Below are 72,089 nucleotides of genomic sequence, written 5' to 3'. Positions count from 1 at the left end.
AAGTAATACTAGGATTCACCTCCTTTCCAAGAAGTCCAGAATCCACTGCAAAGTCGAATATGCATCCAATGTACAACGCTCCAATCCAACACCACTTGTCCTCTTAGTGAACAGTTACCAGCTCAATGTTCCAGGGTGCACTCCCAATGTGCGTATGATTCAATCTGGAAATGCTCATGATCAAAACAAATATGTACGTGACCTTACCTTCTCTGTTGTACAATCCCTCGGGAAATTTGGTCACCCCCTTTTGTATAGTCACTCACCTTCCAAGTTCCCCAGAATAACCTAACCCAGGCGATCGATCCCTTGGCAAGGATTCCTTGCATCGAAAGATACAAAACCAAGGAATATACCTACCTCAAAACCATTATATCAGTCATAGCATGCTCATGGAAATCAATGGACACTATTGGATATTAGTGCCCCATAATGGCCCTTCTCATGAAGTACTCTACCAACATACTGTTGCATGTTCCAATTTCTTTTGATACTGCTGCAAATTCTTGCAGTCGATTTCAACCACCCAACTGGGCATGTTCATGCATTCATGTTCCAAGCACATAATTTCCATTAGATTCAATAAATTGAGATAACCTCAAATCCTACCTCATTAGTAGTTCGACAATAAAGTACACTTGCAATCTTGTTCGCTTCCTATCACAACAAAGCAAACTAACATCTTTGACCAAATCAACATGTATAAACATATCACTTCAGGTTAGCTCAAAACAAAACCATCATAGATCAACATGTAACCATCATAAATAAGAATCATAGATCACATATAATCATCATATTCCATAGTCATAAATCATGTGCATAATAAAAATAAAATAAAATGTTGATACTTATCCTTTCATCAATCATTAGCTTCTACCTTTGTCTTTATGCCGTATGCACTCAAGATCAGTTGCCACACCTGAAAAACACCTAGCGCCTTCTCTTCAACCATATGCACATACACACATACAACTGCACACGTCATACAACAACATGAAATACATGCATCTACACCAATACCATATGTACCACATGTACACAGTACCACCTATACACTAAAACACATGCACCATGTGTGCATAATATCACAAGTGCACGACACCACTTGCATAACATGTACACAACACAATATGTACATTGCACCATTGTACAACCTGTACACAATACCACACGCACGACATGTACGCGTCACCACATCTACACAATGCCACATGCATGAAATTTACACAACCCCACCTGCACACAATGCCACTTGTACAACATGTAAACAACACCACATGCACACAACACCACTTGTACAATCATGCACACCACAACATATGTACATAGCACCACATGTACAATATGCGTGTAACACCACATGTACATAGCTTTTCATATCCAACATGTTCATAACATCATTTGTACACAACACCACATATCCAACACACGTAGAGCACCATATGCATACAACACCACATATCCATCATGCACACAGTACAATATGTAGACAAGACCGTATATCCAACATGTACATAGCACCATCTAGACTTAGCACTGAATATGAAACATTCTTACAACATTATATGTACTAACACCATGTACATAATATTTCATAAACAACATGTACACACGCTACATATGCACAATACTGCATGCACACAACATCACAAATGAAACATGTAAAGCATATACAACATATGCACAAAAGTAGTACCACACATCCAAAACCACATTGTTCTTACCAAGAAACCTTACTTCTAGTGTCTTATCCATGCTTATCCTAGCATGTCGTAGACCACACTGCTTTCATTTTGTTGATGTATCCCTTGGCATACCTGTCCATAACATAGTCATAATATAATCACATAATATCAACTCATAACCACATGATACTGACCTCATATATTTTTCATGACTACTCTTCCCAATTGATTCCACATAAGAACAAGAACCTCTTCATGTCATTTTTCTACGTAAGCAATCATTCCTCCACCAGAATGATTCTTAATAACCACACCCGACAGTGACATAGACACACACATACATATACATAAACATTATCATAAAACAATCATGATCCATGATGACTCTTTCTGATAAAAATGTACATACATACATATATGCATATGATCATTAGCATAAATCAATCATGATCACAACATAAATACTAGATATCAAGGTCAAGGTTAAGAGAACTTTCTTTATTCATGTACAACATTGAGAACCACCATTCCCAACTTAGTCAATCCATCCGACATCTCAGGTCCATTTACTTTACCTTTTTGGTTACCTTTCTCATGTTTGTACAACCATTGTCTATTTACCACAATGGACCCAACCAGTACAACCGAATGTCATAGTCTTACCTTCCGCTGCAGTTACTCATGCACATAGCTTCATCTGAATTCTTACAGGACCTATTGGGTTCCACAGAACTCTCCCCATGCTCCATCAACTTACCTCTTTCACAAACCAATTCCCAAGACTCAAAACAAAAAAGGCAAGACAATAAACAACCAAGAAGGACACCATGAAACCATTAACGACACCACAACCCAATTGGCATAACTATGCACTAGACACAATCAAAATCTAAAATCAAGCGTAACAATCACAAAAGACCAAAAGCACATGACTAACAACAGACACCATGACTCAATCCCCATGGTTCCCAAGGAATGCTCAACCCGATCCTTCTTCAATATTTCATGGCAATCTCTTTGCCATGCAATCCCCTACATCATATTTCCATAAACACATAACTATCAGTGCATAAATAAACATAACAATACACTGGTTACCTTATCTTGTTGTGCAAGGCACATTGCTTGCAACTGAACACATCCACGTCATCTCCCAAGGGACTCCAATTCCCTTGACAAATCGTCCTGCAGCTAGAGATTGAATAAGATACTTGTCAAGTACATGTTCATGACTATAGCACATATCCACATAATGTCAAACAATGGTTAAAAAGACTCCTTGTATGCAAGGCACTCTTTCATTTGTAATTAGGGTTTCCAAACATTGCCAAAGGGATTCTTGCCCAATTCCTTTCTTTTATCTTTTTACCTTGTTGCAACTGAGGCTTACTATGTATTGTCACGTCACTCAATTGTTAGTTATATAAATACATCAACTATTACCTTGTCATGTTAATACCAAGCATGTTTACTGCAACTTCTCACACACCTCAACCACATGTTCCAAATATCGAGACAATAATATCTATCAATTTTAAATAAATCTTTACCAAGAATAACAATCATGTCATAATCCATAGTCAACTCATAGTCATTAGACATAACACTACAACTGTCACCTACTACACTCGAGTACATATCAATTGTCTCAACACATATGTATAAGTACAACCATCTTAAAACAAGATCATTTGAACACATACTCATATTATGCAATTCATCAAACATTCAACCAACTTGCAACCATACCATGTTAAATAAATCAACTAGACAACATAATCAAACAGTCAAGTACCAAATATACGACATAAGAAAACTCGTACCTTAATGTTTCTCAGGGGAGGCAATCTTGTCTGCACAATCAATCCAAGTTACCATGATGAAACTTCACAACATATCAACTCAAGCATAAATCATGATATCCATAACAGTAACTAACAAACATGTTCACATCATAAGCTCATAAGCATTTGTCATTCATGCATAACAATCACATATGTACGATCATTTTAGATTAGTACAACACCATATCACAAATATCTCGGCTCATACCTTAATATCACAACCATAAACATTTGCATAGGTAAAACTAGGTTAACACAATACATATAACATCAAGATATTCAATGCAATGAATATAACCATCACGCATATGACCAATCCAAATTACAACATCAACATCTCAATGAAATAACCCTAATAATCAAGTTAATAGCATATAACAACAATAAGCTATATATCACGCTCATCATCAACATATAACCTAATCATCAAGCTATATAACATAAAACAACAATAACAATATACAACCACAAGTTACCATCATTCTTGACTATTCGACTCATGTGCATATGACTACATTAATGAACTAACATCTGTCATGAATATAGCCTTAACATCAAAAGACATGTACATAAACCTATTGTATATAAACCTAATGCATATAACAATCCATGACACATATACCTTCTTTCCAAATATACAATACCTGTATGACGATCTTCTCTTACCCCAGAGTCCAATGCTGCAACCTCATTATGATGATCTACATATCCTACTCTATATAAACCAACATATTAACATCATAACAACCAATAGCACCATGATGACCAAAATTTTTCATACAATGACTTCACAAGGCATTTTTTACCTACTAATCATGCATACTATAACTAAGAGTATACATTCATAACAACTGCATATGGACATATACCACATGAGTACCAAACCATATACACATCATTCCAGCTAGAGTCCAGTCATAAATGCATGACCATATCAACTTCACAAACCATGACCTCATGCATGACAACAACCATTACTCCATTGTACGCATTGCCACATGCAACCATCAACATGCATAAGCAATGCATAATTAACTACACATACGCATGAACACATGTAGTCGAGCATAAGCGATCAATACTTGTAACCAACCTACAAGACTGATACATGTAATAAAACATACAATAATGCAACCTAACATACAAGGATGTAATCAAGTGACATACAACAACATGTAAGCAACATACAACAATATGTAAACGATCATATACTCATAAGGATGCATTCCACAAAATCAATATGAAATTCTTCATGATAACCATACTACAACCATAATCAATCGGCAAGCAAATGCAACAAGCACACGAAATGCAAGTGTAAGAGACACACATGCAACTGACATGCATGTATGACCAACACACGCTGCCCATCCAGTCTGAGAGTTAAACCATGCTCTGATACCACTCTGTAACACCCTCCTCCCATATCCACCTAAGTAAACATGCCAACAGGGGTAAACATGAGATGAGAGGCTACTATGATCATATTCAACCTCCTATGTGACCTTAATAAAGTTTAATCGACAGAAACATCACACATATTCATCCAACATCAACAACAAAACCCTCAGGAGACATGTTCCCGACTCAGACAACATGTACCTGGGTCCCATTGTTGTTCTAGATCTCTTAGGCCATAGTCGCTCTCATGCTATGGGTAAGGAAGTGGCCATCAACCTAAAATCACTCTCATAGGCTTGCTTGCCAGTGACCAGAGACCAAAATTTCCATAGTCGTCCTAGCAACCTTGAGATTCAAGCCAATTTTTCAGGCCCAGAGCCCAACCCACTACCCATAGTGGAGTGATAGCTTAGAATCAATAAAAATATAGGGAAACAATGATGAAAAAGAAATAAGATGAACAAGACAATCAATAGACCCCTACTAGTCATGACAGGAATTTCATCAAACATATCATCAACATGTAACCTACAAGTGTAAACAATAGAATTAAGTGTAGGGATCTCATACTTATTTGAGAATCGCTATGAACCATTCTTCCCTCATGTCATTTTCTGCATTATCATCTATTAGGTCATATACACATTATCTATTCATTTATAAGTAAAAACATATTGACATCCACACATAGCTATTGTCAAAAAAATATACATATAACCTGCATAATAGGAACATAAATACCATAAACATATCAGCCATCAAAATCCACATATACATTAGTACATTTACACATGAAAATCAAGGGAATGAATTTCTCATTAATGAATGCAATGAACCAATTGGAGATGGGACTACCACGTTCCACCTTACCATAGAATGGTTGAGCCAAATCTCTCTTTAGCCATTCACCACCATTCCATATCCCAATCATGAATGTGGGACTCAAACCAAAAGAACCAACCAAGGCATACCGAGGCTAAACCACCTCACCCTTATCAATAGAAACCATGATTTACTGTAATACATCTCAGATCACTAGGCCAATACAGTGAACACATCACAATAAGTGTTTCTGTGATCTCCATTCGATCACTAGGCCAAACAAGCATGGATGCCACCAAATTTCTCCACCTACATCGTGATGAATCCTTTCTCCTAGTCTCTCAGGCTTTACCACAATCCAAACCTAGATCACTAGGCCCTAAAATGAGACCCACTCTAGGCTTTACCACATATCCCAAACCCAGGATTACTAGGCCGAACAGAGAGAAACCACCTCTCGGCTTTATCGCATATCCTTCCATTCATTGGAAAGGATTCATAGGCCCACCAAGGCAACATAATCCTGGCTTTGCCACAATCCACAGTCTAGGTCAGGGGTCACTAGGTTAGTGGCTTTACAGTTATCCACAGTCTAGTTAAGGGACCATTAAGCCATGTGCTCCATCATTCAGAGATCCACCCCTTAACTTTGAATACATTCAGTAATATAGCTCAACTAAAACATGAGAACTCCATCACACCATGGCTATCTAGAAATGGCAAGGCTAGGCTAAAAACACTATTACACTTAGCAAAACCCATGCCATTGTATAAAAGAACCACATGCAATACCATGCATGCCAAATCTAGCAAGAAAAATACACATTCAAGTCGATACCTACAACGAATCCTATTGTAGCTACTTGATCCTGCCTTTCCTTGCTTGATCTTTGCTTCCTCTTGCCTTCTTTGCCTTTCTTTCTTCAATGCCATAATGCTCCAAAAGAACTCTAAGTGTCCAAAAGTATAAGAGAGAGATAATAATGAGAGAGCTCCAAAACTCAACTGATGAATGCTACCAACTGATCCTCAGAAGCCTTTTTATGAATGAGGCCTTTATTTTCTTCATTTTCCATTATTGTTCTTCAATTTCCTCCTCACATGCAACCTGTGACCTATCACCTTCCTTTTCTCATAATTTCCATTATTTTCATAAATAAATGTGCCAAAAATATCATTTTTCCTTTCCAAAGCCTTAGTCAATTCCTTTGCCAATTTCCTTAGCCATAAACAACCAAATGAACACCCCTCTAGGATGTCCTACCCAACATTCAAATTGGAATAAGTGTCCTACTCAAAAGTAGAACATCATGACAACATGACCGGATAACAACCATACTGCATACTGGAGCTTTATAACACAACTCATTACGATATTTGTAATAACCGCATATGCATATTTTCTAAACTAGCAAATAAAGGACACGATGTTTGCATCCGCAACAAGGGAATCCAGAGGCTCACACCTCCACCCTCAAAGTAATGCCAGGATTCACCTCCTTCCCAGGAAGTCCAAAATCCACCGCAAATTCAAATATGCATCCAATTTCCAACGCTACACTCCAATGCCACTTATCCTCTCAATGAATAGTTACCGACTCATTGTTCTAGTGCACACTCCCAATGTGCATATGGTTCCATCTGGAAATGCTCATGACCAAAAAAAATATATCCGCCACCTTCCCTTGTTTGTTGTATAGTCCCCCGAGAAATCCAGTCACCACCTTCTGTGTAGTTACTCACCTTGCAAGTTCCCCAAAATCCCCTAACCGAGGCGATCCATTCCTTTGAAAGGATTCCTCATATCAGAAAATATAAAACTAAGGCATATACCTACCTCAAAACCATCATACCGGTCATAGCATGCTCATGGAAATCAATGGAAACTATTGGATACTAGTGCCCCACAATGGACCTACTCATGAAGTACTCTACCACCATATTGCTACATGTTCCAATTTCTTTTGTTGCTACTGCCAATTCTTGCAGTCGATTTCGACCACCCAACCGAGCATGTTCATGCATTCACGTTCCAAGCACATACGTTTCATTAGATTCAAATAAAATGAAATAACCTCAAAGCATGCCTCATTGGTAATTCATCAATAAGGTACACTTGCAATTCTATTTGCTTCCTGTCACAACAAGTCAAACTAACATCTTTGACCAAATCAACATGTATAAAAATATCACATCAGGTTAGCTCAAAACGCAACCATTATAACCATCACAGACAAGAATTATATATCACATATAATCATCATATACCATAGTCATAAATCACATGCATAATAAAAATGAAATAAAATGTTGATACTTATCCTTTCATCAATCCTTAGCTTCTACCTTTGTCTTTACTCCATATGCACTCCAGATCAGTTGCCACACCCGACAAACACCCAATGCCTTCTCCTCAACCATGTGCACATACACATAGTGTGCATCACAAACATCCAACTACACACATCATACAACGCAATGCAATACATGCATCTACACTAGTACCATATGTACAGAGTACCACCTGTACATTGCAACACTTGCACAACATCTGCATAACATCTATGTACACAACACCACCTGCACAATGTTTACACAACGCCATATGTACACTTCACTAGTGTACAACATGTACAAAATACCACATGTACATAGTACCACACGCATGACATGTAAGTGACACCACATGTACACAATGCCACATGCACGACATGTACACAATACCACCTGCACAAAGTGTACACAAGGCCATATGTACACTGCACCATTGTACAACATGTACAAAATACCACATGTACACAGTACCACACGCATGACATGGGCGACACCACATGTACACAATGCCACATGCATGACATGTACACAACACCACCTACACACAATGCCACTTGTACAACATGTACACAACACCACATGCACACAAAACCACTTCTACAATCATGCACACCACACCATATGCACATAGCACCACATGTACAACATGCACACAACACCACATGTACATAGCATTGCATATCCAACATCTACATAGCATCATCTGTACACAACACCGCATATCCAACACACGCAGAGCACCATATGCATAAAACACGCATATCCATCATGCACACAGTACAATATGTACACAACACCATATATCCAACATGTACATAGCACCATCTATACCTAGCACTGAATATGAAACATTCATACAACACTATTTGTACTAACACCCTATACATAATATTGCATAAACAACATGTACACACACTACATATGCACAATTACTTCATGTGCACAACATCACAAATGAACCATGTACAACATATACAACATATGCACAACAGTAGTACCACGCATCCAAAACCACACTGTTCTTACCAAGAAACCTTACTTCTAGTGTCTTATCCATACTCATCCTAGCATGTCGCAAACCACACTGCTTTCATTTCATTGATGTATCACTTGGCATACCTGTCCATAACATAGTCATAATATAATCACATAATATCAACTCATAACCACATGATATTGACCTCATATATTTGTCATGACTACTCTTCCCAATTTATTCCTCGTAAGACCAGGAACCTCTTCATGTCATTTTTCTGCGTAAGCAACCATTCCTCCACCAGAATGGTTCCTGATAACCCTGTCAGATAGTGACATAGATTCATAGACACATACATACATATACATAAACATTAGCATAAAACAATCATGATTCATGATGACCTTATCAAATAAAAATGTACATACATACATATATGCATATGATCATTAGCATAAAGCAATCATGATCACAACATAAATACTAGATATCAAGGTCAAGGTTAAGAGAACTTCCTTAATTCATGAACAACATTGAGAAACACCATTCCCAACTTAGTCAAGCCATCTAACATCTCAGTTCCATTTAATTTACTTTTTTGGTTACCTTTCTCATGTTTGTATTGCCACTGTCTATTTACCACAATGGACCCAACTAGTCCAACCGACTGTTATATTCTTACCTTCCGATGTGCTTACTCATGAACATAGCTTAATATGAGTTCTTACATTACCTGTTGGGTGCCACACAAATCTCCCCAAGCTCCATCAACTTACCTCTTTCCCAAACCAATTCCCAAGACTCAAAACATAAAAGGCAAGACAATAAACAACCAAGAAGGAAACCATGAAACCAATAACGACACCACAACCCAAGCAGCATAACTATGCACTAGACTCAACCAAAATCGCAAATCAAGCGCAACAATCACAAAATACCAAAAGCACAAGACTAACAACAGACACCATGACTCAATCCCCATGGTTCTCAAGGAAAGCTCAACCTAAGCCTTCTTCAATATTTCATGGAAATCTCTTTGCCATGAAATCCCCTGCATCATACTTCCATCAACGCATAATTGTCAGTGCATAAATAAACATAACAATACACTGATTACCTCACCTTATTGTGCCAAGCACATTGCTTGCAACTGAACACATCTATGTCATCTCCTAAGGAACTCCAATTCCCTTGATAGATCCTCTTGCAGCTAGAGACTGGCTAATATACCTGTCAAGTACATGTTCATGACTATAGCACATATCCACATAATGTGAGACAAAATCAAGGTTAAGAAGACTCCTTGTATGCAAGGCACTCATTCATTTGGAATTAGGGTTTCCAAACATAACCAAAGAAATTCTTTCCCAATTCCTTTATTTTCCCTTTTTACCTTTTTGTAGTCGAGGCTTACTACGTACTGTCACGTCACCCAACTGTTAGTTTTATAAACATATCAACTATTACCTTGTCATGTTAATACCAAGCATGTTTCTTGCAACTTCTCACACATGTCAACCACATGTTACAAATATCGAGACAATAATATCTATTAATTTGAAATAAACCTTTAGCAATACTAACAATCATGTCATAATCCATAGTCAACTCATAGTCATTAGACATAACGCTAAAATTGTCACCTACTACACTCAAGTACATATCAACTGTCTCAACATATATGTATAAGTACAACCATCTTAAAAAAATATAATTTGAACACATACTCATATTATGCAATTCATCAAACATTCAACCAACTTGCAACCATACCATGTTAAATAAATCAACTAGACATAATCAAATAGTCAAGTACCAAATATATGACATAACCAAACTCATACCTTAATGTATCTCAGGGGAGGCGATCTTGTCTGCAAAATCAATACAGGTTAGCTCGATACAGCTTCAGAACATATCAACTCAAACATAAAACATGATATCCATAACAGTAACTAACTAACATGTTCACACCATAAGTTCATAATCATTTGTCATTCATGCATAAAAATCACATATGTACAATCAATCTAGATTAGTACGACACCATATCACAAATATGTCGGCTCGTACCTAAATGTTGCAACCATAACCATCTCCATAGGTCAAACCAAGTTAACATAATACATATAACATCAATATATTCAGTGAAATGAACATAACCATCACGCATATGACCAATCCAAATTACAACATCAATATCTCAATGAAATAACCCTTGTTGGCTTATATGGGCCTGACCCAGGTTTGGAAGAGTTATTTAGCCAAACAAATCCCGCAACTACTAGCCCTTTCGGCAACAGCCCACGGAGCGCGGACTGAGGTTTCACCCGAGGCCGCAGGGGAGGGTGTTGGAACCAGGTTTCGCACCCTTGGGATGTCTTGATATGGTATGGAGGTTTCACGCACCGTTCTGTAGCCTCACGCTGCTCTGCTTCTGCGCAGATCCAAAGCAAGGCTATTCCTCAATACTAATTACTTAATGAGTTATTATAGATTAGATCTACTTGTAAAGGTCTCTAAGAAAACATTTAACAGAAATAACTAATTCGTGCATCCAAAAAAGATACGGATTTGCATAAACTCATAACATAAACATACACGCATAGATCAACATACATTAGCCAAATTCGTAATAATTCAGATTTAACACAGAAATTAAGGAACAACTTATCTTCATTCAATTCCTTCACCAATACATCCAGATCCGCTGTCCGCACTCAGCTGCAGGGGTCCACGCACACAGCTGCGGACTCTACAAGGCCTCTGTGCACACAGCTGCAGAGCCTCTATCTACCTACCAATACCCTTGACTCGGACTTACAGACGCTTCAAGACTTCATTTCTCAAAATACCTATTACATATCAGATCCAAAAGTACATACCAAGAAGCTACCTTCTACCCATAGAGCCTCGCTCTATTTATACATTCCTATGGTCCACGGACCATGAACAAGTCGACTTACTTCCTATTATTCTATATTATTTCTTGAGCAGACAACCCTTTGACTCGACTTATTTACAATTCACGCTTTGTGCACTTCACGGAGTATTTACCATACCTTTTGCAAAATTGCAGGCTTTGAGCCCCAAAACTGTTATGTGGGCCCTTTGCTACCCAACAGTACCCCAGCACAATCATTGTGACTTGTCCCGAGTCACTAGGCTGGTGACAATTTTTGCATGGAGGTCAGACAACAATTTATGTGCTTCGTTGGTACTGGCAGCAAACTCATCCACAATTTGTTGTATTCTTTCAACGCATGTCGCCGACACATAAGACTTTGCCGTAGCTTCTGCGCCAGGTGCATATTCTGCCTACATGTGTTGCATCTTGCGCTCAATGGCAGTGGAAATCACGAAGGCCTCATCAATCCATGGTTGGAGACGTTCTTTAATCATTGCTTCTTTCCGTCGGGCAGCATTAGCTTGGATTTTCAAACCATGAGCCTCCTTCATCTTGGCCAAGCGTTGCATAACCACAATCATCTGCATGGTCCCTCTGATATTATCATAGGCTTGTTGGAGCTCTCTTGCCTCAGTTTCCAGTTTCTGTTGTAGGTTTTAACCCTGTACAGAAATTACCTAAATACGAATTCTAAAACACAGAAAAATAAACAATGTGAGAGCATAACACATAAAATACATATACATAGAGATTTTCCCACTGGATCCCAAAACCAGGACTACCAGCTTGATTTTTCATTATGTTCCTTTCAATGTTACAATACATATTTATACATGTCGAAGCATCCAATACCATGAATAGAAAACCATTGCGTCCAATACCATGGACCGAAAACCATAGCGTCCAAAAAACATGTGCGAAAATCATGCACAAAACCATAGGTGGGTCCGCCCAACCTAACATAGGGTCCAAAACCAAAATTTTCTGGGGCGCTACCCCGGACCCCAAAAATGGGGTTACGGGTGCCCTTCAAACCCCCTGTTAACTATGTGGAAAGAATATCACACAACCCAACATTCTCCCACTTGTTTTCTTTCCACATGGGGCCACAAGAGAGCATAGTCATTTTCCTATCCCTTAAATGCCCATTGTCTCTCTACACCAAGAGAACTTCTCAGAGCTCACAGATTTTGTTAATGCATCTGCAGTATTCTTCAAAGTGTCCACCTTTACCAGCAACACCTTTTTGTCTTCTATCATATCCCTCACAAAGTGATACTAAACATCAATGTGCTTTGTCTTTGAATGATATGCACGGTTCTTTGCCAAGAAAATTGCACTTTGGCTGTCACAGTCTATCCTTATAGCTTCCTATACTAACCCCATACTTGAACACAATCTCTGCAATCAAACTGCTTCCTTGCTTGCATGAGTGGTTGCCATGTATTCTACCTCTGTAGTTGATAGTGCCATTACAGATTGTTTCTTACTCATCCAACTGAGTGAACCTCCAAATAGGTTAAACACGTACCCACTTGTAAATCTTCTCTGATCCAGATCTCAAGCCCAATCTGCATTAACAAAGCCACGAATATCCTACACTCTTTCTAATCTTGGTCTTCCTTGGTAGCACAAACCATAATCACTAGTGCCACGCAAATACTTGAAAACCCGCTTCACTACTATCCAATGCTCCTTTCCTAGTTTTGACATAAACCTGCTCAATACTCCCACTGCATGTGCAATGTCTGGTCTTGTACAGACCATAGCATACATCAGGCTACTGACTGCACTTGCATATTGAACACAGGACATGTCCTCTTCCTCTTATTGTGTCTTGGGACACTGTTCAACAGATAACCTCACACCTACAGAAATAGGAACCTTCACCAGTTTACTATCCTGCATATTAAACCTCTGCAGTATTGTCTCAACATACTTCCTCTGGTTTAACCAGAGCTTCCTCTTTGCTAGATCTCTTTTAATTTCCATGCCCAAAATATAGTTTGCAGCACCAAGATCTTTCATGTCGAATTTGGAGGACAATTGGGTCTTCAAATCCTAGATAAATTCTTTGTCATTTCCAACCAGCAACATATCATCCACATATAAGACCAGATAAATAACACGGTCACCAATTAATTTAAATACACACAATGATCTGATTTGCTTCTGGTGAAGCCAAGTCCCCGTATAAATGTATCAAATTTCTGATACCACATCCTTGGTGATTGTTTTAACCCATACAGAGACTTCTTTAACTTGCATACCAGTTCTTTCTTACCCTTCATCGCAAAGCCTTCAGGTTGCTTCATGTAGATCTCCTCTTCGAGATCCTCGTGAAGAAATTATGTCTTCACATCCATCTGTTCTACCTCAAAATCAAAAGTAGCAGCAACAAATAAAAGTAATCTAATAGAAGCCACCTTAGCAACAGGAGAAAAAATATCACCAAAATCAATTCCCAGCACCCGGGAATAACCTTTTGCTACCAACCGAGCTTTGTATTTCTCCACTTTTCCTTCTGCATTTGTCTTCTTTTTGAACACCCATTTGCTGCCAATGGGTTTCCTCCCAGCCGGCAACTCCACCAGATCCCAAGCCTCATTTTTGTGCAAAGATGCCATTTCATCAACCATGGCCTCTTTCCAGAGTTTTCCATCCTCTGAATCCACTGCTTCCTTCACAATTCTGGGATCATCATCAGTAACAGACAAAGCAAAATTTGAACAGAAAATAGATGGACTATACCTCTCTGGCTGCCTTCTTTCTCGAACTGATCTTCTCATAGCCGGAGTTTGTGGCTCTTCATCTTCTGATTCCTCCTCTGCTGTAGAGTCTGATTCTTCCTCCTTTAGCTCAAACTCTATCTTCTCAGGTTCCTTTGGTTGGACTTCATGTCTTATAACATCTTTCACCTCTCTGAACACCAGATCTCGATTGTACACAACATTCCTTGTTACTGGGTTCCAAAGTTTATAACCCTTTAAACCATCCTTATACCCAATAAAGATGCAATTTTTAGATTTACTATCTAACTTGGTTCATTTCTCCTTTGGAACATGTACATATGCATCACATCCAAATACCCTTAGATTTGAAAGAGAGGGTTTATAACCAGTCCATACCTCATGTGGAGTCTTATCCTCCAACACTAATGAAGGTGACCTGTTGACCAGGTAACATGCAGTATCCACCGCCTCTGCCCAGAATTCCTATCCTAACCCGGCACCACTGAGCATGCTTCTTGCCCTTTCCATCAACGTCTTGTTCATTCTTTCTGCAACTCCATTTTGTTGAGGTGTATATGGAGTAGTCTTCTGTCGTACTATACCACACTTCTTACAGAATTCTTCAAATTCCTTGCTGCAAAAATCTCCACCATTATCTGTCCTCAACACCTTTATCTTCTTCTCTGTCTGATTTTCCATGAGAGCCTTAAATTCTTTAAACCTGTCAAAGACTTCAGATTTCTTCTTAAGGAAATATATCCATGTATTCCTTGAGAAGTCATCTATAAATGATACATAGTACACAGACTTACCCAGTGATGGAACCTTCACAAGTCCAAACACATCACTGTGCACAAGTTCTAATATCTGTTTCGCCCTCTTACTACCAGAGGGGAAACTCACCCGATTCTGCTTCCCATATACACAATTTTCACAGAAATCAAAATCCAGAGAGCTATTACTCATACCTTCTACCATACCTTTACCATGAAGTATTCGAAGGCCTTTCTCTCCAATATGTCCAAGCCTTTGATGCCACAGCATGGTCTTCTCTCCAGAGACCACTAGATTTTCTGCTCCACTTTCAAGAACCACAGAACTGTTGCACCCATCAACAACCGTGCTACCTTGCAGCTTGTACAAAGTTCCAATCCAAACTCCCCACATCAATACCAGTGCTCCCTGAACCATCTTGCAGGTATCCTTCTTGAACACTGTTTTTACACCTGCATCATCCAGCTTGCTTACAGAAATTAGATTTCTAGCCAATGCAGGAATATGTAGAACACCCAGAAGTGTTCTAACTCTTCCACCTTGCAACTTCAACTTTACCTTTCTGCGACCAACGATTTTAGCCTTCCTGTCATCCCCCAAGAAGACATCACCACCATCATATTTCTCATACTCGCAGAACCACTCTCTATGGGGAGTGAAGTGAAAGGATGCACCTGAGTCAATCAACCATGCCTCATGATCTACATGTGTACTTGAAGAAGCCAAGTACACATCCCCACCTTCATTTGAGGTGGTTTTTGCCTTTGCAAAAGGAGCCTCATCAGATCCCTTTCCTTTGTCAGGAGCTTTAGATTTACATTCCCTTTTGAAGTGGCCTTCCTTTCCGCATTTTCAGCACACCACCTTTATAGGTTTTCCTGGAGATTTAGATCTCCCACTCGATGACTTATTTTTGTTTCTATTCTGGGACCATCCTCATACAGACGAGGCATCACCATTCTGGCTCTCCATATTTTTCCGTCTCATCTCCTCCGTCAGCAAGGCTGAGACTATTTCATCAAACTGCAAGACAGTTGCATTGCTACCTATTGCAATAACCAGACTATCCCGCGAATCTGGTAGAGAACACAACAAACTGATGCACTTATCTTCATTTGAAATTTTAATATCAATAGATGCTAACTGACTTACCACAGTATTAAATGCATTCAGATGCTCTGTCAATGATTCTCCATCTTTCATCCTCAGGTTATACAACTTTTTCTGCAGGAATAGTTTATTCACCAGAGACTTAGATTGGTAAAAAGTCCCTAACTTTTCCCACAATGCCTTTGTCGTAGCTTCCCCTAATACATTCAATAATACTGAATTTGAGACACACAATCGTATTGTGCTCTTTGCCTTCCGATCCAACTTCTTCCATTCTTCATCAGACACTCCCATTGGTTTAGTACCTAGATCTACCACAATCCACTAATCTTTATCCACCAACAGATCCTCCATCTTGAGTTTCCACAACTGAAAACTCTGACCATTAAATTTCTCGATCTCTATCTTTCCACTGCTCGCCATCTTCTTTCACCACTAGAATCAATCTCACAGATCTCTCACTGAACAGGGTCTACCACAGGCTTGAGTGAAACCCCTCAGCAACAAAGGCGTCCCCTTGAAGCCAAAACTGCTCTGATACCAAATGTAGGTTTTAACCCTGTACAGAAATTACCTGCATACGAATTCTAAAACACAGAAAAATAAACAATGCGATAGCATAACACATAAAACACATATACACAGAGATTTTCCCACTGGATCCCAAAACCGGGACTACTAGCTTGATTTTTCATTATGTTCTTTTCAAAGTTACAATACGTATTTATACATGCCGAAGCATCCAATACCATGGACCGAAAACCATCGCGTCCAATACCATGGACCGAAAACCATCGCATCCAAAAAACATGTGCGAAAATCATGCACAAAACCATAGGTGGGTCTGCCCAACCTAACATAGGGTCCAAAACCAAAATTTTCTGGGGCGCTACCCCGGACCCCATAAAGTGGGGTTACGGGTGCCCTTCAAACCCCCAGTTAACTATGTGGAAAGAATATAACACAACCCAATAGCTATAGGGTAGGATCTTCCTGGAGTGAAGTGAGCATAATAAGTGACTGAGTCAACATCCTTCATGGAACGTGTGATCTTTTCCCGGCCAGAGCTAATGAGGATTTTGCACTGCTTGGTGACCTCTAGTGGCATCGAAGGTTGTGCCTGCAGTTTCAGCTCTGCAATCTGCAAACTGAGCTCTAATTGAATCTTCACAGCCTCCTCCTTTGCTTCACAGAACCCACTAGCCAGCTTGTGGATTCGTATGCCGATAGGTAAATCGGCTGCAATCTCCAGCTCAAGGGCCCACGAACATGCTTCCCCTACCAGTTTCTCCACTTGTTGACTCTGCGCGATAGCTTCGTCCCATTTGAGGCTCAACTGTTCGATATTAATTCTTTGTTTGTTGAGTACTTGTTTCACGTGCCTCTCCCTGGCACAAAGCTCTATCATGGCGTTTTCCTGGAGCTGGTACAAGCTTTCATGCGGGAGGGAAACCAAATTGATTCCCAGCCCCATAAGTCGTCCTACCATAGCTCTATCCTCCTCATTTTATGTTATCAATGCTCCTGCTGGAATCGCGATAGTATGAGCCAGTTGGGCCTTTAGCAGTTGCTTAGTGGCTAACATACATGTAATCCCATGAAGAGTAGTGGTTCCCGTGCACGCTGCCCATGTCCCAAGTTCTTGTAGCTACGCGCGAAGCTCCCCCAACACAATATGTTGCTATGACATGGCGTCGTTAATTGCATCCCTAGTGGCTTCATGAACAGTGTCCCCATGTCACCGAGGTCACCCTTAGTCAAGGTGGTCAGTTCTCCATCCCATTTAGACGCCTTGGCCTTCTTTTGTGGTTTCATCTATTCTATTGGCGTTGGCCGCTTTAAGGGCACACCCGTGGTGGTTGATGGTGTTCCTTCCATCCCTCTCTCCATGGCTGTCTCTGTGGGTACCTTCTGACTGCTTTTTTCCTTTGTCGACGCAACCCCTCCTGCTAGTGCCTTTTCTATTGAAGTCTGCGCCACCTCCGGGTCGCTCGAACCTCTGCAGCATGTTGTTCATTCTGCTTTCGTTTTGCTACGCGCTTAGCTTCATCCTTCTGCTTTTGGATAGCAGCCTCATTGTGTCGCACAGCATCTGGTCCATGCCATGTTGGTGGCCAGGTATCCAATACCGCGTCAATAGCTTCATCAATGGCAATGAAAGGGAGTGTGGTCCATGTCTGGTCGGGGTCCTTGTGCACCCGTATGTAGACAAAGTGCATGTCCACTTTAAACTCGACAATATGCTTCACGCTTTCATAGATTTTGGTGGACAAGTGGGGTTGCTCATTAATCCATTGTCGCACACTCGCATCCATCAGTATCCAAAAGATCTTGATGCCCTGGATTCATACAACATCCCTTGTCGCCCAAAGGGAAGTGTATTTGGTGGCTTCTGGCCAATCCTAGTCCAAGGTGGGGAACTGGCTGTCTTCGGGTAACTCAGTGGTAACCAGCACAATGGATAGCAGCAGCCACGCATAATGGAAGGTCTTTCCCTCCTCTTGGACCTCCCGACAGTTGGTCAGGAACTCTTCACAAAGGAACTGTGACCAATTGAACCGTTCTCCAACTGCGCATTCCTTAGCGAGTGCAATGACTATGGCTGGAACCTCGGTACCGTGGCATTTACGCATCACTTCTCGGCCAGCAACTGGGTAGCAACACAGATTGCCTTATCTGAAATACTATCAATAACGTACCTGAGGTTATATTTGTTTTTCAGGGTTTCTATCATTGTTACATCGCCACTCTTATCGATAATTTCCCTAGGGTCTCTCCCTTCGCAGGGAAGCTGTGAGATCCTATGAACGATTTCGGCGGTGATGCGGACGAGTTTTTCGATCCATAATATTCCATCATGGACCAAATAGAGCAACTGCCTGATGATCAACATTGTGATAGGGGGCCGAAGAAAGTGGGGGATGGAAAAGAGACAAAGCAGCCCAGCCTTTTCCACCTTTTGCAGCCACTCCTTTGGCTAAAGGGTTGTAACTGTCCCTTCTGCACTCTGCTCCATCAGTGCGCTAGTCGCCAAATGGGGAAATTTTGTTGTATCTGCCAGGTCCCAGTCTTCAAATTTCATTGTCAAAATACGGCCAACCACCGAGCTTTCAACTGGAACCCCTTTTGGAAGAGACGGGGTGATGAGTATATTATCAACTTCATCCAGATTGGTAGGTACCTTAGCCTTCCCTTTGCTTGGAGGCACATACTTGGGTTGTCGTACTAGATGGATAGTATCCTCGTCAGGGTTTATTTCTTCGACATATGTTGGAGAGCTTGCTTCCTCCTCGTTTCTTTCAATTGTGACAGTTTTGCTCTTTTCTTCCATTGTGAGCTTGCTAAAGTGCAGATGTCGTGGCGACCTCCTTACTAATTCTGGAACCGAGGGGTCCTTCTTGGTCCGTGGTGTCCGGGGTGATTTAGGGAGTTCGGTTACCTGCGGTGTGGGATTCTGTGGAATCTTTGTGGTAGGGTTTATTGACCTAAGGAATGACTCTCGGTATTCCTTTAGCAGTGCTTGAAACCACGGGCTTTCCTTCAATACTTTGTCATTCATCTTGCTCCTTTCGACCGGAACCCAGGGTGGCCAATTCTTCATAATATGAAACTTTGTGGCATGCCCCTTTGCTTGCTTGATATATATGATTTCAAATTCGAAATTGGTCGTTTCCCCCCCTCGTGGCTCATTAATGCAAATTTGGCAGTTATCCTTATGCCTTAATTGCCTGCCGCCCACTCCTCCGTGTCTTAAATGGTACATCTTATCATGAACAACACCTACAATGGTCGCTTTCCATTCCCTCCTTACTGCAGCGCAGCCCCTGGTACGTGTGTGCGTCCTGTGTAGTTGACCGTCCTTGCGCAACTTTTCTGCAGCCTGTTTTATAGTCCCACGCCCTCTTCCAACTGCATGGAGCGCTAGGAATGGGCCTTCTACAGATAGTCAGGTGGTTGCACTCATCGTGTGAGCCTTCCTCTTCCCTACTAGCCTGGGCTACAAGCACCATTCACATTCCTTTGAGTCTTATGGCATATTTTGGTCTGTGTTTCCGTGTGCCTTATGGTGCAGGCACAACCATGCTAGCAGGGTCGCGGGTTGTCTGAATAGTGTAGGAGAGCTAGCCATGTCCGGTCCCTTCACTAGCTCTTTCGCGTAGCCCGTGTGGGTGACTTCTAATTGTAGTTTATAAATTTCTTCATCTAGCCTTGCACTTTTCTCTCAAAGTCTGGCCCCCATTTCTTCTAACTTACAAAGTTGTATTTTTCCATGTCGAATGGCTGCCCATAGCTGTTGGATTCCTTCGCGCAAGTTTTTGTAGGCAGGATGGACTGTAGAGGTAATGGTTCATCCGGTCGTGGAGAGAGTTCCCTTCCTAACCCAGCGATCTCTTGTTCCACACAAATTGACACAATGTAGATGTAGATAGGCATCAGATGTTTTCATATCAGAAGTATCATAACGGGTGGGGTGAGTTGTCTATTCCCTACTGCAAATACAGGTAAGAAATACCTCAATAGATAGATAGATACGAAATACATAAATATCATCGGTTCAACGACCAACCCTGGCCTGGAAACCGTGCATAAGAAGGAAGGCTTACTGAAATCGGGTAGGTGAAACTCGGGAAGCACCACCGGCCATCCCCATCTTGATTTCCATATTGATCTTGATTTCCAAGAATCAAATATTTTTTTCATATGCTACTATGTATTCTATTTCAACCGCACAAACGGCAGACCCCGCAAACCAGTTGGGTTGATGGTCATGCAACGTACAATTGTACCCTTCGTTGTTGATGGATGACTGCCCTGCTCCAACATGGCTGTCGCGCACATCCTCCAATCCATACTTGGAACCCCCTCCTACATCTAAGCTTCTACGCACTCCATCTGGGTGCGTGCGACACTTCTTCCAACGCACCAGGCTACTCCGAGGCTATGACTAAGGTGCCAAGGCTAACGAACTGCCCCTCTTTTGTGGCGTCGTTATCCGCTAGTCGTTGTCTTTCTTCTGTGGTCATGCGTTGCAATGATATAATCATCATATTATAGTTAAGTGTTGTAACTTCATGCAATTGATTCTACCATCGCTCAGTCTCCTCATCTGAATCTAATGTGCAGGAGCTATCACGCTCCCATGAGATTCTTCCATCGTCTGTGGGATTCACCTGATCCTGGTCTTGCGCTGCTATCTGATAGATGCAGTCCAGCTCATCGTCACTCTCCTCGTTGCGCACCGGTTTGGTGTAGCGCTCTCCTTCAGTTGGGTCCAACGGAACTATTACCCGCAGTGACTTCTTTTCAAACGTCATTTTCTATCTTTTTAAATTGATGACCCCATTCATGTCCGTGGCCCAATCGATTCCGAGCAAAGCAAGGTAAGGATTACTGCCATCAACAATTTCTATTACCTCGAAGTTGGTCTGCGTACTTATGCCTTAAATGTCCACTGTCACCCCTTGTAGTTGGCCCATCGGTAAGATCTTTTGTTGGTTGGCCATCCTTAGTTGAAGCGGGGACCACTGCAATGCGGGCTTACCCATGCATTCCCATGTTTGCTTAGGTAACACGTTCGCATCTGAGCCTAAGTCCAGAATGACTTGGTCCATCTCATATTCACCAATTTGCATTGTCATTCTCATCTCTCGTCCGGTGCGCAGAGCATGTCTTCCCAGTTTCTGGACTACGTGCGGCTCACCTGACTAGCGCACTTAGTGATCAGCTCCTGTATTCTTTTAACGACTTTACTGTCATGCAACAACTTCATGCAAGTTTCTAAAAAGGTAGTAATCATGGAGGGATCTAGTCCTGGCTCAATTTGGTCCCTCCTACCTGGGGTATAGATTTCCATGAAGCTCTTTTGAGCTTCCTTAGGCGTCCTCTTCCCTTGTTCCATCTTAGAGTCAGGTTCCTTTGTAGGGGCGTTGTACCCCTTCACGTCTTCTTCAAGCTCTTTCCGCGCGTTGCCTCCTATGGTTACGCCACTCCTCAATACCATGTTTATACTGGGGTCCACTTCACGTGGTTCCAATCTCATCATTTGGACATTTTGAGTTGGGGTGGGCTGTAACACTCCCTTCTCATACATCTAGGCAATTAATGTTGAACAATCTACCATTTCATGATCAAACTGCTCACAATATGGACAAGAGATCCTGGTCAGGTTAGTGTAGTCGCGAGCATAGTGTCCTGGCCCTCCACAGTTATAATAGATCAGTTGTTCATGGCCCCGCTCGGGACCCATTCCTCTTCCTCGGCCACGTCCTTGAAATCCTCTGCGTGGCCCTACGGCTAGGTCGAAACCTCATGCTTCAGTCTGCACTTGATAGGCTGGGGTCCTTTCCATCATTAAGTCATAACTTCGACACGTTCACTCATCATGACCCACTGATCGACAAAAGTTGCAGTACAATTGCTGCAGGGTCTGGGTATACTTCTGCAATAGGTGGCAATTATTTGTTGTGTGTTTTCCACCCAATTGACAAATCGCACACCAGAGCGCAAGTGCCGCACTTGGTCCTGCTTGTGCCTCTAGTTTTAACGTCTTCGAGCCCCCCTTGCCAGATATTTCGTGAAGACGGGGCAACGGTCTTTATCGTGCACTTGACTTTTTCATTTAATGCATCCTACCTCTGTACACGCCTCTGATTGGGTCACCCTTTCTTGCTTCAAGCTTTGCATCTTTAAGCTCAGGTTTTGTAGTTGTGCGTGGATCTACTAAACTCCCAACCTTGGATCCTGTATTGGGGTTTCGTGCAATCTCATCGCGGTTTCTAATGCTTCGGCTTGGGTTGAGATCTTTTGCTGTGATAGCACCGTCCTTAGATGTGGTGTCAAGGATGCCACAAACCACGCGCAGTGTTGCGCATCCGTCAATGTCATGTTAGCCTCGTGGATTGTGCTCTTTAATCTTTGATCCAAATCCCACGGGGTTTCACCCCATAGCATCGCTATCTCTTTGAACCCAATGACCGACTGTGTCTCTGATTTTGGTCGAACAAATTCTTTATCCAAGGCATCCTGGATCACCGTTATTCCTGCATTCAGATGATCGCTTGAGTACTTAATACACCACGTCACCGCGCGGTCCTGTAGTGTGCTAACCAGAGTAGCCTTTTTTATGTTATCATCCGTTATGCCTTGGGCTTCCCATACAACTTTTATCACAAACCAGAACTGAATTGGTTCCTCATTTCCTACACCCTTAAATACCAGCAACTTGACTGTGCTCGCCATCCCAACCTTTAGTGGTGGTGGAGGTGGAGGTGGAGTGGGTGAAGATGGCATGGTTGAAGATGGATTTGACATCGGAGAAATAGGTGATGGCATAGACGGAGGTGGTATCAGTGGAAAGCATTGCTTAATCAACCGGGCCGCACTTCTTGGAAAGAACCTCGCGAGCTCCTCCTCACTCTCTCACGAAATAGAAAGTATTGGATTGTTCTCTAATCCTTCGGTTCCTTGGTAGCCTCTTCCACTCCACGTTATGGTAGACATTAATAAATGCGCATAATTTGTTTTTCACACAACAACATCTTAATCCAAGTGTTCAACGATTTAATATACTTACCTTGCGATCCTTGGAGAAAGCGCCTTTCTGCTTCACTATAGCTCACGGTTGTGTCTATCGTGAAATTAGTAATAAATCCTCCTATTACCCGCTCCAACCAGTGATCTAATGCGCATGTGATTTTATCTACGGATGCTTCTAGCCTACACACCAATTCTGGAGTCCACACAATAGGTTGATCTAGTCTGCACCTTCCCACATTATCGGCTAACCTCACGATCCACTCGTACAACTCTATCAGGAATGTTATGAAGAAGATTTCATGGATATCTGTGTATATGTAATGATCCAAGCACCCTTCCTCCGATATATGTGGGTTTATGTTTTCTTAAACCACAAACTTGTGAAGCTTTTGATCTAGCCAATCTTCAAGCTCTTTCTTTGTAGGGTTCCAGTGTTCCGACATCAGACATCCCTTAGGCAGATCCTGATCCTGGCAACGGAACCATTTGTTGGTTTATATGGGCCTGACCCAGGTTCGGAAGAGTTATTTAGCCAAAAAAATCCCGCAACTACCGACCCTTTCAAAAACAACTTGCGGAGTGCAGACTGAGGTCTCACCCGAGGTAGTAGGGGAGGGTGCCGGAACCAGGTTTCCACACCCTTGGGATGTCTTGATGTGGTCTGGAGGTTTCGCACACCGTTCTGTAGCCTCGGGTTGCTCTACTTCCATGCAGATCCGAAACATGGTTATTCCTCAATACTAATTACTTAATGAGTTATTATAGATCAGATCTACTTGTAACAGTCTTTAAGCAAACATTTAACAGAAATAACCAGTTCGCGCATCCAGAAAAGATACGGATTTGCATAAACTCATAACATAAACATACACGCATAGATCAACATACATTAGCCAAATTCGCAATAATTCAGATTTAACACAGAAATTCAGGAACAACTTATCTTCATTCAATTCCTTCACCAATACATCCAGATCTGCCCTACGCACTCAGCTGCAGGGGTCCGCGCACACAGTTGCAGACTCTACTAGGCCTTTGCACCCACAGCTGTAGAGCCTCTATCTACCTACTTATACCCTTGACTCAGACTTACAGATGCTTCAAGAATTCGTTTCTCAAAAACCCACTACATATCAGATCCAAAAGTACATACCAAGAAGCTACCTTCTACCCATAGAGCCTCGCTCTATTTATACATTCCTATGGTCCGTGGACATTGGACAAGTCGACTTACTTCCTATTATACTATATTATTTCTTGGGCAGACAACCCTTTGACTCGACTTATTTACAATTCGCGCTCCGCGCACTTCGCGGATTCTTTACCATACCTTTCCCAAAATTATGGGCTTTGAGCCCCAAAACTGTTATGCGGGCCCTCTGCTACCCAACAACCCTAATCATCAAGTTAATAACATATAACAACAATAAGTTATATATCATGCTAATCAACAACATATAACCTAATCATCAAGTTATCTAACATAAAACAACAATAACAATGCATACAACCACATGTTACCATCATTCTTGGCTATCCAACTCATGTGCATATGACTACACTAATCAACTAACACCTATCATGAATGTAACCATAACATTAAAAGACATGTACATAAACCTATTGTATATAAACGTAATGCATATAACAATCCTTGACTTACATGCATGCCAAACATATAATACATGTATGATGATATGCTCTTACCCCAAAGTCCAATGTTGCAACCTCATTATGATGATTTGCATCCCCTACTCTATCTCAGCCAACATATTAACATCATAACAACAAATAGCACCATGATGACCTAAATTTGCATACAATGACTTCATAGGGGATTTTTTTACCTACTATTCATGCATACTATAACCAAGACCATACATGCATATGGACATATAACACATGAGTACCAAACCATATAAACATCATTCTAGCTAGAGTCCATTCATCAATGTAGGACCATATCAACTTCACAAACCATGACCTCATGCATGAAAACAACCATTACTCCATTGTACGCATTGCCACATGCATAAGCGATGCATAATCAACTACACATACACATGAACACATGTAGTCAAGCATAAGCGATCAATACTTGTAACCAACCTACAAGGCTGATACATGTAATAAAACATACAAGAATATAACCTAACATACAAGGATGTAATCAAGCGACATACTAAAAAATGTAAGCAACATATAACAATATGTAATGAGTCATATACTCATGAAGATGCATTCCACAAAATCAATATCAAATTCTCCATGATAACCATACTACAACCATAATCAATCATCAAGAAAATGCAACAAGCACATGAAATGCAAGTGTAAGAGACACACATGCAACTAACATGCATGCATGACTAACACACACCACCCATCCAGTCCGAGAGTTGAACCATGCTCTGATACCACTCTATAACACCCTCCTCCCACATCCACCCAAGTAACCATGCCAACCAAGGTAAACATGAGACGAGAGGCTACTATGATCAGATTTAACCTCCTATGTGACCTTAAGGAAGTGGAATCGATAGAAACACCACACACAGTCATCCAACATCAACAATAGAACCCTTAGGAGACATGTGAGCCACTCAGACAAACTATCCCTGGGTCCCACTGTTCTTCTAGATCTCTTAGACCATAGTCACTCTCATGCTATAGGAAATGGAGAAACTAACAACCTAAATTCGCTCTCATAGGCTTGCCTGCCAATGAATAGAGACCAAATTTTCTAGTTTTGTGTCAGCGACCATGAGATTTAAGCCACTTTTTCAGGCCCAAAGCCCAGGCCACTGCCCAGAATGGAGTGATAGCTTAGAATCAGTAAAAATACAGGGAAACAATGATGCAAAAGCAATAAGATGAACAAGACCATAACCAGACCCCTACTAGCCATGACAGGCATTTCATCAAACATATCATCAACATGTAACCTACAGGTGTAAACAACATAATTAAGTGTAGGGATCTCATACTTATATGAGAATCGCTATGAACCATTGTTCCCTCATGTCATTTGCTGCATTATCATCTATTAGGTCATAGACACATTATCCATTCATGTACAAGTAAAAACATGCTGAGATCCATACATAGTTGTTGTCATAAAATATACATATAACCAACATAATAGGAACATAAATACCATAAACATATCAGCCATCAAAATCCACATATACATTAGTACATTTACACATGAAAATCAAGGGAATGAATTTCTCATTAATGAATGCAATGAGCCAACCAGATATGGGACTACCACGTTCCACCCAACCATAGAATGGTTGAGCCAAATCTCTCTTCATCCATTCAATGTCTATGTGCCATATTCCAAGCATGAATGTGGGACTCAAACCAAAAGAACCAACCAGGGCTATCGAGGCTAAACCACCTCACCCTCATCAACAGAAACCGGGATTTACCTTAATCCATCCCAGATCACTAAGCCAACACAATGAACACATCATAACAGTCTTTACCGTGATCTCCACCCAATCACTAGGCCAAACAAGCATGGATTCCAATGGATTTCTCCACCTACATCGTGAGGAATTTTCTTGTCTCCTAGTGTCTCAGGCTTTATTGCAATCCAAACCCGGATAACTAGGCCCTAAACCAAGACCCACTCTCTAGACTTTCCCACATATCCCAAATCTAGTATTACTAGGCCCAATGGGGAGAAACCACCTCTTGTCTTTACCACATATCCTGTCATTCACCGGCAAGGATTCCTAAGCCCACCAAGGCAACATAATCATCGCTTTACCGTAATCCACAATCTGGCACAGGGGTCACTAGGTCAGTGGCTTTACTGTGATCCACAGTCCAATTCAGGGACCACTATTCCATGTGCTCTATCATTCGTAGTTCCACCCTACTCAACTTTAAATCCATTTGGAAATCTAGCTCAAGCAAAACATGAGAAGTCCATCATACCATGGATATCCAGAAATGGCAAGGCTAAGTTGTAAACACTGTTACACCTGGAAAAAGCCATGCCATGATAGAAGAGAACCACATGTAATACTATGCATGCCAAATATACCAACGAAAATACACATGCAAGTCGATACCTGCAATGAAGCCTGCATTTCCCTTCTTGATCTTTACTTCCTCTTGACTTCTTTTCCTTTCTTGCTCCAATGCAAAAATGCTCCAAGAGAACTCTAAGTATCCAAGAGTATGAGAGAGAGAGAGAATAATGAGAGAGCTCCAAAACTCAACTGACAAAGGTTACCAACTGATCCTCAAAAGCCTTTTTATGAATGAGGCCTCTATTTTCTTTATTTTCCATCATTTTCCTTCAATTTCCTCCTCACATGCAACCAATGACCTTTCACCTTCCTTTTCTCCTAATTTCCATTATTTTTATAAATAAATGTGCCAAAAATACCATTTTTCCTTTCCAAAGCCTTAGCCATTTCCTTTAAAAATTTCCTTACCCATAAAAAACCAAATGAACACCCCTAGGATGTCCTGCCCAATATTCATCTTGGAATAAGTGTCCCATCAACTGTGGTCTTATATATTTTTACATGGAATATTTACTAGGGTTGTTACAACATATGCCCAGAATACTTTCCACTTGCTCCCAGAATAAATTTGCATCAAGTTCCTTTTCCTATTCTAGCTTCCTCTTCCTGCTCCAACTTTTCTCTTCCTAAACTATTTAGCATCCAAATGATCCTGAAGAAGGATCTACTTATGACATTTTCATCAAGAAGTTAGAAGTATTCAAACACTCAAATATTCATGTAGGTGGGATATGCAATAATCTAAATGATAAATGTAAGCAAGAGCAATGTCATAAAGAAATAACATAAGTTTAGGAGGTACCTATGTTTAACAAGAGTTGGTAAGATCCCTTTTGAACCAGCCTTCAAGAGTCATTATTGTCTATCATCCATATATCAATGTTGCCTTCAATATTTTTAATAGTATTTGTCAGTAGCCAAGACCAATTAAGACTAGCCCATCTAAGGTTACATTGAATCTATCACAGGTGATGAAACAACTTCTCATTGATCATGCTAGGGTTTCAAGATTGCACAACTCAAGCCATTATCATATCTAGGCCCTTCACACTCCAAGGTTTCTTCCAAATCCTAACCTCATGCTATCCACTAAACATTAATAACTAGGTTGCCCAGGGTTTCCTTCAAATCCTAGCACTCTTTTAGGTCTCTACCATCTTCAATTTATTCCATCTGTTGGGTGTGGAGCCTGATTATCTTCTATAGTACCGGCATATTGGACCCCAGTTCAAAATGGGGCGGCAACGCCGCCCGTAAAATAATCGCTGCCATGGGGGGTCACTTTTGGGAGCCCCCCCCTGGCGGGGGGTTTCGGGGGCAGCGCCCCCGAAGCTAAAAACAGCTGTAAAATTGCCTTGTAAAAGTATAGTAATTTCTAGTCAATCTGGGCCGTTCATTAGGCGGATGATCTGACGGTAGAACTTATGTTTAGTTTAGGGTTTTTTGCCCTAGAAGGCAACCCCTCTCTTTATATGAGGGCATTGTATTTGAGGCTATGAGATATAGATGTGTATTCGGTGAGCGAGAAACATAGAGGTGAGACTGTGAGAGAAAACAGAGGATATTACAGCGGTCTTGCTGTAGGTTGTATCTCTTCATTTTGCTGGATAATAGAAAGGAAGGACTGGCTGTTCGGGGTGGACGTAGCCCAAACTGGGTGAACCACGTATATCTGTGTCTTTCTTGTTTTGTGCGTTTTCTGTGTTTATATTTCTGCAATATTTTATGTGTTCCATTGCTCCGTAATATATAATTTTCTAACACCATCAACGATGTCTTCATAAGGGTGATCTCAATGAATTTTATGCGTCCCAACTCTGATACCATGTTAATTTTCCTTAGGGCTATATTGTTCAGTGTTGTTGATAATTGCATTTTTATACTTTTATTTACATATGCATTCACCCCATAACATCATCACATTGTTAGCAATTATGTAGAAAGAAAAATATCATCATTAATGCAATGGAACTATAAAAGGAACATTAGATGGAAAAAATGCATAGATAGAGAGACTAGGATTTGGTTGGAGACTAGGGGAAAACCCCACAAGGGGGAAATCCCGAAATTTAATTCTTCTTCTTCTATTCAATATTCATCAATTGTTCAACTGAGATACGAAGTACATCCATAGTGAGATATATAAACCTGAATGTAAAAGAATTATATCATCGAGCCATGCGGGCCATACCAATCGGGCACTACAGGTCATACCAACCAGGCACTGCAAACCATACCAATCAAGCACCACGGTCCATAACAATCGAGCACAATAGGCCATACCAATCGAGCACTGAAAGTAATACCAACTGAGCACTGAGTGGGCCACACAAACTGGGCCACCCTAGGCCATGCGAACTAGACCACCCTAGGCCATACAAACCAGACCACCCTAGGTTGTGTGATTTGGCCCACCCTGGGCCATGCGAATCGGGCCACCCTAGACCATGCGAAATGGGCCACCCTAGGCCATGCGAACCAGGCCACCCTGGGCCATGCAAACTAGGTCACCCTAGGCCATGCAAACTAGGCCACCCTCGGCCATATGAACCATGTAATGATCAGGGCATATGAGTGAGCTATATGGGCCATATGAACCATGTAATGAGTGGGCCATCTAAGGACATTATTTGGGTCATACGAACCATGTAATGAGTGGGTCATCTAAGAAGGCTATCTGGGGCATACGAACCATGTATTGAGCAGGCCATCTTAGTGGGCTATCCGGGCCATACGAATGATGTAATGAGCGGGCTATCTGGGCCATACACACCATGTAATGAGTAGGCCATCTGAGCGGGATATTTGGGCCATATGAACAATGTAGATCCAACCATCAAACCACACCACCATATCATGTAAGCCATACGACCATGCCATGTGAGCCTCAACATAGAGATGATTTGAAATTAGAGTATGTATTTTCTTCCTTTTTTCCAAAATCAAATAAAAACAAAAATAGGACCATGTTGACACTTTGCAAGATAGAATCGGTCTTGAAACAAACAAGTTTTTCCAATGTCTCTTCATGTCATGAATTAGTCTTCACATGCAACTTAATATAAGAAACATAACATCACATAACTCATGCAGTCATAATGAAGATATAACAAAAGATTTGTTGACGGAGTTCACCCTTCTTGGGCTACATACAAAGATGTCAATCTCCTACTAAAATGAGCTAAAATGAGCATGTGAGCACTTCAATTCCACATTGAAGCAAATAACAAAACTTCCCTCAACATAGCATAATGAGAAAAGTGAACATGAACTGAACTCTGCAAGTTACAATTGTTGTAGTAGACTTATGAAAGTGAGAATACCCCTACAAGGCCTTCTCCATGCCCAAATACCTTCTAGATCTGCTTCTAAATCCTGATTTATCCATACACCTTTGGTATCAAACTTGCAAAAAGAATACTTAAATGTGCTCAAATAAGAAATTATAGGTCATCAATGGATTAAGAACATCTAAAATCCCATACACACACTCTTTTTGAGCTCAATTTGGCCAAAAACTCCAAAAGATATGGCTCTCCAAAGCTCCATATGGGTTTTACAATTAATCATCCTACAAATCAGACCATTTGTCTAACGGTCCTACAATTCTGCCTTGAATTACGCTAACCGAGCGATAAATTTTCCCTCCGCCGGTGCATTTTTTAGGTTCATTAATTTTCCCAATGACCCCTTAACTTTGGAAATCATGGTCATATGGGCCACATGGGGCCGAGGGATGGGCCTTAACACCCACCCCCGCTGGTTTAGCCCCTAAACATGGGGTCGTGGTAATGTGGGTGCCATGTGTCCAAGGACTGGACTTAACTTCCCGCCCTTCCTATCAGGACCCAAAAACATTAGCGCGTGGTAATATTCATAGTCCATAGGACCTAGGGTTGGCCCCCTAGTCAAAGTGTCCTCCTACCTTAGCACCAAACTACCAGAGCCTATGGTCATGTTGGTTGGTATATGATCCTGGTGTTGGCCCCCTCACCTTAGTGCCTATGCCTTGGTGCTTAGTTCTAGAACTGATGTTCTTGTGGGTGCGCATGGGACCATGCTTAGGGCCTATCTATAGCACCTCCTTCATAGCTCTTAAAGCTCCGTCAGTGGTCTTATGGATGGAGTGGTGATCGGGGGCCAGGCTAAGGTCTCGAGCCTCTGCCTAGGGCCTTCTCCTTTGGCTTGTGGTCTGGTGCAATGCTTATGACCCTGGGTTGGGGCTAAGCCTAGAGCACTTGGCACCTCTGCCTATGGTCTCGTGGGTTCGTGTGGTCGAAGGCTAGGGGCTTAGCCTTGACCCCTTCCTCCAAAAGGTGTTATAATAAACCTTATATATAGGTTCTTACCATATGATAATAAACACCATGAAATATCCCAATGTTAGAGTGTTGGAATGATGAGTACAAGGTTAGGATTTTGAATCTCCCGAGGTCTATTCAGACCATACCAAACTTTTTGCCTCTGTTGGGAAGCCACGTGGCATCCCATGAATGAGCCATGTGGCACCACTTCATTGGTCCACACCAACCTATACAAACCAATCAAATGCACCTGAAACCAGTGAATCGGAGGATGTCAAGTGTTAGCCTATCATTGGGTCGTACCCTACACATTCACCCTACTAACCCAGTAGTAAAGTTAACCTAGTCAACTACCCAGTCAACAGACCTGCTCAAGTTTTACCTTTTTGGGAAAACGATCGGAATGTGATATATGGAGCATATGTTGTCATATTGTGGTGAAATGAATGTCGTTGGATTCAGAACGACGAACACTTCGACTTGACATTGGTTTCAAGACTTTTTGGGCACTTTCATTTTTAAGTTAAAAATTGATCACCTAATCATACCTCCCCACTAGGAACTTTTGGAATCCAAAATTTTACTTCCCTAGTGAATGTAAAGGGGCTGGAACTAAAAATCACCCAAAAACTTAATCCAAAATGCATACTTTTCAATTGGTGCCCTTTAAGCCCCAATCAAGGCACTTCACCTATCTTCTTCGTGAAGACCTACTGTCTTGTTAAAAATTGAGTCAGCATTCTTATTGTTGATGCAGGGAAAAAATATTGATGAGTGGAATCTGAACATTCTCTTTAATATAATCTTTACACGACTAAAAAACACAAATGTTGAATACAAAATTTATTCCATCTTGGAATTCATAAACAAGATAAACTTGCTTTGACATCTTCAAGCTGAGCTTGTATATCAAAAGTACAATGCTGCAAAATTTTCCATGATATAATTGGCCTTGCCTAAAAAACATAGTCATCTTGTACAATCTTGAAAACTAAGATTATATTCACATAAGTTTCATATGGAATACTTGTATCAGTGAATACATGACAAACATGTAGACAACTTTGAACGACAATCTTGTACATTCACAAAAGTCCTTGAACATGTGGACTATAAATAAGCCAATACATACATCAATTATAAACATCTAGTTGTTGAACATAGTGACAATGTTTGTTCACTTTACAAAAATACCTAAATAGGTAAACAACAACAAGTAATTACAAAATTTACAAAGCAACTTTACAATAAGTCTACCCAAGCTTTGCCTCTCCTAGGCTTATGGGTTCTCTTCTTGCATCATCTTTTCCTTGAAGGTTGCTTTGGATTGTTGCAAGCCCTCTTTGCCACCTATTTCTGCCCTTGCATTATGTTGCACAATCTCTTTATCCTTCTTTGAATGAAGCTCTGGATGTAACTTCCAACATAATTTAGTGTCATGCACATGCATCTTCCAATGAGTACAAAAGAAATTTCTCTTGTTTGCTGACATAGAATTTCTCTCATGTGAAGGAGAGTCATTATGCTTGATGCCTATAATTTGATTCATTATTTTAACCATTATCATATGTTTCTCATATACATCCATGCAAGGGTCAAATGCATCACAAAAAGTACAAGGGTACTTATTCCACAAGTATTCCAAACTACCATGCATTGGAAAACACCCATGAGAGTTATACCTGTCTCTAGGGCTGCAACTTTGACAGAGTGGAGTGGATGATTCCATGCAAGGTCCATTCAAGCATTCATCTTGCTTGGGAGATGAATGAACATTGTCACAAGGTGGTGACATCTCATCCTTAGATGGCCGATGTGCCTCAAGTCGTTTAGAGCATTCTCCAAACTCCCTTCGACCATATCCCAATCCCTGATACTTCGGTCTCTCCTCCACCATAATTGGATTGGTAATACCTTGGCCATTTTTACCGAGGCCTCCACCTTCATAACCCATCTTGGAAATCAACTTCATACCTCTGCCTTTGGTATGTTGCTCAAATGCTGCAAAAGAAGTGTTATGCACATAAACGGAAGGAATGGTACTTGAAATGCTAATTACCTCCTTAAACTTATCATTCATGTTTTTGGCTTCTGATGACGACGACAATGATCTTTCATATGAATCTAGCCACCCACTCCTATCCACTAGCATACGGTGTGATTCTTGAAGATGTTTTCAAAATGCACATGCAACATCTTCACATATGGTCCAAAATCACTATTTGAACCATGACCACATACTGACTTCATTCTAGAGGTTTATCTTGATGGTACAGGAGTAGAACTTTTAGCAACTTGTTTTTCAAACACATAATGCAACTGAAGTCACATGTGTCTCTTCTCCTCTTCAACCATCTTTAGCAGCCTTCTCAACTCTATGTTCTCCATACGAAGAGCCAAATTATACTCCTCTAGCTCTTCTGAGAGTCTTTTGTCTGCCCATTCTTGCAACTTTGTCAACTGGTGCTCTGATACCAAAATGATCTAAAGTTGGAGTAGGTGTTTTCTTCATCTTTTCTAAAATGAAATAAAAACAAAAATAGGATTGTGTTGATGCTTTGCAAGATAAAATGGGTCTTGAAACAAACAAGTTTTTTCAATGTCTCTTCAAGTCATGAATTAGTCTTCACATGCAACTTAACATAAGAAACATAACTCTTGCAGGCATAATGAAGAGATAACAAATTATTTGTTGATGGAGTTCACCCTTTCTGGGCTACATCTCTGGGCCTGCTAACATAGCTAGACCACTCATATATTCAATAGAAAAATTCACCATCTCTCATACATCGTCATGGTTGGTTCAACCACTTTGGATTATGCTTAACACCAATTAGCTAGAAAATGGAATTGGTGTCATTGAAGCACAACCCAACGATGGTGTACAATATATCCAAATATTCCAAATTCCTATCCACTATTCTAAGAGAAGTGAATTATAAGATTGTTAAACACCTCAAGAAAAGCACCACCCTCTAGCCCACTTCCCCATATTATTGAAATGCCTTTGATTTATCCGTGAAATATATCCCAATATATTTACAACTAAAATACATAGATAAGACTCAATAAAGTATGTTTATCTAATAAACTTGTGTAACACAATTTTAGCCTAAATAATCCCATTGAACAAAATAATTGCTTTTGTATGTGGAGGAAAAAGCATAGACTAAAGACAAAAAGTGATGTTTAAATTGTAACCATTGCAATGGGTTTGTTCTAACACACCAATGTATTTTATTATATACCTAATCTTCTAACACACAAATGTATATTATTATAAACCTAATCTAAATCAGTTTTTAGTAAACATAAGATATACATAATGATTTGAGTACATTGACAATTATGAAGACCGAAACTAGTTACATTTTCCAACATGATTGACCTCAACCACTTGAAATATAGCATATTTCATGGTGAAAAGTGCCTCATTAGAGATTACGTCATCAAGCCTAGGAAATTTAGTGCCCTAATAAAGCCTAGTTCTATACAAGGCTTCAAGTTAGGGGTTGTTAAAGGTTTACCATCTCCTATTGTTGATCATACCTTTAAGTAGACCTTTTCTTTATTCTTGCATTCCTAGATACGCTCTTGTTGAACTATGTATTGAAATGGTAGGCCTCAAGTACTCTCTTCATAAAATATATTGAAAAGTCGACAACTTTCGAATACCACTGTGGAAAATCCAAACTCTCTATCTACAAAAGCAAACCACATAAGTGTAAAATGTAAAATATCTTTTGTTTTTTTTGCATGTAAATGGAATATTGCTAGTGTTTTCTATAGTTCATTGTCTAAATTTCGTTATGCAACTGACATGTATGGTTTTTAGATATATTAATCATTATTAAGGGAGAAAATAAGAGTAGTTTATATTATTTGAAGTGAGACGAGGGGCTTTCATGTTCATTGGTCGTATTCTCAATTTGGTTCATATGTGCTTATAGTGAGAAGAAGCAAAGGAATATTTGGATCTAATGTTGAGAGTCTTATTGAAGGGTGCACTTTGATTAGGCCCTATAAATGAGTAGCACTAAGAAGTAGCCAATTTTGGGTATGAACGAACTACTCCCCTTTGAATTCAAAGGTTTTCATTGATTAATCATTGTGTAAATGACATGTACATTATTTAGTAAGAAAACACATTAAGAGAAGAATTTATGTTTCCTATGGTTCACATAGTACATTATATATATATAATCGCATTTGAGTTACATGATTAATTGTTTGATAGTTGACAAGTTGAGTAAAGTGAAAAGCCAAGGTGTAGGTGCGTGACCTTATTTAAGATATCCATGAGCTTTGTTGACGAAGACCATCTTCAAAGAGGCACTCCATGGAAATGGGAGTTATTAGTAAAAGGGCCATGAACAAGGTGACAACGAAAGATAAAAGCACGAGAGCAAAGGTGAAAACAGTACATCAGAGGGAAAAGATAGAAGTGAGGAAAAAGCCTTTTTTGTGTGTATATTTTTGATGAACGAAATGGAAATCTAACCCGAATGGCAAAATAGATAGAAGTGAGGAAAAAGCCTTTTTTGTGTGTATATTTTTGATGAAGGAAATGGAAATCTAACCCGAATGGCAAAATTTTGCGACAATATTGAGTTATGTTGTTTATTGTGCACGATTACGATTACCATTATTATTGGGTGAAGGTTCCAAACCTTAATATGAGAGAGAGGCACTCGTTGGACAGAAGCGCATTTGGGATTTTTACAACGGTTAGTTCCACACGATTTTCAAAATTTGCGACACATGAAGATGAATAGGAATAGGAATAATTAAGTTTGTAAGATGTGTGGGCAAAACACACTTGTGAATCTGAGAAGTAGTGGTGCCATCAATATCAATTTCTGTTCATTGCAAAATTCGTACGGGGAATTGTTGGGATAATTTATGCTTGGCATTTCATGTGGTTCCATGGTCTAGTGGTGAGGACATTGGACTCTGAATCCAGTAACCCGAGTTCAAATCTCGGTGGAACCTCGTTGCTCTGTTTCACAACCAATGGTTGTGTTTTTCTTTTTCTTTTAATGCGGTGCGGTGTGTGGGATGATGAAATAAGATTTGAGCACTTTGTGTTTGTTTTTCTTTTAATGCGGTGCGGTAAGTCCATACTTCTCCTTTTTGATCATAGTAGATTGAGGCAATCTATTATTAGAGTAGAGTGAGTGATGGATGTGCCTCTGGGTTTCACAGAAACGTCCGTGCACAAAGCGATCACAGCTCCGTTGTAGTCTAGCTGGTTAGGATACTCGGCTCTCACCCGAGAGACCCGGGTTCGAGTCCCGGCAACGGAACTTTACATTGCGGGTTTTAAAAATGTTAATGTTTTTGTTTTTGTATGAGGGAGGACAGAGCTGGAATCGGATTGTTCCTTTTTCATCGCGGCAAAACTGTTTTTGTATGTATGAGGGAGGACAGAGCTGGAATCGGATTTTACTTTTTTCATTGTAACATCGCGGAGCGGAGATCTTCTGGGATTTAACTGTATGTATGTATTTGTATTGGAATCCAATCTAATACAAATTTGAAAAAAGGTGAGGGACGATGCGTCTGCCGGGAGTCGAACCCGGGTCTATTGCTTGGAAGGCAATTATCCTAACCGTTGGACTACAAACGCTTTGCGGCAAACACCTGCCGCAAGCCTACTCACCTTCCGCACAAGGAAGGAAGGAAGCTAGCAGGCTATTACTCTAACCCTAACCGTAACCGTTGGACCGCAAACGCTCTCGCTGTAACAATTATGGTAACCGTCTTGCAAACCACAAAATGTAAATGTGAGAGCGCATAGTTGATGATAATACTAAATTCCCACTGAGATTCAAACCCCAAATCTCACGCAAACCAATGAATGAATATTATTCGACACAAACATCATCGGCTTCTTGTTATTGGTAACACGTACATACAGAAAGACGGAAGGGAAGGCGTGGAACGTCGCAATATATTCCCACATGCGTAACGCGAAATACATTTAGACATTGGATAATGAAGTAGAGTGCAGTCTCTAGTGTCTCTTCGGAGACATCCGATAAAATTGGAACGATACAGAGAAGATTAGCATGGCCCCTGCGCAAGGATGACACGCACAAATTGAGAAATGGTCCAATTTTTTTTTTTTTATTATCGTTATTCTAATCACAGCTTTTCTTTATTTCTTTTATTTATTAATTAATCCACAGCTTCTCTTTATTTCTTTTATTTATTTTATTTCTTTTATTTATTAATTAATCCACAGCTTCTCTTTATTTCTTTTATTTATTAATTAATCCACAGCTTCTCTTTATTTCTTTTATTTATTATCGTTTTCCTTTTATTTATTAATTAATCACAGCTTCTCTTTATTTTTATTATCGTCTTTTATTTATTAATTAATCACAGCTTCTTTTTATTTCTTTTATTTATTATCGTTTTCCTTTTATTTATTATTTAATCACAGCTTCTCTTTATTTCTTTTATTTATTATCGTTTTTCTTTTATTTATTAATTAATCACAGCTTCTCTTTATTTTTATTAATCACAGCGTTTTTTATTAATATTCACTAGTCACTTTAATTAATGCCCATTTTTCATATGCATGGAATTTCATGCCATTCACCACCCCTTGGCTCATTGCAAGGAATTATGATAACGGAAATGCGCTATGGTGTTTTATTAATTAATGACGCTTTTTAAGATTCATTCATCGAGTTAATTGATGCCATTTTTTAATATTCATTAATCAACTTCATTAATGCCCATTTTTCATATGCATGCGCTGTCCATTTTGACGACTACTTGGCTCATCGCAAGGAACTATGATCGCTGAAATGTGCTACCAAAATATCCATGCTTTGCTCTCTATGAGGTACTTAGATATTTGAATGACGCATCCATTCCAAGGACGCATGTTTTGGTTGGGGACTCATTCAAGGCTCTCGAGTCTAAAAGGATTCAACAATATCTCATGCTACTCATTTTCCTTCTTCGACCATGGTCAAGGCGTTGTGACCCATCCTCAATGTCTAAGACCATCCATGGGCCAACTATAATTCCAAAGAACCCCTAGAGAGGGCCTTTGTATGGCTTTTAAACCTAAGAATCGAACTTTAGCGCCTAACGCTAATTAAACCTAAGAATTGACCTTTAGCGCCTAACACTAATTAAACCTAAGAATCGACCTTTAGCGCTTAACGCTAATTAAACCTAAGGCCGAAGACTTGTTTTCCTCCTCTTACCATGGCACTTAAGCTCTATAAAGTTCATTTAGGGCTTAAGGCCCATTCTTGGTTCACAACTGACCTAGACATGCTGCAAATATCACACTCATCATCATCATCCTCATGAGCATCATCCACATCACCATCGTAATATTCATAAAATTTCTCATGATTATCATCATCATTGTCATCGTCGTCGTCGTCGTCATCATCATCATCATCATCATCATTGTCATCGTCATTAATTTCTAGATTTCCTTTACCACAATGCAATTCTTGTACCCAACATCATAGATTATTCTATTGGCATACCTTTTGGAGAAAATCAAGAATAGGGGTTTTCTTGCTAGTACCCTTGATAATAATGATTTTTTGATACTCAAAGTGCACCTAGGATGCATGTATGAGCCTCCAACTCATGGTTAAAGGTTATGGTCAAAGTTGGCAACGATTTCCAAGAAATGATCTTTGAAGTTGATTTCTGTGCGAATGAAGGTGAATCTTAAAGGTTATAGAACATGGGTTTCTTGGTAGGATGCCCCAAATTGAGTAAGGTGAGGGCCAAATTTCAAAATAAGGCATGATTTGAGATTAATGGTTGGTTATTTAATTAAGGTTTTCCTAGATTTCATGTTGTGCCCATATTTAAAAAAAATAGGCAAATACAAATTATGCTCATATTAGCAAAATAGGCAAAATAAAATTGGCTTATGGTTAGAAATTAGGTTGTAATTTATTCTCAAGATACCTACTTGATTCATATTCTTTCAGATTGAGTAAATGGTATTTTGTAATTTCTTCCCAATTCAAAGATTGGGAAAATGAATTCAACATCCTCTTTTAGTTCAAAGAATTGAGCTCTATTATTCTGTAATTAGAGGTATGATATTTAATATATGACATCGGTTGATTGTCGAAGACATTTCTCATTGGTTGTGACTTGATCTAATTTTCCTCCAAGCACGTTTCATAGGTCGGGAAGGAAACCTCAACCCAGGTAACGTCCTACTGTTTTGTATTTTTTTACTTAAATTAGTTTCCAATTTTGATTTGGGTTTTATATTGTAGCATTTAGATCATCTTATTGTAGCACTTGATTTTATATTTGTAGCTATACAGTTAGGTAAATTAAAGCATTTTATTTTTCTTTTCTTTTTTCATATATTTAACCATTTATTTATAGTCTTCATGTTGGTTTGATATGTTGCCTCTTGCATTTTCTTTTGTGCTACTATAATTTAGTGCAATTCAGAGTTATTATAGTCATATTTTGATAAATGAATAATCACTTTCTACATGTACAAGAAAAATCAAGGTGAAAAATTGTACTTCAAATCCCTTTGGCAGGTTAGGTGTAAAGAAATTAGCAATCAATTTTATTTCGGCCTTTATACTTTTCCTAAACGATACCTTATTTCACATTTCAGTGATATGTTTCAGTTGATTGTGAACAATAGCTGTAATTATCTAATGCTCAAATCTAACCTCATTTTTATAGCAAGAACACTTAAGTTGTTAAGTGAAAGACTAATTCCTATGCCTCACATGGAGGTCTAGAACAAAAAACTAGTCACCGACTTTTGAATCTAGTTTGTTCATCAAAGATTTAATTTCCTTTGGACACAAATGGTTTATAAATTCACTAAATGGCATAGAACAAAAGATCGTACTATAGTCATATTCATGCATATATAAGCAGTCTAGACATGATATTTAGAGCAATTGAATTCTGGTCACACTTAGTATCAGTTATGTGAACAAAATGAGAGTGTCTGAGGTTTCCTTCATGAATCGGTTTCTTGATATTTGATTATATTACAAAATGATTCCTTTGCTTTACAAGTAGAATGCTTCGTGAGCTTTGATACCGCACATATTGTGCATGCATCTTGCAAGTTTACGAGCCTCGAGTTGACATTTAAATATAATGGAATTTATATCATATAAATCACCTAACAATGATGATGATAACAATGATAAAAATCAATGAATAATAACGAAAGTGAAGAATGTGATCACAATGATGAAAAATACTCATTGTTGTTGTTTTTCTCATGGTTATTGATCATTTTTTTCGTTGTTATCAACATTATTGATGTTATTGTCAGGGCTCTAAACTGATGCTATTATCATTATTAGTCAACCCGCTTTTGACCCTATAAACTCTGCTCTTTTTTAAATACTATAATCTTTTCCATGCCATTAATAAGAAAAATCACACCTAAAGGGATACAAGGTAACTTGTTAACTATTTATTATTATTTCCAATGTTTTAATTATTTAAAGGGATTAATTAAATTTATTTTTTTCACTACTGGTTCACGGATACCCATGGCACTTAAGCTCTATAAAGTTCATTTAGGGCTTAAGGCCCACTCTTGGTTCACAACTGACCTAGACATGTTGCAAATAGCACACTTAAAGGTGATTAATTCCCTATGGAGGCCATACATGATGCTTTCAGGAGTTGCTGTCCATGATGCCTGAACCTAAGAAGTAGGGCTAATAGTGGGGACGATGAAGATGACGATGATAACGATGACTCAACTATCATTGTCTTCATTATTGTTGACACCTAATCCTATGTGGTTGGGTGAATTTGGAATGTGAACAGTCATCAGAAGATGAACTGAGCAGTCACATTCTTTGTATATAACAATAGCTACCTAATGTAATAAATCGAATCATCTTTTCTGCCTAATGGAGTTACTGCCTGGCCTGACATGGTATCAGAGCCAGCTCCTTTTTTTAGCCTTTGTGTCTTTGTAACTCCTGGTCTGCTCCACTGCTCCCCATGTAATTCAGCCACTTATTACCTGCATTCTGTCTGCCATCCCTGCGTTGTACCTGCGCTCTGCTCCATATTCCATTACCTGCACCATACAGTACGCTGCCCTACTGCTACGTAACCTGCGCCCTGCTCTTCTGAAACGTTGTCCTGTCCAGCGCTGCCCTTACTGTTCTGACATTTTCGCTGTAGATATATTTTCGTTGTCAGTTTGCAGCCCAGGTTCAAATTATTCACTGTTTACACAGCTATCATGCTGCTACCTTAGTGGCTGCCGCTGCAATTCCCCACATCCGCCATCTGAATGAGCCTGAGCCTGTCTTTACGTTTCTGACAATGGTATGGAATGCGATGGAGGTCGGTAATTGTACCGGTGCCACTCCAGCATTCTTTGCTGCTTCTCCATGAAGCTTTTCTGTTTGATCACTTCACCTCTGCGGTTGCTGTGTTCGACTTCCTCAGAAACTGTTTTGTTCTTTTTCTTAATGGTGAATAATCCTGGGAGATAGACTGCTCTAGCAACGTCTTTCTCATAGTTCGCCTGGAGCTTCAACACCTCTCGTCTCTTTTTATCATAGTTTTGTTTGCCTGGAGCTTTGGCGCCCACCGTGGGGCTCAACACCGCGACCTACTGTAACGTCTTGAATGTAAAAACCTATGACAAATCGCAGCATAGCTTATGACAAATCGCAGCATCTTCCCAAACGTTTATAGCTTATGACAAATCGCAGCATCTTGTGTTTCCTTAAGATATAAAAGTTTTTGTCTCAAATGCTTGTCATCTTGGTCGCCGGTTCGAATCCACCGGCCCACGTATTGAAGTTCCCCACGTATTTTTATGGTTCAGAACGAGACGCGGCTCGACAATGACTCGCTGCAAAAGAAATGGATTTAGACAGAGTTAAGATATATTCAAGGGTTCAGGCCTCTGGAAAGGAGAGGTTTTGTTGAGGAATGTCAAATGCGTCGTGCGCTCATGGTATTACGATGTTGCTGCGTTTTTTATTGTAAAAAGATGTAAACTTATCTTTGTTGGAAAGCTGCATATATATAGTGAACGCTGCCCACTTTGTGCATTGCATATTAAACAGTGAATTTATCCCTGAACTATATGTGCACCACATTGAGTTCTGTGTAATTTACACTGATCAAGGAATGCGAAGGGTTTATTATGTGCATTAAATAGTCTATGCAATGGCGTGTTGAATTTGGGATGAATTCATGAAAAGCATTGGTCCGATATTTTTTTACATGAAAACATTGGTGCAGTGAGCGTGGAATGAAATTTTATTTTTATGGCGATATGTTATATGGTTGAGAAGTGGAAGGTATAACATATATATTGTTTTTCTATCAGCAGAAGTTTTTTTTTTTTCCTCTTACAGAATGCATTCAATCATCTCCATGGTAGGGATAGTTCTCACTGGCAAGGAGAACTATCCTGAATGGTCCCGGATGATAAAACACACCCTCATCTTCAATGAGTTGTGGAAAGGAGTATGTGTCGGAGAAGGAGACAAAGACCCAGTACAACCTACCTCAGACAAAGAGCTCGTCATTTGGGAAAACAAGAACAACAAAGCTTATGCATTAATCGCAGCATCTGTAAATGAAGAGGTGAGTCGCCATATTTCGTCATATTCAACTGCCTTTGAAGCCTTACAAAAGCTGAAAAACTTTATGGCTCACATTCTGCACTTGAAATTGTTCAGCTCATGATTAAACTCTTCACTCTTGAATTGAAAAATAATGATCCTCTTGCTCTTGCATCTGAAGTAAAGTCTATAATGCATGATATCAATTCCACTAAGGTTGAGCTGGATATCCCTCTTATTGCTTTTCTCAAGGCACTCTATCCTACCTACTCCAATTATCTTGAGTCTTTACAAGCAAATGGAAATCTTAAAGATATAACCTTTGACTCTCTTGTGAAAAAGTTTGTTGAAAGAGAGAAAGCCTTTGGAAAGAAGACAGCCCCTGAATCTTCTGAAGAGACTGTGTGCCTTGCCCATAAAGAAAAGCATCCTGCTCAAGATTCTACAAGAGGAAGAGGTGGACGAAGAGGAAGAGGAAGATATTTCAGAGGCAGGGGGGGCAGACATTCTCAAGGAGAAAAGGCAGACTTACACTGCATTCGCTGCAAAAGAAATGGATCACATGATGCCTCTACATGCAAGCTACCATGGGACAAAATTGAGCAGAAAAGAAACCAACAGAAAGGTAAAACTAATGATACAGATAAAGGTAAAGCACCTGAATCCACTCACTATATTGAGGCACAATGTAACATTGGAGTAAATGAAGATTTGTTTAATGCTTCACTTGCTTTTTCGAAAAATGGTTGGTTGCTTGATTCAGGAGCAACCTGTCACATGACTCATAGAAAAGATTTTTTTGAATATTTCACTGACAATGTTGATGGAGCAATATACTTTGTAGATCAGTCAAAAATCAAGCCATCAGGGCTTGGCACAATCATGCTTACACTGCCTGGTCTTCCAGACTTTCTCCTGGATCATGTTCTATATCCCCCACAACTCAAGAGAAACTTGTTGTCCTTGGTCCACATCCGCCAACAAGGTCACTCCATTCATATGTTTGATGGCAAGCTTGAGGTAAGAAAAGCATCTGACCACTCACTTGTCATGAGGGGAATAGAAGAAGAAAGGCTTCTCAAACTGCAAGGAACCTCTGCTCATGCACAACATTTCTCATATATTTCTCATCATGAAAAAGGTACAATTCCATCAAGTTTATTATGGCATGCTAGATTTAGACATTTAAACTATGACAGTCTCTGCTTATTGAAGAAAAATGGTGTTGCTAGTTTGCTTACAATTCCTAGGAAACATAAGCAATGTGATGCTTGCATTCTAGGACAGCATAGCAAACAGTCTTTTCATGATTCACATTCAAGAGCACATAAGAAGCTTGAACTCATTCATTCAGATTTATGTGGTCCAATGCTTGTTCCTTCTGCAAATGGAAATAAATATATCATGACATTTATTGATGATTACACCAGAATGTGTTGGGTTTATTTATTGAAGAACAAATCTGATGCTTTTCTAACATTCAAGAATTTTCATAAATGGATTGAAAATGATGCACAATCTCATATTGGGTCTATTCGCACTGATAATAGAAAAGAATATACATCAAATGAATTTGAAAACTATCTTCGCCAACATGGGATCAAACATCAAACAATTGTGCTTTATAACCCCCAACAGAATGGTGTAGCTGAAAGAATGAATAGAACAATCTTGAATATGGTACGATCCATGCTTTTCTTTAAAAATGTAAAGATAATGTTTTGGGTTGATGCTGTTCTATGTGCTGCATATATAAAGAATAGATGTCCATCTAATGCTATAAGAAACGAGACTCCTTATGAATTGTGGTATGGACATGTTCCTTCGGTAAAACATCTCAGGATCTTTGGTTCCACCTGTTATGCTTTGATACCAAAGGTACATAGAAACAAACTTGGTGCTAGAAGTCGTAAGTGTATCTTCCTGGGGTATTCAAACACCTCCAAAGCATACCACCTCTATGATGAAGCAAATAAAAAGTTTTTTGTATCTAGAGATGTCATTTTTCTTGAATCATCCAAATCTGACAATGTTGTTGAGCGGCAACTTGATCACTTGGATAGATTCGCAAAAACGAAATCATTTCAAGAATTTGATAATCAGATTCCACATCTTGAAGGGGGGATTCCTATACTAGATCAACATGTGGAATCTTCTTCTGAAGAACAATCTCCCCTGCATGAAACTCCAACAATGGATGATGCTTTAAGTGATGTAATTGATAGAATTGGGAGACTCAATCTTGATTCAGTCCCAACTCAATCAACAGAGCAGCTCGGACCATCTCAGAAAGGTCCCCCAAAGTGGCTAACAAAGACACTTGAAAGTGTTCATCCTGATGAAATTGGAAAAACAGGAACCAGAAATTCAAACCGACAAAATGGAGGTTGATGTCAATGACTCTAATTCACCTGTTGATATGGATGTTTCTTATGATTGTGAATTGAACTTGTCTACAGATTTTGAACCAACTTCCTCAAAGAAGCAGCTTCTCATGATGAATGGAAAGAAGTGATGCAAAAGGAGTATGATGCCCTCATAAAGAACGGCACTTGGAAGCTGGTTGATCCTCCATTTGGAACCAAACCAGTTGGCTGCAAGTGGGTCTACAAGAACAAGTACAAAGTTGACGGCTCACTTGAAAAGCACAAAGCTAGGCTTGTGGCAAAAGGTTTTGCACAGAAGGAAGGGGTCGATTATGAGGAAACTTTTGCCCCCATAGCAAAATGGGCCACCATCCGAACACTCTTTGCACTAGCAGCTCAGAACGGTTGGAAAGTCCATCAAATGGATGTAAAAACTGCCTTCTTGAATGGAGACCTAAAAGAGAATGTTTTTATGTCCCAGCCTGAAGGATTTGCTATGAAAGGACATGAACAAAAAGTATGCAAACTTGTGAAGTCCTTGTATGGCCTCAAACAAGCACCGTGAGCCTGGTATGAAAAACTAACTGAGCATCTTCTGAAACTCAACTTCAATCATTTTGATCTTGATGATGCAACTTTATTTGTCAAGAAAGTTGGCAAAACAGTTGTATATCTTGTGGTATATGTAGATGATCTTTTAATGACAAGGAACAATGAAAGCTACATTGCATCCATAAAGAAGGAATTGGGGAAAAGTTTTGAAATGACTGATTTGGGCTATGTTCATTACTATCTTGGCATTGAAGTAACCCAACATCCAAAACCCATATTTCTTTCTCAAAAGAAATACATTGGAGATTTGTTAAACAGATTTGGCATGACAAAGTGCAATCCTCTTTCTACTCCAATGGAACAAAACTTAAAGCTCACATCTATTGAAGGAAAGGAATTTGAGGATGCAACAAAGTATAGACAGCTTGTAGGAAGTCTCATCTACCTCACTACTACCATACCAGACATTTCATTTGCTGTTGGAATCCTCTCCAGGTTTATGCAAAAGCCTTGTGAGGGACATTGGTCTGCTGCAAAAAGAGTTCTAAGGTACTTGAAGGGAACTCAAGACCTTGGAATCAAGTATACACAGGTGGACGACTTCAGCTTGATTGGATACTCTGATTTAGACTTCGATGGAGACAAAGAAACTGGGGTATCTACTTCAGGATATGCTATGAGTATTGGATCAGGAGTTGTCTCTTGGAGATCACACAAACAATCAGTTCCAGCAGATTCCACAACATAAGCAGAATACGTGGCAGCAGCTGAAGCAACGAAAGAAATTGTGTGGCTCAAGAAAATTCTTGAAGATTTGCAGGTAAAACAAGTACAATCAACTCCACTCATGATTGACAACACCTCTGCAATAAAGTTGGCCAAGAACCCAAAGTTCCATGATCGTACAAAGCACATCAATACTAAATATCATTTGATCCGACATCATGTTGAGGCCAAAACAATCCATCTCCGTCATTGTTCCACAAATGAGCAAATTGCAGACATCTTCACCAAAGCGCTTGGAAGAGAAAAGCTTGAAAGATTCAGAATGATGCTTGGACTCACCAACATCCCTTCAGATTAAGGGGGGAATGTTAACACCTAATCCTCTGCAGTTGGGTGAATTTGGAATGTGAACAGTCATCAGAAGATGAACTGAGCAGTCACATTCTTTGTATATAACAATAGCTACCTAGTGTAATAAATCGAATCATCTTTTCTGCCTAATGGAGTTACTACCTGGCCTGACAATTATTCTCGTGATGATTGTCAAATTTTTCATTTTTATCAACGTCGTCTATTGTATCATCATCGCCATCATCGTGACACAAATCAATGACAAATTAATGGGGACAATGAAGATGATTACGACAACGATGAGAAACAATCATTGTCATCACCATTCTCATGATGATTGCCATTTTTTTCATTGTTATCAAGATCATTGATTTTATCTTCATCATCCTCACGAGCATCATCCTTGGCATTGTCATCAACATCATCATCGTAATCTTCATAAAATTTCTCATGATGATAATCATTTTTGTCATCGTCATAAATTTCATCATCCTTGTAAACATAGTAGCTTGACACAAAATTGACTTGGAAACATTGACTAAAGAGCACCATGTGATATCATACAACAACATAGGAGGCATTGAAGCATGTTCCACAGTAACTAGAAGAGTAACCGGCTAGAGGAGTAAAAATACTCATATCTATGGTATGGCTACTAGGCAAGGTTAAACCCATTTGTAAGATAGTTATTCAAGCAGGTTAGATGTTTAAGGGAAATGCGGCTGACACTACAATTTTGAAGATAAATTACCAATATGGTTTCTCCATCTCTCTTTTTATTAGTTTGTATCTCCTTCATAGTTTAACGAGCACAAAAGAGAAGACAAGTAAGTTGGATAATGTCCTTTTTCATTGAATTTTAACGAGCCCAAAAAAGAGATAAAAGGATATTCGATAAAATGTCTTCTTCGTGATTTAAGAATCTCAATGAAAGTTTTGTAGTATGTTGTATATAAGGTGTCTTTTTTGTGAGCTTTTAATGAGCCCAAAAGAGAGATTGTAAAAACCCTTTTGTTTGTCCCCTCATGTAAATATTATTATGTACAATTTTCATTGTAAATAATTGTGAAAAATATAAAAATTATTGGGCTAAGGAGAGGACTCACATTCAAATGTGACGAGGATGAGTTTCTTGGGAAAATGGTCAAACTCAAAATTATGAATTTATTTTTCCACCTATATTTATGTGAATTAATGGACACACTGGTACACGCATTGAATATGTACATGGGACTCGTGAGCATAGGATGAGCCCATACTATCCCCTACTTTCATGGAGCGTTTTGGTATGGTCAACACACAAAAGGTATGAGTTGGATAGAGAAAAACACATGCAACAAGAAGGTTTGCATGCATGTTGGAGAAAGAGAGGGGTGCACAAGACCCTTGGGGACGACCATGGAAAAAAAGGAACATAGAAAGGTATACACAACATGCTTGAGAGAGCATATGCATGGGAGATGACAGATGAAAAAAAAGAGGATGCACAGATAGACTGTGTAGTGGGTAGTGCAAGAGAACACAGAGCATGGAATTGGTAGTGGGCGTGAATCTACTTGGTAGAAATAACCTTTTATAGCATGTGTTCTATTTTTTTGAGGGTATTCCATGTGTTTTGCTAAGGCCAGTGTGTGAGCCTATAAATCAATTGGTCAATGATAGTTTAGTGGAGTTGAATCATCCAATGTTATCCTTTGGTCCAATTAACCACTAGTGTGCTAGTTGAAAGGAAATGATAAACCACTAAGTGCTAGCCTCAAGGTTGATAAACCATTTATGTGCTTTCCTCAAGACTGATAAACCACTTATGTGTTGGTTCAGTTAGATAATAAACCACTTGGTATGTTGCAACACCTAGGTGCTAGCTAAAGGCATCGATAAACAACTATGTGGTAGCATCAAGGATGATAAACCAATTATGTGCTCGCCTCAAGGAAGATAAACCACATATGTACTGGTTTATTAATATGATAAACCACTTAGATAATGGGCTCATGACTCCTGTAGTGCTAGCTTATAGATGCATCGAATAAACCACCCATGTAGTTTATTCATCCTCTTAGAAATGAACTGCATCTTACTGAGCCTTGGTTGAATCCCTATGATTGATTTCTATTGGGGTAGAGGTCACTGTGGTGCTTTCTGTTGGATGCAGTTGATAAACCAGTAGGGCAATGGGCTCCTCTTATTGAATATTTTGATAAATACTATCGATGTGAATACCCTTTAGCACTTCATTCCTTAGGCTTTAATTCTAGCTTGTGACTGCTCAGCTGCAAGAAAGAATTATAGTACAATTCGCCTATGGTTGGGTGGAGAGTTGAAGTCCCTCCCTCAGTTTCCAATCATTCCAATATTAATAAGATAAGTATATTTACTTTCATATGTGTGTATAAATATTTGCATTGTGAATGATGAATGTTGCTATTAATATAACAATGGCATAGGATTCAACCCTGTATAGAAATTACCTGCATACGAATTTTAAAAACAGAAAATAAACAATGGCGAGAGCATAAAACATAAAATAGATATACTTAGGGATTTTCCCCTCAGTTCCAAAACTGGGACTACTAGATTGATTTTTCATTATATTCCTTTCAATGTTACAATACATATATATACATGTCGAAGCATCCATAAACCCCAATCCATTAACCCTGGATTAGAACATAACAATAGTTACCTTGACCAAATCTACAAAATACCATGGACAAAAAACCATCGTGCCCAAAACCATGTGCGAAATCCATGCACAAAACCATAGGGTGGTCTACCCACCTAATATAAGGTAAAAAAAAAAAATTCTCAAGGCGCTACGCCCTACGCAATGTACAGGGGGGCTTCCGCCCCCCTTGTGACCCCCCCGGGCATGGGGTAGTCATGGAAAGAATATAACACACACCCAAGAAATGGGTGTATCAACATTCTTGATGAAAAACATGTTGACTCTCGTGTATTACAATGATAAATTCATGTGATGATCCTGATGGTGTTAATTCTTGTAGATGATGATATGTTCTTGAATTGCAAAGCTATTTATATGATTTTCTATGTCTATCTAATGAACCTAGTTAAGCTTACATGTGGTGTCAAATTCCATGGTTTAGGTATTATAACTGTTGGGATGGGGTCCCCTAGGGTCAATTTTGGGGCAAAAGCGCAAGTTTTGTTGTAAAGTCTCCACAAATTGTGGTCGCAGAGCAGGTAGATAGTTAAAGAATCATAAAGGATTTTACCCTTCTTTATGTAATTCAAGTCGGCTTTTTGAGGATCTACCCATGGTCCGCAAACCATGGGATTGTATAAATAGGTGTGTCTTAGGATGTCTAAGGCAAGTAATGAAGTTTTGTCTATGGGAGAAGTATAGAGATTTAGCGCAGAAGAGTAGGAAGAAAGGCTCTGCAGCTATGTGCGCAGAGGCCTAGAGTAAAGTCCGCAGGGAGGTCTTGAGTCTGTATGATTGAATTGATTATCAATAAAGAAGATTATTGCAGAAATTCCTGTGTTTCATCTATTTACTTCTATTATGAATGAATGCGGTTATGTTGTGACAAATGATGGGTTTATGAAATAATATTGTATTGATGCACGACTTTTCTTGATTTATATTGTTATATGAACACAATTAATGTTAACTATTTACATGAATATTATCTTGTTATATGTTAAAGTTATCAACACTTAGGCCGATTTGATTAATTGTTGGATTAAGAGTAATCTTTTATGCGCATAAATCACTGATTAGTCTACTCAAGGTCCACGAAAGACAGTCATAGACCTTCGCGGAGGTTTGGGGGCTAATTAAAGGGAGTTATATCAATAAGCCATAAAGGCTTATCGATCAGCGCGAAGGAAAATTTAGGGCATAAAATGACATCACATTGATCTTTGGGTGTGAAAACTTGGTTCCAACATACCCCCATACTGTTTCGAGTGAGACTTCAATTCACACTCCACGGATTGATGCCGAAAGGGCTGGCAGTGTAGGGATTTGTTTGGCACAACTAACTCCAAACCTGGGTCAGGACCCACTAAGCCAACAAATGGTTCTGTTGCCAGGACCGGGATTTGCATAAAGAACATGTGTGATGTCGCATCACTGGAATTCGACAAAGAACGAAATTGAGAAGTGGTTGGATAGAAAGATTCACAAATTTGCAGCGCAAGAGAACAAAAATCCACTCTTGAAAAAAGAACAGTGGTTGGACAGGTATCTATACACAAAAATACATGAAATTTTCTTCTGCACCTTCCCGATTGAACTGTACGAGTGGATCGCTAAATTTGCAGACGACCAAGGAAGGTGGAGGCTTGTTGGTCCAATAGTGTGGACCCCGACACTGGTGCGAAGGTTGGAATCTTTTGAAGATAAGATCACGCACGTTGTTGATCACTGGCTTGATCGAGTCATAGGAAGATTTGTGACAGAATTCGCGGTTGATACCTCAGTCAACTACAGTGAAGCAGAGCGACGCTTTTTCAAAGACCACGAGGTAATTATTTGAAATCTTTGAATACTTGGAATGCTCTTTTGTGAAAAGCGGGTTATGCCACTACCTTGATATTTGGATCTATGCGAAGTGGACAAATCTTTAGAAATTAGGAAAGAGTGGATCTTGAATATAGTCCATTGATAGAGCCTCCTTCGAGTGACGACGAGGGAGCGGTACAGGCCTCACGTTGAAGCAATGTACAATTGATAAAGAAGGGTTTTCCGCGAATACCTCATCCACCCACACCACTTCCACCTTCACCTCCACAACATACACCTTCACCCACACCACCATGTTGAAGCCCCGAAAATCGGGTCTACAACAAGGGGAATACCCACCCGGTCTGGACCTTGGTTAGCAGCTCCTTTTCTGTTTGGCATAGTGGGTCCGACTGGGGATATGGGACCAGTTTCCCAATTTAGGTGTGTGTGTGTGTTGGACTGATATTTCTGTTTCTAACAGTTTCTAAATGGAATACTTCTACTCTAATTCTAATCTAAAAATAAGGAAATTTTATTCTAATAAGTAGAAATATCTAAATCTACACTAACCCGGGGTGTAATCTTTCCTTTATGCGATCTAAAATGATTTCAAATGACAATTGGTAATAAAGATCATTCAACTGTTTTGAGAAAAGAATTCAATAAGCATGAACCACTTCGTATAAAAAGTTAGACGAAACAGTTGTGAAAAATATATCGCATAATAACCTATTCATACACTAAGCATAAATAAATAGCTATCACCGTACAAAAGTGCCAAATGATAACTCAGGCATTCATACATTAATATATAAATAACTGAACATGAAAATCACTCTAACACAAGGGCAGAAATAGTTAAGAGATAGAAATACCATTTATAACTAGTCCTACTCATGAGCTTCAAGCGATAACGATTTATCTCTTCTTGATCAAATATCCACTGAGTACAAAAGTGCAACATTAGTAGCAGATATCAAATGCAAACATCAATAAATCTTGTTCCATTCATTCATCAAAACCTCCTCAGAGGGTACAGAAGTGCATGTTCTGGGAATAAGTTTTTGATAAATTTCAGGACCCTTCTCTAAATGCATGAGAAGGGTTTAAATACTACTAACTAAATCTAAAAATAAATTATTACAAAAATGTAGGATGCGGTTTAAATGACCGTCCTCATTTCAGGAAAACTAAACAAAGTTAAAACTAAAATTGAATCTAAAATTAAAACTACTTCTGTATTTGGTCCTTGAAATCGCACGCATGCAACATCTGTTTGAGAAGAGTCGGGTGGCCGACTTCCAATTTTAGCTGAGCTGAGAAAACAGAATCGACAAGAGCTGGCGCCATCTTTTCGGCTGAATTGATGATACACTTAAGAGTCATCCATTGGCTATGTGGCTTTACCAAGTATGCCTAGTAATAATCCCAGTTCAACTTGGTTAACTCTTGGATTGCTTGTGCCTTTTCTTTTGCCTTCTGCTTCCATTCTGTCTCTAGTTGTTTTTTCTTGCAATTTTTGGGGCTTGCAGGTGACTGGGAAATTAGCAGCTTTCCTTTTCGAGAAACTTTTCTCAGCGATGCGTGATTAGCGCTGCTAATCGCTCATCGGAAACTGCCTCCGTTTCTTGATCCGGATTTCCTTGATGCATTTTTCGCCTTTTGCGCTTTTTCCTTCCAGCAGATATAAAGTTCAACTTTGTAAAAATAATATTTCCGTAAGCTGTTGACCCTGAGTCTTAAATTGTCTGTTTCTGATATCAACGTTGTCCAGTATCCACTTGACCATGTCCGGGTATGGGATAATTTTAGGTCTTGCTGCTATCCAGTGCAAGAATGAGCAAGCTAGCTCTGTGATAGATGCCTCAGAAGAACTATTTGAGCCCGTAGTAGCAGCAACTTCCATTACTCTGGGATTCTCCTCTTCAAGCAGATTATACATGCCTTCCCACGTAGCAATTCCTGCGTCTCTGTTACAGGCCGTGTCTGTATACAAGGGTGCCATTTCTTTTTCTTCAGAGCTCGGAGCTTTGCTTTTCTTTCCCATTTTAACCTGCGTATTGCTTTGTATCGTCCTCTGTTCTCCGTTCTTGCAATTCACAAGTGAAGTGAAAATAATGACAAGGAAGGGTGATGGGAAAGTTTTAAATGTCGAAGACACATCAAATATACCACCTTACGTGAGATGATTTTTCGATAAGCACAAACCCATATTCCATTAATAACTGGAAACTACCTCATTTATTAGCATTAAAGCGCATAACCAGGTGTCAGCTTATGGAAAATACTTTTCTTGAATAACACGCCCGAAAGATCTGCGATGGAGCGATTTTGCAATTTGCTTCGCAATATCGCGGAATGACAACGTCGTAGAATCGTAACATCGCATTATCGCATTGTCGCATTGTTGTTGTATCGTGAAATCGCAAAATCGCAGATCGTAGGAACGTTATATATGATAAACTTTGTTAACTTGTTTTCTGCGAAATGCGATTTGCGATCGGCATCATCGCATATCGGTAAATTAAAGTGTTTCAATGTAAATTGTGCTATATGCGATGCGATATTTTATTATCGCATATTGCAATCTCGCAATGTTTAAAATTCAGCTCATAAGGAGGTATCACGTTATCTTTTTGCGATGCGATATTCCTAAGGAAAGATTTGTGTCTTACCTTACCATAAAACTTAGATTTTTGGATTTTTCAAGGGGAGCTTCCTAAGCTTATGATGGTAATTTTATTCGAAAAAGGAAATTTAAACACTACTTTGATTTTTAAATTTTTGCTAAGGGTCCCCACTTATTTAGTATTAGGAATTATACTAAATAAGAAGGAGGGGTTGTTGTTGGCCAAAACAATTGGCTATTCACTTGGAAGAACCAGTTATCTCTGCTGCTTTTTGAATTTTCAAAACTTCCAAAACAGAAAATTTTCCAGAAAATTAAACGTTACTATAGAAAGACTAATTACATTATGCTTTTTCCTATCAATGATATTTTGTTTCTTCTTTTTTCCTAACTTTGATTATTTACTTCCTCAAGCCAGTCCTTGTATCTATATCAGTCATTACTTGGTTTATAAAGATAAAAATAAAGCCTTCTCTGTAAATCAGTTTTAAATATGCTCATTTTTTGTAGGTAGAGCCTCTGCTGCCAGCAAGCGTTTATAGCTTCGACAGGGTTACCTATTATCTAGCAATGATCTTGTATCCTACTTAGAGAAATTTACAACTTTTCAAAGAAAAATCCATTTCCACACTTTTTGCTTTCATTTTCTTTTTATCCTTAAAGAGCAATGTCTTGGTTTGGTAGCCAATTCATGACACAGTCATTCACTGATTTATAACTTTGCTGAACAAGCTGGCTCGTGATGAGACCCCTTGTCTTTTGATTTTAACAATCTTGAGTCATTTCCCTGTTGTGGTATGCAGTATTGGCAAAGTCAGCAAGCTATACATCTATGATCATGATAAGTCGGCTCGTGATGAGACCTCTTACTCTTTAAGTTAAAGTGTATCTTTGGATCATTCTCCGAATATTGTAGTTTTCTAGGTGGGGAGGAAGTCATTGTTTCCTTAAGACAGCTCTGGACGACAATGATAGAGTTTTTGGAAAGAGCCTTTCTATAGAGAATCTTCATTTTGTTATTGATACCTTTCATTGGACTGAAATAAAACAATTTCCAACTAAAGGTGTTTTTTTGTCAAATTTTATACAGTTGAAACTAATATCATTTCTAGGCGTATAGTCTTTAATTGTATCTTTCAATAGTAATGATTAATTTTTCAGAAAGAATTCTATTTATACAAGTGAAAAAACAAAATCTAGAAGAGAATTTGTGTCTTTTTCGTGAATCTCAAATGTAACCATTTACAACCGGTTTTATTATGAAAAGAAAAATGACTACTCTACAAAAATAGAAGAATGATCTTCTATGGAAAATATTTCTTAAGAATCTGACCATTAACAGGTAAAGAATCTCTTTTCCCTGTTAAATCTTGTAACATGAAGGTAGACGAACCTATGACTTCTATGATCTGAAAAGGACCAAGCCACATTCTTTGAAATTTTGTATGTTTTCCCTTTTCTTCATGAGCCTTGTCCCATTTTAAAACTAGATCTCCCATCTGAAAATCTTTTCTGGATATCATATTGGAATCAAAAGAGGCTTTCACCAATGCTTGATGATGAGCGTGAGTTATTTTAGCCCGTTCTCGTTGTTCTTCTAATTTAATCAATTCCAGTTGCCTAAGTTGTAAAGAAGAAGTTGGTGCTTCATCAATATATTGAACCAAGGCTAAATAGGGGATTTCCAGATGTGTTGGAAGAACTACTTCTTTCCCATAAACTAAATTAAAGGGAGAAGTGCCGATAGAGGCTTTCTGCGTTATTCAATCTGCCCATAAAGCATATATTAAAGACTTATGCCAATTTTTGTGATTTTGGTCAATGGTTCGCTTAATGATTCTGATTAAGTTCTTATTTGTAGATTCAGCTAACCCATTCCATTGTGGATAATAATTGGTTGGGTATTTAAGCTTGAAACCCCTTTTGAGTGCAAATTCAGTCATTGCATTACCAGAAAAATATGATGCATTATCAAACATTAAAGCGGAAGGCAATCCAAACCTAGTGATTATGAACTGATCTATGAATTCAATGATGTTTTCAGCATTAGCCGCCTAAAGTGGAACTGCTTCTACCCATTTAGTAAAGTAATCTATCGTTGTAAGGATATATCTATGCTGTTTAGAAGAGTGAGGAACGATCTCACCTATTATGTCCAATCCCCACTGATCGAAAGGTTGTTCGATGGTAACTGGTTGCAGTGGCAAGGATGGTTTCTTTTGTCTCCCAGCAGCGGTTTGACAAACTCGGCATTTCCTTACGTAGTTGTGTGCATCTTTGAATAATGTGGGCCAGTAATAGCCTGCGCGCAAAATTTTGTGAGCAGTTGCATCTCCAGCATAGTGTCCGCCTGATGGCCCATCGTGGAGTTCCTGCAATACTTTTTCAGCTTCAGATTTCTGAAGACATCTAAGAAGAACATAATCATAATTTATTCTAAAAAGAACGTCATTCACAAGTTGATATTGTTTTTCTTTTAACCTCAGGGCTCTTTTCTTGGTATGATCGAGGTTTGGAGGAGCATATCCATTCTTTAGATAATAAATAATATCAGCGTATAATGACTCAACATCTTTTAGGCTTACCTCGTACACTTGTACCTCTGCAGATGGATTTTCGGGCATTAGCGATGCTCCTGCTAGCAGTTTACAAAAGCCTTGACCTTTTACAATATTTGCTGGTTTGATTTCTACATCGTATTCTTGTAAGGCAGTAACCCAATTGGGCCTTTTCTCACCCACATCCTTCTGTACTAGAAGATTTCTTACCGTTGGAAACGGTACAATGATCTTGGTATGTGTTTTGAGTAAAAACGGTCTAAAATATTTAATTGCTTTGAAAACAGCATAAGCTTGTTTCTCTACATCTGAATAATTTAATTCAACACCTTGTAAATTGGAACTAAAAAAAGCAATTGGGGCCTCCGCCTTTTCATGATTTGCTTGAGTGAGTATCGCAGCATATGATCTATTCGAGGCGAATGTATACAAAATAAAAGGATCGGAAAAATTTGGAGTTGCTAAAGATGGAGCATTGATAATTGCTTGTTTGATCAGATTGAATGCCTCATGTTCATCTTGGCCCCATTTAAAGTTTGCATTCTTTTTAATCATGGCTTGTAAAGGAGACATGATTTTTGAAAAATATGCCACAAATCTCTTTACAAAGTTAATCTGGCCAAGGAATGATTGCATTGCTTTCTTGTTGTGAGGTAGGGGCACTGCAGAAATTTCCCTGATTCTGTCAGGATCGATGTGAATTCCAGATTTTGACACTATGAATCCTAGAAGCTTTCCTTCACTTAATGCGAAAAAGGATTTTTTCGGGTTAAGTGAAATCCCATACCTTAAACAACGTTGGAAGATTTGTTTTAAATCTCTGAGATGGTTGTTTCGTTTCTTGGAATAAACAATAATATCATCCAAATAGATTACCACTGATTTATTAACTAACCCTTTGAATGCAATGTCCATGGCTCTCTGAAATGTGGCACCCGCGTTAATCAAACCAAATGGCATCTTTTGATATGTGTATGTGCCCCATTTAGTTCTGAATGTCGTTTTTAATTGATCATCGGGATGTACCAACACTTGGTTATATCCTGAGAATCCATCCAAGAATGACATTAATTCTGAGCCCGCAACTGCCTGCAGTATTTGTTCCATGGGAGGTAAAGGAAAATTATCCTTTTGGCAGGCCTTGTTAAGGTTTCAAAAGTCAATGCAGATTATAATATCTCTGTTTTTCTTTCTAACAGGTACCATATTGGAGACCCATTTAGAATGTCTAACGGGAAAGATTATTTTGGCTTTCAATAACTTATTGAGTTCAGTTTTAATCTGATTTTCTAAATTTGGATGAATCTTTCTCAGCTTTTGTTGGATAGGTTTTTCATTATCAATCATTGGGATAGTATGTTGGATGATGGAGGTGTCGTATGTTTTGAGTTCATCGTAATTCCAAGCAAATACACTTTTGTATTGTTTCAAGAGACGGATATATGCTAATTTCTCTTCAGGGGCTAGGCCAAGGCCTAGGTTGATATTCTGGGGTTTGGCATCAGTTCCTAGATTTACTAATTCATAATTCAAAGTTGAACTTTGGAGTTTTGAATTGGTAGATCTCTTGAATCGATCTTTCAAATCATAAAGGTCTTCTAATTTGACTACTGATTTAGGTATAGCATTGTTAGTACTATCCTGTTGCAATTGTTGGTCATGTTGGTCTTCGTCAATTATTTGATTGGTGTAGGATCCTTCAGATATGAGGAAACTCACGATATCAGGATCGTCATTGAAAATCCTCCAATTGGTAATGTTATCAAGAATACATGGTCTAAAAATTAACTCAATTGAAAATCGGTCAGGGCTAAAATCTTCTAAAGGAATGAGCCTGGAAGCTACGTTGGCTAAGAGGTCTGCGCTAGCATTGTGGAGTCTGGGAATTGATGAAATATTAAATGCTATAAAATGTTCAGTCAGATATTGAACTAAAGATTGGTAATGCTTTAAATGACCTGATAAACAGTGTATAGTATTGCGTACCTGTCTGATTACAATGTCAGAATCTCTGAAAACTTGCAGGTATTTGACGTCTAGTCCGATTGCTTTGTATATCCCTTGGATTAGAGCCTCGTATTCTGCAGTATTGTTGGTACATTCGAATTCGAGTCTGCAAGTTAGCATGGTTTTATCTCCCTCTGGGCTTACTAACACGCATCCTTCTCCTGCTCCTCCGTTAGACTTAGAACCATCAAAAAATAGTTTCCAAAACAAAGATTTATTTACAGGACTATCTATAAAATTGATGCATTTAGAACTATCTGTTTGCGAGAAATTTTCTACCTGAGATAAGACAGAATGTTCTAAGTAAGGTGAAGTATGAGCATTAAAATTTCCTAGAAAAGAATCTACTGAATAGTTGCCAATGATGTTAGAATTATATGCTACTGGTTCATTTTCTCCCTCGAGTTCTGTTACTATGTATTTCTGATGTCGCTCGCGTTCAAATTTTATTTGGTTGGGTTTACCATTGTAAGGGAGCCACATGTGAGACCAGTCAGTTGCAAAGTATCCATGAAGTTTTTCTGACCAATCTCTGCTAAGGATTAAGCCATAAAATTCAGGAATATCAGCAACTAAAATGTCAATAACTTGACATACCTTTGGGTTGGATGACAGCCTTATGGTAACCTGATTTAATTTGCCAATCACTTCGACTTGCAATTGATCAAGCTGAACTATGCGCAAAGTAGATTTCTGTGGTTGAACGTTCAATTTTGCACAAATCGATCTTGGTAAAATATTTGATGAAGATCCAGAATCCACTAAGCAATTATGCACATTTTTTATTGAAAATTTCATAAGTAAGGAGAAATGGGGGAGTATGCGATCTCGATCTTCTTCCAATTAACGCGATATCGTTTGGATCAACCTTATTCATCGTATTAGTTAGAGTTCTTCCCATATCATGGGAAGCTTGAGAGATTATAGCAGCTGGTAAAGGTGCAACTGGTACAGCATGCAATTCTTTCAGAAGTACTTTCTATTGGTGTTTTAACTTGCTCAATTCAAAAAGAGTAATATTGGCCCTAGTATTTTTCATGTCTTCTATGATGTTATACTCCATTTCATCTGAAATGATTAGTGTTTTAGATGGAGTTCATATGTCTGTTTGGATTGGGCTGGTTTGAGTCGCTTTAGGTGATGTTTTCTTGACTACGACTTTATCCTTAGACATCGAGCTTGCGCTCTTTCGCTTAGGTGTAGGCTGAGGAGGATCAAGTTGATTTCTGCTGTGAGTACTAACTGGGAATGCCTCTTGATCCTCTTCATTTGGGAGGATGAAATCCCACATACATTGTAACTCTACAACTTCTTCTTCATTGGTATGTTCTTCAGTAGCTTTTTCCTCTTCTTCTTCTTCTGATTCAGCATTTGAAATAGCATTAGGGGGTTTGGAATCAATTGAATGATTTCTTTTAAAATGCCTGTATGGCTTTTTAGAAGAAGTTTCTGCTACCTGTTTCTTAATTTCGACCATTTCGTTAAACATGGTCTTCAAAACTTTTTGTAATCCTTCTAAATCGAATGGATCTTTCGGTTGTTTTTTCTTGGGATCTTCTTTGAAAGAGACCTTCTTAGATTTTCGTTCTTCCATTGCGTTTTTCTTTTCTAGGGCCATAATATGTTTCTCTACTGCTATCACTTCTTTCATATTTTCAACTAAGGTTGTTTTGTTAGCCCTATCAACAAAGATTTCTAAGTTTGATGGTAAAGCAGTAATGTACCATTCACTTCGCACTTCTTCACTAGGCTGAGAAGCAGTAGGTATTTTTTTTAAGATTTTATTGAAACGTAAATTGAAATCTTTGATAGGTTCTCTTGACTCGGCCCTAAGGTTAGACAAGTCATTGATCAGTGTCGCTGTAGACCTGTCATCACCAAACTTGGTCAGGAATTGTTCTTGGAAGATGTCCCAACTAGTAATAGATCCAAATGGTAATGAGAAATACCATGATCCGGCTGTTCCTTGCAAAGTATAAGGAAAAAGTTGAACAACGACATCTTCATTAACAACTCCATTGAGATTTATGGATAGCATAAAGTTATTTATATGTTCTTCTGCTAGCATACCTACCTCGGGATTAAGCTTAGGCAACCATTTTTCAAGATGGGTGGGTAACTGACTCAAGGGTGAAGGCATTAGGACTGCCCCTGGGTTATTCCATGGAGATTGGGTCATCGTTGAACTACTAACAGAGGAAAGTGCAAAAGATGATCCTTGCGATTGAGAAGATGGGGATACTACGACTCCAGATGGTTGAGAAGGAGTTGGGGAAGTTGCAGTAGGTTGATGGACAACGATCTGAAGTGGAGGAGTGGATGGTTGACTTCGCAGTGAAGAGGTTGAGATGGATGATGATGATGAAAGAGTCTCGCTATCGGATCCTTTAGGAGACTTCCTTGCTCTCTTCCTAGTAGGTAGAGGTAATTCGATTGGCTGAACACCAAACTTTTCGCTCTTTAACCTGGTAAGAGGATGAGCAGGGTTATATTGCGAAGTCACGTTGCCTTGAGATTCATCATATTTTTGAGGAGATATAGAAAATCGGTGAAGTTTGTGAATCAAAGATTCAACTTCAGGAGGTTCAATAGTATATGTTTATGAAATGTCAGGGTTTCTAGCAGCGGCTGTTGCTCCAGTGACTTTTGACTCTGGATTTAAATATTCTAAATGCAATGGAGAAGTCGGAGGAGATGGTGAGGGCGATTTACTCTCAGAATGGTATTTAGATTTGGATTTGCTTTCCATTCATAGTTCGGGCCCTCATTCTAGCACCAAATATGTTGAAGCCCCGAAAATTGGGTCTACAACAAGGGGATACCCACTCGGTCCGGACCTTGGTTAGCAGCTCCTTTTCCGTTTGGTATAGTGGGTCCGATTGGGGATATGGGACTAGTTTCCCAATTTAGGTGTGTATGTGTGTTGGACTGATATTTCTGTTTCTAACAGTTTCTAAATGGAATACTTCTACTCTAATTCTAATCTAAAAATAAGGAAATTTTATTCTAATAAGAAGAAATATCTAAATCTACACTAACCCGGGGTGTAATCTTTCCTTTATGCGATCTAAAATGATTTCAAATAACAACTGGTAATAAAGATCATTCAACTGTTATGAGAAAAGAATTCAATAAGGATGAACCACTTCGTATAAAAAGTTAGACGAAACAGTTGTGAAAAACATATCGCATAATAAGCTATTCATACACTAAGCATAAATAAATAGCTATCACCGTACAAAAGTGCCAAATGATAACTCAGGCATTCATACATTAATATATAAATAACTGAACATGAAAATCACTCTAACACAAGGGCAGAAATAGTTAAGAGATAGAAATACCATTTATAACTAGTCCTACTCATGAGCTTCAAGCGATAACGATTTATCTCTTCTTGATCAAATATCCACTAAGAGTACAAAAGTGCAACATTAGTAGCAGATATCAAATGCAAACATCAATAAATCTTGTTCCATTCATTCATCAAAACCTCCTCAGAGGGTACAAAAGTGCATGTTCTGGGGATAAGTTTTTGATAAATTTCAGGACCCTTCTCTAAATGCATGAGAAGGGTTTAAATACTGCTAATTAAATCTAAAAATAAATTATTACAAAAATGTAGGATGCGGTTTAAATGACTGTCCTCATTTCAGGAGAACTAAACAAAATTAAAACTAAAATTAAATCTAAAATTAAAACTACTTCTGTATTTGGTCCTTGAAATCGCACGCATGCAGCATCTGTTTAAGAAGAGTCGGGTGGCCAACTTCCAATTTTAGCTGAGCTGAGAAAACGGAATCGACAAGAGCTGGCGCCATCTTTTCGACTGAATTGATGATACACTTAAGATTCATCCATTGGCTATGTGGCTTTACCAAGTATGCCCAGTAATAATCCCAGTTCAAATTTTTTAACTCTTGGATTGCTTGTGCCTTTTCTTTTGCCTTCTGCTTCCATTCTGTCTCTAGTTGTCTTTTCTTAATTTTCGGGGCTTGCAAGTGACTGGGCAATTAGCAGCTTTCCTTTTCAAGAAATTTTTCTCAGCGATGCGCATCGGAAACTACCTCCGTTTCTTGATCCGGATTTCCTTGATGTGTTTTTCGCCTTTTGCGCTTTTTCCTTCCAGCAGATATAAAGTTCAACTTTTGTAAAAATAATATTTCCGTAAGCTCTTGGCCCTGAGTCTTAAACTGTCTGTTTCTAATATCAACGCTGTCCAGTATCCACTTGACCAGGGTTGGGTATGGGAGAATTTTAGGTCTTGCTGCTATCCGGTGCAAGAATGAGCAAGCTAGCTCTGTGATAGATGCCTCAGAAGAACTATTTGAGCCCGCAGTAGCAGCAACTTCCATTACTCTAGGATTCTCCTCTTCAAGCAGATTATACATGCTTTCCCACGTAGCAATTCCTGCGTCTCTGTTACAGGTCATGCCTGTATATAAGGGTGCCATTTCTTTTTCTTTAGAGCTCGAATCTTTGCTTTTCTTTCCCATTTTAACCTGCGTATTGCTTTGTATCGTCCTCTGTTCTCCGTTCCTGCAATTCACAAGTGAAGTGAAAATAATGACAAGGAATGGTGATGGGAAAGTTTTAAATGCCGAAGACACATCAAATATACCACCTTACATGAGATGATTTTTTGATAAGCATGAACCCATATTCCATTAATAACTGGAAACTACCTCATTTATTAGCATTAAAGCGCATAACCAGGTGTCAGCTTATGGAAAATACTTTTCTTGAATAACACGCCCGAAAGATCTGCGATGGAGCGATTTTGCGATTTGCTTCGCAATATCGCAGATCGCAATATCGCGAAATGACAACGTCGTAGAATCGTAACATCGCATTATCGCATTGTCACATTGTTGCTGTATCGCGAAATCGCAATATCGCAATATCGCAGATCGCAGGAACGTTATATATGATAAACTTTGTTAACTTGTTTTCTGCGAAATGCAATTTGTGATCGGCGTCGTCGCATATTGGTAAATTAAAGTGTTTCAATGTAAATTGTGTTGTATGCAATGTGATATTTTATTATGGCATATCGCAATCTCGCAATGTTTAAAATTCAGCTCATAAGGAGGTATCCCATTATCTTTTTGCGATGTGATATTCCTAAGGAAAGATTTGTGTCTTACCTTATCATAAAACTTAGATTTTTGGATTTTTCAAGGGGGCTTCCTAAGCTTATGATGGTAATTTTATTCGAAAAAGGAAATTTAAACACTACTTTGATTTTTAAATTTTTGCTAAGGGTCCCCACTTATTTAGTATTAGGAATTACACTAAATAAGAAGGGGGGGTTGTTGCTGGCCACAACACACCACCACCTCTGCCACCATTCAATATGTCGAATACCATGAATTTGCCTATTTTCAAGGGCTTGGGAAGTGAGGACCCGAATTAGTTTTGGTTTGTTGCGATGGTTGTATGAACGACATAGAATATTATAGATGATCATATAAAGAAGGAGTAGTTGGTTATTGTTCTACAAGATCGCGCGTTGACATGGTAAATTAAGTACTGCACCGATAACCCCTTAACATCGTTAGAGGACACTCAGATTGTTCTGAATAAGGAATTCGGTAGGCCCAAGTCTGAGTCGCAAACAATTATTAGATTCAAAGAAATCATGATGAGGCCTGGAGAAACACCCTAGGAGCTAGATAAAATACTGAAGTGCCAGATCCGCGAAGCTAACATGAATCTCACAGATAGCCAACATTGCCAACAGTTTGTAGCCTCGCTTCTGCCCCACCTAAGGGTCGCTTTATCACAACAAAAGATAGGGACCCAGGTGGAAGCCTTGGAAATTTCAATGAGATTACATGAGACACCTATCCAGGAAGCTGCTTTGGGAGTTCAACAAATTCATGCGGAGTTGCAGAGCTTGAAGAAGGAAAAAGCCACTCAGTCGGAGGTGCGTGAAGAAGTTTGGTGCTTAAAATGTAAAATCCAAGGGCATGACAAAGATCATTACCCTGTTTTTGCGAATTATATTACAGGGGGCGGGCCAATGCCCCTGAGACAAGAGGCTTCCGTAGGATCAAGTGCAGGGTCCACTCTGTGGTGCGCTATCTGTCAGGTAGTTGGAAAACATGTTATATATAATTGTCATTTTCTACAGAAATTTATACAAACGCCGCAACAATTATTCTACAATTTATGTAAATTGGTGGGCCACGATGAGCATAACTGCCATAGCTATGAATTGATGATGAAAAGAACACCCACGTATCAAATGCAAATAGAAACTCGGCCTCCAGATCAAGGCGTTGAGGGAGCATGCAGAAGATATCAGGGGCACGGACAAGAATGAGGAGGAGAAGCACCTGAAGAGGTTGAGGACAAATTATTTTCTACAATTGCGGAGTGCCAGGACACTATGCGCGGGAGTGTAAAAGCTAGACATGCCCATCTTGCCGATACTGTACTCAGTTTGACCATGCGATAGAAGATTTCCCTATGTTGATAGCTAAGATGTAGGAGAAGAAGGCGCATCCTCAACAACCTACCCATAATCTATAGATGATGAGTGTTGAGCCCTGCTAAGACTATCCCAATGTGAATATTGTACTGTGAAGCAGAATGATGACTGGTGATGATAAAGGAAATCCACCTGAAGAAAGTGAGTGGGTTCGCAAGGCTCCAGAAAAGGAGGTTGGGTTTGATCTAGAGCACGCAAAGGAAATGTTCATGGAAGAAAATAAAAGCTTCGCTGAGGCCTCTGCCTCAGGAAGTCAAGACAAGCTATTTGAAGAAGTTGACCTCTCCATGCTTACCACTTTCTTGGAGACTTGTATGAAGCTTCTGCGTGACAGTAAGGCTATGAAAGAGATACAAGAACTGATAAATAAGTGTGTCAGTAAGGAAGGTGCTCCTGAAGGACACTGCACATTCAGAAAGATAGGCAAACAGAAGACAAGATCAAGGTGCGAGATGAGGCTTACCGTGCAAATAAGAGAGTATGAGATGGATCAAGTTATTTTGGATCTGGGGTCGGATGTGAATGTTTTTCCTAAACAGACATGGGAAAGAATGGGGAGACATGCGCTGTAGTGGTCTCCAATTCAATTGAGAATGGAAAATCAACAGAAGATTATCCCTATGGGGAGATTGCATGGGGTGACCATAGATATAGAAGGTGCGAGCGCGTTGGCCAATTTTGAAGTAATAGAGATTGTTGATGACAAAAATCCATACCCCGCGCTCCTGGGAATTGATTGGGCTATCAACATGAATGGGGTAATCAATTTGAAGAAGTGGACGATGTCGTTTGAAAGGAAATTGCTCCACGTAGTAGTACCATTGGACCCTACAGAAGGACCACGCTATACTGAACCGGTCCGCAACTATGAGATAAGCAATGATGATTTATACCAGATCTATAAAATAACAGCGCAGGACCAAGATTGGGTTAATCGGACAACCAATGGATGAATTGCATGGGACCGCGAAAGCTCCTGTACCTCAGATTTGGATGAAGAGTTGGAGCATTGACAAAATAGGTTGCATGAAGTATCTACGTTGCACTGTAATATGATGACTAAATCAATGTGCTATGTATCATCCGAGGTAAGAAGTTTGCCTTATTATGATGGTCTAATTGATGTAGATAAATTTATGGATGCATTTGAAAGGGAAGTTCCTGAGAAGCATCGCTTCCAAGCGTTGGATTTGGCGTTGCGCACTACGACTGCACGATGGTGGGATATGCATAAAGACAATTTTGATGAATGGCGTGAGTACAGAAGAATGATGCGATTGCGGTTTGGTCACTTGAAAGTTTAGCTAACTGAAAAATATGATGGAATAAATGATCCGCACGATCATTTAGCAAAATGGACTAAGGTTTATGGAACAAAGCTGCAACCATAGTGGGTGCATATTTTTGTCACACTTTGGACATCATTCCTATGAATTGGTGCCTGGAAACAGAGCTTTGCCACGGTACAATGGAGTGGAACATCTTGAGGGAAGGATTTTTTATGACCTTCAAATTTGAGGATGAGTTCAAAAGCATCAACGAAGCATTGTAGGAGGTTATGGCAGCAATCTTCAGAATACCGCGAGATCATTTAGAATTGATTCAACTAGATTGGAGCACCCAGCTGCGCCATGCGCTAGAGTGCTATAATGTGGCCGCTGAAGGAGATGATGAGGATCCAAGTAATATTAACATCCCAGAGGCAGAAGGCCACTGCGAAGTTGAAGGACCACAAATAGAGAATCCAGATATCACCGCACCATTGAAGTCTAGACAAGTGAACATTCACACGGAGGTGGAGCCAAAGTTTGCAAAGATTGGAGATTACCAGGATGATGCTACAGTGGATAAATTCGTTGAGTTGCTCTGTGAATATCATGACTTATTTCCTACCAAATTTTCGGACTTAAAAGGCATCATAGGTGATTTGGGAGTGATGAAAATAACTTTGAAACCGAACACGAAGCCCATTAAGAAAAGGTCATATCGCCTTAATCCAAAATACAAGGAAAAGGTCTGCTTAGAGTTGGACAAGATTCTTGCAACAAGTATTATTGAACCGATGGAGGAATGTGATTGGGTGAGTCTATTGGTTGTTCAAGAAAATAAGCAAAAGATGAAATAAGGATTTGCGTAGATCTCAAGAAGCTTAACGATGCTTGCGTTCATGACCCTTTTCCAACTCCGTTCACAGATGAAGTAATGGATAATGTTGGCAGGCAGGAGGCTTATTCATTCACTGATGGGTTCTCTGGATACCATTAGATTAAGATCACGCTAGAAGACAGGAGTAAGACCACCTTCGCGACAAAGTGGGGAATATGTTTCTAGTATACAGTGAGGCCTTTTGGACTTAAGAATGCGCTGACGATCTTCTCACGCGTAGTCACTGCGGTGTTCAAAGAATTCATTCACAAGTTCTTGGAGGTATATTTTGGTGATTGGACAGTGTTTGGGCTAGTAAAGCGCCATGCAGCCAGTTTGTGTTGGATGTTGGATATATGCCGAAGGTATCAGATTGTGTTAAACCTAAAGAAATGCTTTTTTGCGTCCCTTTCAGAATCTTGTTGGGTCATGTGGTATGGCGGCGAGGACTTATGGTGGACCCTACTAAGATCACGATAATAATTAATTTGGAGTCACCAAGAAGTGTTAAACAGCTGCACGCAGCACTGGGCCACACTGGATACTATCATAAATTCATCAAAAGTTATACTTATCTTACACGCCTATGGAAAAGCTACCGAAGAAGGACGCTACCTTCTGTTGGGATGAAAAATGTCAGTGCAACCTGGATGCACTGAAGGAGAAAATGGTCACCGTGTTGATCTTAGTCTTCCCGGATTGGAAGAAGGAATTTCATGTGCATGTGGATGCCTCGTGTATTGCACTAGGAGCAGTGCTGACACAGGCTGGCGAAGGAGAACTGGATCATCCTATAGCATTTGTGAGCAGGAAGTTGTCTAAGGCTGAAAAGAATTATTTGACGACAGAGCACAAAGGCTTGGATATGGTGTACATGCTCCAGAAGTTCATACATTACCTTCTAGGCAGAAATTTCAAGATGTACATAAACCATTTTGCATTAAAATATCTAGTTAATAAGCTTGTGTTGGGGGGGGGAATATGCAGATGGTTGTTGTTGTTTCAAGAATATGATTTTGAAGTAATTGTGAAGCCAGGAAGATTGAATGCAAGGCCAAACCATCTGTTACACATTGAAACAGGAGAAGAGCCTACTAATTTGGAGGAAGGGCTACCTGACGCAAAGCTCTTCGCGGTGCGCGTAGTCGATAATAACTTTGCATATATTATCCCTTTATTGACCATAGGAACAACTCCAGAAGGATATACTAGTCAACAAAAGAAATAATTGGTGGTGCACGCAGAAGATTTCTCTGTGATTGCAAGCCATTTGTATAAAATGGGATCGGATGAGATACTTCAACGTTATGTGCCTAATTTTGAACGAACCAGTATCCTCACTGAAGCCCATGGAGGAGATACGGGAGGGAATTATGCAGGAAAAGCAACAACACAGAAGATTTTGCACACTGGGTTGTGGTGGCCGATGATGCATAAGGATTCTAAAGCCTATTGTAGGGAATGCGATGCATGTTAGAGGACGTGCATGCCATCGCAGAGGGATGAGCTGCCTTTGAATCCACAGGTGTCATTGCAACCATTTGAGAAATGGGAAATTGATTTTGTAGGACCGATTCAGCCTCCAGGCAAGAAGACAGGTGCACAGTATATCATTACCATGACCAAATATTTGACCAGATGGGTGGAGGCATAACCTATGAAGGACTGTACAAGGGAAACATCAGTGAAATTTCTATTCGAATATGTGTTAACCAGGTTTGGTTGCCCAAAGGTACTGATGAGTGATCGCGATATACATTTTCTCAATGAAATGATCAACACGCTGACAGATGAGTTCCAGGTTTACCATCAGAAGAGTACGCCATATCATCCTCAGGCCAATGGAATGATTGAGGCTTTTAATAAGATATTGGAGAATGCGCTGACGAAGGTTTGCAACACGCAGCGAAATGATTGGGACGTGCATGTACTAGCAGTGTTATGGGCTTACAAAACTACTTGTAAAAAGCTTACTAGTCAGACACCTTTTAGGTTGGTCTATGGCGTGGAAGTTGTCATGCCTATGGAGTATATCATGCCTAGTCTACGCATCATGAATTTCACAGGAATGGTGGACCGCAGAGCCTTAGAAGAAAGGCTCATGTAGCCAACAGAGCTCGAGGAAGATAGATTTTTGGTTGGATTCCATCAGCAGGTTTAGAAGGAATGTGAAAAATCTTCGCACAATCGACACATCAAACTACACACCTTCAAGGTAAATGATTTGGTTTTATTAGATGACAGTAAGTTTGATAAGTTTCTAGGAAAATTTCAGATGCATTGGATGGGGCCATATGTTATCAAAGAGATTACAGATTGTGGAGCAGCTCAGCTTGCGAAGTTGAATGGATATACATTTCTAGGCAGGGTAAATGGAAGCTAATTGAAGCCATACACTGGGGATCCGACCTAATGACTACATGATGGTGGCACAGTCTTAGTGCTCTAGGAAACTACAAGGAGGCGTGGGACTATAAACTACACTTCCTGGTTTATAGAGCTACACGACAAGGGGGCTATGCGAAATAGGATGATGTCACAATACCAGGGGAAGCGCGAAGGGAGCTGTGCTATAGGGGGAGAGACTGCACAACACAGCCAGAAAGTAAATGTTACAAACACTGTTCATAATTTGACTGCCAGGAGATGGTTAAGAGGAGTGGGGGGGCAGAATTTAAGGCATTTAAGGTTGAAATCTTTGGATATCTGCCGCCAAATCAACATTTATGGATGAATTTTGGGGGGAACGGTCGAATTTGAATTCAAATTCATCTATAGATTACGCGTGGTCGTCCACTAAAAAACACTTTACATCCTTAGAATTTATGTGTTGAGCTGTCGACTATTTATGAATCCTTAGTTTTTTGCTAGTTTAGTCGCTACTTCTGTATTTGATAAGTTACCCAAGGATACCCAATAGTTTATTCTCAGCACGATGTCTAGAATAGGAGAGACTGTTAGTACTAGAGGTGTTTTTGCCTCTGAGAGAGCTGCTCTAGAGGTAATGAACAGGGAGGCTCCAGATGTTTTGCCGAGGTCACCTAGGCTGAAGACTACACCAGTAAGGGAAGTCCACAAATGCAAGAAAGACAAGCAAAAGAAACTCATGCCGGTGCACGAGTCACCGAGAAAGCATGTTGCAACCCTAGGCTAGAAGAAAGAAAATCCGAGTGCTAAGGATAAGGAGAAGGTGGTGTATTTGGAGGCAAAAGAGGGCGCAAAGGACATAGACACCGAGGGGATGGATCCTATATCCAAGTTTCCAAATTATATTCCTCCTCAATACACCCCTGTTACCAGAGAACATCACTTTTCAAGGTCGGCACTTAGCACAGATTCCCCATCTCAAGCTGGAAGACTGGGATCTGGCAGACCACGAGAGGTTTCCCCACTTGGCAACAAAGAACTATATGAAGAGGGTCTTTTACAAAGAATCAAGTGTCACTGCACTGGAGCCTGTGGAGTGGATTCACGGAGTGAACCAGTCAGGGTTGCTGAACCTGTTGTGGGTGCCCCACTACCACCACTCCAAAATCAACTTGATAGTTATCAAATAGTTGTTGACCCTGGTGCATGATGGTTTTTTGTGGCTGAGTGCGTCGATCCCTATCATTGATATGTTGATCCATCATATCACACTGTTTCCACACTCGGGTTGAATCCGGCCAAGGAGTTTGGCAAAAAGACGAGCGAGCACGACCTTGCAAAGAAAATCA

General features: G+C 39.5%; 4 non-coding genes across 4 annotated transcripts; 3 read left to right on the top strand and 1 right to left on the bottom strand.

Moving 5' to 3' along the window:
* The first annotated feature begins 37,395 nt into the window (after positions 1-37,395).
* Positions 37,396-37,467, top strand: TRNAQ-CUG (transfer RNA glutamine (anticodon CUG)). Its single transcript has one exon. It is a non-coding gene; the product is annotated as a tRNA-Gln (tRNA).
* Positions 37,468-37,708: 241 nt separating this feature from the next.
* Positions 37,709-37,781, top strand: TRNAE-CUC (transfer RNA glutamic acid (anticodon CUC)). Its single transcript has one exon. It is a non-coding gene; the product is annotated as a tRNA-Glu (tRNA).
* A 251-nt stretch (positions 37,782-38,032) lies between these two features.
* Positions 38,033-38,104, bottom strand: TRNAG-UCC (transfer RNA glycine (anticodon UCC)). Its single transcript has one exon. It is a non-coding gene; the product is annotated as a tRNA-Gly (tRNA).
* Positions 38,105-38,496: 392 nt separating this feature from the next.
* Positions 38,497-38,599, top strand: LOC149189162 (U6 spliceosomal RNA). Its single transcript, XR_016256660.1, has one exon. It is a non-coding gene; the product is annotated as a U6 spliceosomal RNA (small nuclear RNA).
* The last annotated feature ends 33,490 nt before the right edge of the window (positions 38,600-72,089 follow it).

This window comes from Pinus tabuliformis, chromosome 3_1, assembly GCF_031772625.1.
Source record: "Pinus tabuliformis cultivar Carrire ecotype Pingquan chromosome 3_1, CPIR1, whole genome shotgun sequence".
Lineage (NCBI taxonomy): Eukaryota > Viridiplantae > Streptophyta > Pinopsida > Pinales > Pinaceae > Pinus > Pinus tabuliformis.
Note: the sequence above shows the minus strand (reverse complement) of the source record. Positions and strands in the feature narration are given on the sequence as shown.